The following is a 72,089-nucleotide window of genomic DNA, read 5'->3' as shown; positions in this document are numbered from 1 at the left end:
TGGGAAAAAAAATAGTTCTCAACCATGAATGATGTAATATGTGACATCATCAGCAGTGGATTGCGGGTGCGCGATATATAGTTAGTGCAACTAACTATATATGGAATTTCAATGGTTTTGTGTGAGTAAAATAAGGTTTTTTAAATGCTAATTCCTAACTATATATGGTCTATAACCTATGGTTTTTTCAGTGAATTTTCAAGGTTTTGTAAATGCTAATTCCTAACTATATATGGTCTATGACCTATGGTTTTTTCAGTGAATATATATATACATATATATAATATATTCACTGAAAAAAACCATAGGTTTCACACCAGTTATAGTCAGCTGAACATTTTTTTCAGTGAATTTCAAAGGTTTTTTAAATGCTAATTCCTAACTATTATTACGTTTTTTTAATAGCTATTTTTTATAGCTATTAATTATTATACATTTTATACAATTATTTAAATAATGTATATTTTTCTAACATAAATTTTTCAATGTATTTTTCCTGTGTTTTAATTTTTTAACCCCGGAGCGCTCAGGGTGCGCGCACCGTAAACGCATCCATACACGTAGCGTGAGCGCTATTCCCGCGAGCGAAAAAATATATAAACATGTATTGAAAGTTAATAATAATGCAAGACATTCAGTAGCATACTCATAAAAGTAGTATTTTTGATTTTTAAAAAACGTATTTTGACTTAAAACACATTTCCGAAAATCAAGTACGTGCCGCGTTAGCGCACCCGGAAGCGCTCCGGAGCCCGTAGCGTAGGCGCGTCAAGCCATGTGACCTTAAAACAACTCTTTTCATTGGTTCATTACAGGTTTTTTTTCCAAATATTGAAAGCCCCCACCCATTTCCCTCACTACCACTTTGAACTTGGAGAGGACAAGAGCTGTTCCCTGGTTCTTCTGCAGCATCTTGTCTTTTTCTGAAGAATGGCTGGAAGACAGACAACCTCCAGTGACTCTGATGAAGAGTTTGTGCCAGAGGACCCTCCTCGGCGCAAAGTAAAAGAACATTTTATTTGGAAATTTTTTACCTTCCCTGAAGGTGAAAAGAAGGTGAATGCGGCGAAGTTGTGCTGCAAAATCTGCGGCACCATCTTGTCACGTGGTGACCCAACAAAGAAGTACAGCTTTGGCAACTCCACTTTAATCAGGCATGTTGAGAGGAGGCCCCCCAATAACTTTGCGAGTGAGAGTGTCAGGGACCTGGCACGCAATCCCCCAAGAGATGGCGGCAGCACCTCCACCAGAGGAGCAACACCTTCCGGAAGACCTGAAAGACTAGTTTCAAACGTGCAGCCCAGCCCGTCTTTGCAGGGCTGAAATTTCTCTGTAAGGACTGCGATGAACTGATTTGCTACGGGGAGCAGAGCGTCAAACTTATTTAAGTGAGGGAAGTGGCGTAAGAGATCAGGGGTGAGGGTGGTTGAGTGAAGAGTAGTGAGGTTAAGGAAAAGAGTGATGAGAAAGTAAATTTTGGTTGTCAAACTTACCTTATAAGTAATGTAAACTTAATGACAATTGTTTAATACATTTAATATCTGTGGAAGAGGGAAAAAAATTACTTTTAATTTTTATAATATTTATTTCAAAATACAAGCGACAAGGCAGGAGATTAAAAATCATAAAAGGGTACTAAGAAATGAAGTAGGAGTGAAGGACACAGAAAGGGAAACAAAGGAATGGCGAAGGACAGAGAGAGTGAAAAAGAAATAGAGGGAGAGCAAATTACTAAGAGGATAATGAGGCGGATAGATTCAATGACAGAGAGGAAGAGAGGGAGAGAGAAATTAACTGAAGGTGAGTAAGATACTAATGAATGTGAGTTAGGAAAACTAAAGGAGGAAAGGGGAGTAAGGAAAGGGGAGTGAGTGACAGGGAAGGGGGAGTGAGTGAGAGTGGATTCACAACAATGAGGGATGGAAGGTGAGTGAGGGTGAGTGTAGGGGCGTAAGAGAGTGAGGGGACAATGGGAGTGAGGGTAACAGAGAGGGAGAGAGGGAAGAGGAGTGAGGAAGTGAGAGGACAGAGGGAGTGAGAGAAGGAGTGAGTAAAGGGGAGTAAGGTGAGTGAGGGAAGGGGAATGACTGAGGGAGCAAATAAAGGAAAGAAGGGGAAGGGGGGTGAAGCAGAGGGACTGGGAAAAGGTGAGTGCGTGAGTAGAGAAAGGAGAAGAGGAGTTAAGCATGGGGAATGAGGATAATTGAGGGAACCGGAGTAAGGGAACAGGGGTGAGGGAGGGTGAGAGAAGGGCAGTGAGGTTGAGGAAAGAGGGATGATAGAGGGTGGATAAAGGTGAGTGAATGTAAGACAAGGGGACTGAGGGAGTGAGGACATAGAGGTGGAGAAGTGTGGCTCACTGGTTAGAGGAGGCAGACCCGGACGCTGAATCAGGCCCGGGACCAGGGTTCAATTCCCGACGCAGCAGGGTCTTGATCCCAAAATGTCCACGGACTCTGTAATTCTCGCTTCGGTGCCTACTCGAATTACAGGTTCACACTCTGCAACTCTGGGCAATAGCTTGCTTAATCTCCACAACGGCCCCCCGCGGCGGGATGCCTGGCTTTCACCTTGGGGATACCCAGTAGGGGCTATCTCACAGGGAAAAACCAGGACGGGTTCCCAATGCAAAGCGCTTTGAGACCTGGCGGTGATATTGCGCTATATAAAAACCCATCCATCCATCCGAGGTAGTGAAGGAAAGAGTGAGAGAAAAGGACTGAGTAAGGGAGCAAAGAAAGGTCAGTGAGGGAGTATGGGTGAGTTATAGGGAGTGAGCGTGGCGGAAGAGGAGTGAGAGAGTGAAGGGACGGAGAGAGTAAGGCTAAGAGAGAGGTAGTGAGGGAAGGGGAGTGAGGAAGTGAGAGGACAGAGGGAGTGAGAGAAGGAGTGAGTGAAGTAGAGTAAGGTGAGTAAGGGAAGGGAAATGAGTGAAGGGGCGAAGGAAGGGAAGAGAGGGGAAGGGAAGTAAAGCAGGGGGTCTGAAAGAAGGTGAGTGTGGGAGGGGAGTGAGGGAAAGGAGAGTAAACATGGGGAATGAGAATAAGTGAGGGAAGCGGAGTAAGGGAACAGGGGTGAGGGTAGGTGAGAGAAGAGTAGTGAGGTTAAGGAAAAGAGTGATGAGAAAGTACATTTTGTTTGTCAAACTTACCTTATAACTAGTGTAAACTTAATGAGATATTTTTAATAAATGTAATATCTGTGGAAGAGCAAAAAAATTACTTATAATTTTTATAATATATATTTCAGAATACAAGAGACAAGGCAGGAGATTAAAAGTCATAAAAGGGTACTAAGAGATAAAGTAGGAGTGAAGGAAACAGAAAGGGAAACAAAGGATTTGTGAAGGACAGAGAGAGGGAAAAAGAAATAGAGGGAGAACAAATTACTAAGAGGATAATGAAGCGGATAGATTCAGTGATAGAGAGGAAGAGAGGGAGAGAGAAATGAACTGCAGGTGAGTAAGATACTAAAGGAATGTGATGTATCTAAACTAAAGGAGGAAAGGGGAGTGAGTGACAGGGAAGGGGGAGTGAGTGATGGTGCATTCATGACAATGAGGGATGGAAGGTGAGTGAGGGTGAGTGAAGGGGCGTGAGAGAGTGAGGGGACAGAGGGAGCGAGGGTAACAGAGAGGGAGTGAGGGAAGAGGATTGAGGAAGTGAGAGGAGAGAGGGAGTGAGAGAAGGAGTGAGTAAAGTGGAGTAAGGTGAGTGAGGGAAGGGGAATGACTGAGGGAGCAAAGGAAGGAAAGAAGGGGAAGGGGAGTGAAGCAGAGGGACTGAGAAAAGGTGACTGCAGGAGGAGAGTGAGGATAAGGGGAGTTAAGGATGGGGAATGAGGATAAGTGAGGGAAGTGGATTAAGGGAACAGGGTGAGGGAGGGTGAGAGAAGGGCAGTGAGGTTGAGGAAAGAGGAGTGATAGAGGATGGATAAAGGCGAGTGAGCGTAAGACAAGGGGAGTGAGGGAGTGAGGACATAGAGGTAGTGAAGGAAGGAGTGAGAGAAGGGGACTAAGTGAGGGAGCATAGAAAGGTAAATGAGGGAGTGTTGGTGAGTTAAAGGGAGTGAGTGTGAGGGAAGGGGGAGTGACAAAGTGAGGGGATGGAGGGAGTGAGGGTAAGAGTGAGAGAGTGAGGGAAGGGGAGTGAGGATGTGAGAGGACATAGGGAGTGAGAGAAGGAGTGAGTGAAGTGGAGTAAGGTGAGTGAGGGAAGGGGTATTTCTGAGGGAGCAAAGGAAGGAAAGAAGGGGAAGGGGAGTAAAGTAGCGTGACTGAGAGCTGGAAAGTGGTGGAGGGGAGAGAGGGAAAGGGGAGTGAAGGAATGGGGAATAAGGGGTAGTGAGGGAAGTAGAGTAAGGGAACGGGGTGAAGGAGAGTGAGAGAAGGGCTGTCAGGGTGAGTAAAGAGGGGTGACAGATGGTGGAAAAAGGCGAGTGAGCATGAGACAAGGGGAGTATAATATATATTTCATAATACAAAATACAAAATACCTTGTACAACATGTTATATGGTTTATTTTTGCTGTTCTCAGAATATATTGAATTTCACTGAAAACAGTGAGTTCAATACTACTCATCATATGACAGCGTGCAAAAGAAAGCACAATTTAAAAGATTGTGTTTAAAAAAAACCATACAACGTTTCAATAAATAATGTAAAACTTAGAAAAAACATATCTTAACACATTTTTGATCCACGTACTTTTCCACGAGGCCAAATAGTATATGGAAAGTCCTTTTCTTTGGAAATTAATCAATAGTACTCTTAAACTTCCATGTACACGAGATTCTGAAAGAAAAGCTTCAACATCTTTTACATCATGTAACAATAGTTATATTTCCACCTCTGTCTCACTCATGATCAACATTTCCTATAATACTGATATCACTCACTATGTGATACACTTACACTTCCTCTATGACAACTACAATTCTTTATTATCTTGATCACTCTCACTCACAAAGTAATTTTGAACAGCAGTCTACGTTTTATTAACTGCTCCAATCTTCATAGATGGGGCAGGTACAGAGTGAGATGAGACACAAGCACAGAGTGAGATGAGACACAGGCACAGAGTGAGATGAGACACAGGCACAGAGTGAGATGAGACATGCAAAGAGATAAATGACACATACAAAGAGAGAGATGGGGCAGGCACAGAGTGAGATGAGACACAGGCACAGAGTGAGATGAGACACAGGCACAGAGTACCCGTTAAGCTAAGAGATGCAAACTGTGAGCAGACACAGGTGACATTATTGAAAACTGTGAAAATATAATTCCTTATTTCACACAGACACTCAGTGCGATCCTTGTCAAAAATGTTAAAGCCATACATTTTACCATAAAACATTTACCAGAGTGAGATGAGACACACGCAGAGAGAGAAATGACACACACAAAGAGAGAGATGGGGCAGGTACAGAGTGAGAAGAGACACAGGCACAGAGTGAGATGAGACACAGGCACAGAGTGAGATGAGACACAGGCACAGAGTGAGATGAGACACAGGCACAGAGTGAGATGAGACACAGGCACAGAGTGAGATGAGACACACAAAGAGAGAAATGACACACACAAAGAGAGATATGGGGCAGGCACAGAGTGAGATGAGACACAGGCACAGAGTGAGATGAGACACAGGCACAGAGTGAGATGAGACACAGGCACAGAGTACCCTTTAAGCTAAGAGATGCAAACTGTGAGCAGACACAGGTGACATTATTGAAAAATGTGAAAATATAATTCCTTATTTCACACAGACACTCGGTGTGATCCTTTAAAAAATGTTAAAGCCATACATTTTATCATGAAACATTTACCATAGTAAATCGTTTTAGACACAGAGCACAGCCCATATCAATGACCACTACATTACAAGGCAGAAATCTGACTCATTTCCAAAATACTTTTCCAATATGCACCATTCATTTTTTGCCAGCATTACATACTAACATGAGACACAATGCAAAAAGAAACAGTACCCTTTAAGCTAAGAGATGCAAACTGTGAGCAGACACAGGTGACATTATAGAAACACGTGAAAATATAAGTTCTTATTTCACACAGACACTCAGTGTGATCCTTGTCAAAAAAGTTAAAGCCATACATTTTACCAAAAAACATTTAGCATAGTAAATCGTTTTAGACACAGAGCACAGCCCATTTGAATGACCACTACATTACAAGCCAGAAACCTGATTCATTTCCAAAATACATTTCCAATATGCACCATTACATTTTTTACCAGCATTACAAAAAAACATGACACACAATGCAAGAATAAAGAAGCCCAATATGCTTCTTAATCTTCCCCATAGTGCATACAGCACTCTATCTATATTAAATGAATCATTTCTCACCTTTAAAAATACTTTTGAAGATGTAGAACAGTGTCAGTCACACACACCAGATTTTCTTAAGCAGAATCTCTGAAATGCACCTCAGACACTGCAACCACAAATGGCCCTGATTCCATGTAATTCTTCACACATATCCCTGGACTTAACCAATCAAAATTCTTCCCACACTATTTCAAAACCAAACTAACATATTAATTGGTTCTACATTTCAACACTTTCAGACTCACATAATATTCACCCATCCCCCCAGTGCTCATTTAGCCTTTTACCATGGTAACTCCCACCTAACTCAGCACACAGATGAAAAGTGCATCATACTATGTTGCAAATGAACTCAGCAAGGGTGTTTGAGCTCTCAATATACTAGCTAATCATGTGCAATGTTTCTTTCAATGACTTTTTCTCAACCATTAGAATTACGTCTTTCAAAAAACAAAAGCATGCACCCTAATTTTCAGTGGAGAATTTTAAGAAACCACCAATCATTTCTTCTTTTTCAAGTGCACTGAATCTCAACCACTTTTTTTCATAACTCCTACTTTCAACCTGCCATTTCATTTCCACAACGCATCTGAATACAACCACATCTATCTTCAAGATGCCTTAAGTCTGGATTGTGGGTCATAGCTTTGTTCACTGGAGTGAAGGATATGCAGCAAACAGAGGTATTCACAACCTTCATTTACCAAATGTGGATATTATGTGGATTGGCCAGAGAGGATTGCGATGTCACCAATTGATACCATTGGTAAAATCCTTTATGCATCTACCACATCCTGACCTCATAATTGTGCACTGTGGTGGCAATGACCTGGGCACTTTGACTGGGGTAGGTCCGAAATGCTTTTAAAGGACATACTGTCCATATCTTTGTATAAATAACGTTGATAATATTTGAGAGTTACATTTGGTACAGACCATGTTTTGATTTGCTTCTCTAACTAAATTATTAAAAGACACTGATTTGCAGTCTGGTAACGTCAAATATATAAATCTTTTAGTGTTTATTTTAGTACTGCTTGAAAACGAACAATTGTCACAGTCATGTTGCCATTTATAAGAAAGGCCAAAAAGATTTTCAATATCTATACCTTCATCTTGCAATACAACTAGCATATACGGTAGAAATTCCTGACAATCTTTCTGAATATTCTGTGAAAATTGATTTAGACCAGAACATATGTCTAAAACATTTCAAATATCAGAAACACTTTCTATTTTTGTTTTATCACTGCTACATTTCTCAAAGACAGAATTCAACATACAACAAAATCTTTGATCCCGATTTTCAACAATCTGTTGTTGTAAAGTTTGAAGAAAAAAAACAACATTAACAACTACATTAGCATAGCAGTTGACACCAGAACTGTTTTCAAACTGAAATCCAACAACCTCTTCAATACTATCCTTTTTCTTTTTGCTTAACATTACTGGTTCATCTACTTTTTTTCTTTTCTCTACAACCTCACTATAATTTTTCTCATATCTTCTTTTTCGACCTACTACACGCTTCTCAAATAAAGGATATTGAGGTAAATTTGGAGCAAATTCTCTTCTTAACCTATTATACTCTTTCACACAATTTAGATCTGCACTAATCTTTGTCTCATCAAAATCAATCAAGTATAATCCAGATAAAGTTCTGACTCGAGATAAAGCAACGTATGCCATACCCTCCTTGAACACAGTACTTTCAATCTTCACCAAAGCACTATCTACACTTAAACCTTGAGATTTATGAATAGTCACCCCATATGCCAAACAAACAGGAAACTGTTTTCGGCGGACATATAAATCTTTTACAAGCAAAAATCGAGTCGAAGAACGACTCAATTGTTGTACATCTTCAATTTAATCAAATTTGATTTTCAAAAATTCAACGTCATCTCTATTTGGATATTTCACAAAATCAACAACATGACCCATTGCTCCATTTACTAAACCTCTTTCCACATGTTAATTACGTCGTAAAATTATCCGACAATTTAAACTTGCATAAAGATTCTTTTCTAAACCAGCTGTTTTAGATATTGATTTATCTAAAGAATCCAATTTTGACTTCAATTTTTCTTACAAAATAATAGTAGCTCCTTCATGCTCAAGTTTATCAATAACTTCCAGTTTTATGATTTCTTGATTTTCTAACTTTAACATTTTTTCATTGAAGATTGAACATTCTTGCAGAGTTGGCATCAAGAATATCACTGATTTCTTTTGTGCAATTTTTCTACATATATTCTCTGCACCAACATTTTCATTTGGAAACAAATTTGAAAGTAATCGTGCCTGTAAAGCTTCTTTGCTATGTTCACTCACTTTTCCAATTCTTATATCTTGAAGAATAATTTTATAATAAGCATCCTTTGCTTGTCGCATATTTTGAATGAGTTCTGAATATTCGAAATATTACCAAATATTAATATTTCCAAAGCTTCCCAGGCACTTTCTGGTATCTTCATGTGTAACGGTTTTAAACACTGGTTGTCCTTTCACAGGAGTTAGCTGTAGTAGATCTCCAAAATTGATGATGTGTCTGCCTCCAAATAACACATCATACTCTGTTTTAAGAATTTGTTGCATTCTTAAATGCACAAAGGCAAGCATTAAATCTGATAGCATGCTTACCTCATCAATAATGAGAAGTTTCAGTTTTTTTCAGGACTCTGGAAACTTCACAAAAAGCTTCTCCAGATAGCTTGTGGTATTCTAATTTATTTTCGTGCTCTACCGGCAGCATCAATAAACGATGTAAAATAATCCCTTTCATGTTACGTGCTGTCAACCCAGTTGGAGCGGTAACAACACAAGAGAGTGACGACTCTGTTCTTTTCTGTAGATAAGTTGCAATTGCTTTAATTAGAAAACTTTTCCCAGTTACTGCTTCTCCACTCACGTACAGTCGGACAGGTTTAAATGACGTACATGAGCACTCTTTTTTAAACCATGCTCAATCTGCTCTGTCACTTTATCGTATATTTGTTTTTGCTCAACATTTAGCTGTTTTTCCAATTCTCAGTCGAAAATTTTAAAACCATACAATTTACCAAAACACATATACCACAGTAAATCGGGTAAAAGACAGAACAGAAGACACATAACAGAAATCCTTGCAATTCAGTCAAATGATTACTACAGTGAAGGGGGGTCTTGCTAGTAGTTTAGTCATCAATGGTTCGCACACCACTAGCCCCTCCTCCGGATCGCCCCTCGGGACTCTGGTACTTGTAGTGCTTTAGTGGATCACCCCGGTGGGTGCAAGTCGGTACTTGTTGGACTGATGAATCTCTAGACCCGATACATGTCCCGGGTTTTAGGATATCGCCCGAGACATGTCTCGGGTTTCGGGATAACTTCCCTCATCAGTAGAGAAAGATCGTTAGGGGTGGAAGAGAAGGCCGCCACACAACCGTCAAAGGCCTCGATGCCAGAACCGGCACGCAGGTGCGTCGTCCAAGAGCCCGTCGGCCCAAAGCTCAAGGGAGCCGTATTGTGTTTAGTCATCAATGGTTCGCACACCGCTAGCCCCTCCTCCGGATCGCCCCTCGGGACTCTGGTACTTGTAGTGCTTTACTGGATCACCCAGGTGGGTGCAAGTCGGTACTTGTTGGACTGATGAATCTCTAGACCCGATACATGTCCCGGGTTTTAGGATATCGCCCGAGACATGTCTCGGGTTTCGGGATAACTTCCCTCATCAGTAGAGAAAGATCGTTAGGGGTGGAAGAGAAGGCCGCCACACAACCGTCAAAGGCCTCGATGCCAGAACCGGCACGCAGGTGCGTCGTCCAAGAGCCCATCGGCCCAAAGCTCAAGGGAGCCGTATTGTGTTTAGTCATCAATGGTTCGCACACCGCTAGCCCCTCCTCCGGATCGCCCCTCGGGACTCTGGTACTTGTAGTGCTTTAGTGGATCACCCAGGTGGGTGCAAGTCGGTAATTGTTGGACTGATGAATCTCTAGACCCGATATATATCCCGGGTTTTAGGATATCGCCCGAGACATGTCTCGGGTTTTGGGATAACTTCCCTCATCAGTAGAGAAAGATCGTTAGGGGTGGAAGAGAAGGCCGCCACACAACCGTCAAAGGCCTCGATGCCAGAACCGGCACGCAGGTGCGTCGTCCAAGAGCCCGTCGGCCCAAAGCTCAAGGGAGCCGTATTGTGTTTAGTCATCAATGGTTCGCACACCGCTAGCCCCTCCTCCGGATCGCCCCTCGGGACTCTGGTACTTGTAGTGCTTTAGTGGATCACCCAGGTGGGTGCAAGTCGGTACTTGTTGGACTGATGAATCTCTAGACCCGATACATGTCCCGGGTTTTAGGATATCGCCCGAGACATGTCTCGAGTTTCGGGATAACTTCCCTCATCAGTAGAGAAAGATTGTTAGGGGTGGAAGAGAAGGCCGCCACACAACCGTCAAAGGCCTCGATGCCAGAACCGGCACGCAGGTGCGTCGTCCAAGAGCCCGTCGGCCCAAAGCTCAAGGGAGCCGTATTGTGTTTAGTCATCAATGGTTCGCACACCGCTAGCCCCTCCTCCGGATCGCCCCTCGGGACTCTGGTACTTGTAGTGCTTTAGTGGATCACCCAGGTGGGTGCAAGTCGGTACTTGTTGGACTGATGAATCTCTAGACCCGATACATGTCCCGGGTTTTAGGATATCGCCCGAGACATGTCTCGGGTTTCGGGATAACTTCCCTCATCAGTAGAGAAAGATCGTTAGGGGTGGAAGAGAAGGCCGCCACACAACCGTCAAAGGCCTCAATGCCAGAACCGGCACGCAGGTGCGTCGTCCAAGAGCCCGTCGGCCCAAAGCTCAAGGGAGCCGTATTGTGTTTAGTCATCAATGGTTCACACACCGCTAGCCCCTCCTCCGGATCGCCCCTCGGGACTCTGGTACTTGTAGTGCTTTAGTGGATCATCCAGGTGGGTGCAAGTCGGTACTTGTTGGACTGATGAATCTCTAGACCCGATACATGTCCCGGGTTTTAGGATATCGCCCGAGACATGTCTCGGGTTTCGGGATAACTTCCCTCATCAGTAGAGAAAGATCGTTAGGGGTGGAAGAGAAGGCCGCCACACAACCGTCAAAGGCCTCGATGCCAGAACCGGCACGCAGGTGCGTCGTCCGAGAGCCCGTCGGCCCAAAGCTCAAGGGAGCCGTATTGTGTTTAGTCATCAATGGTTCGCACACCGCTAGCCCCTCCTCCGGATTGCCCCTCGGGACTCTGGTACTTGTAGTGCTTTAGTGGATCACCCAGGTGGGTCCAAGTCGGTACTTGTTGGACTGATGAATCTCTAGACCCGATACATGTCCCGGGTTTTAGGATATCGCCCGAGACATGTCTCGGGTTTTGGGATAACTTCCCTCATCAGTAGAGAAAGATCGTTAGGGGTGGAAGAGAAGGCCGCCACACAACCGTCAAAGGCCTCGATGCCAGAACCGGCACGCAGGTGCGTCGTCCAAGAGCCCGTCGGCCCAAAGCTCAAGGGAGCCGTATTGTGTTTAGTCATCAATGGTTCGCACACCGCTAGCCCCTCCTCCGGATCGCTCCTCGGGACTCTGGTACTTGTAGTGCTTTAGTGGATCACCCAGGTGGGTGCAAGTCGGTACTTGTTGGACTGATGAATCTCTAGACCCGATACATGTCCCGGGTTTTAGGATATCGCCCGAGACATGTCTCGGGTTTCGGGATAACTTCCCTCATCAGTAGAGAAAGATCGTTAGGGGTGGAAGAGAAGGCCGCCACACAACCGTCAAAGGCCTCGATGCCAGAACCGGCACGCAGGTGCGTCGTCCAAGAGCCCGTCGGCCCAAATCTCAAGGGAGCCGTATTGTGTTTAGTCATCAATGGTTCGCACACCGCTAGCCCCTCCTCCGGATCGCCCCTCGGGACTCTGGTACTTGTAGTGCTTTAGTGGATCACCCAGGTGGGTGCAAGTCGGTACTTGTTGGACTGATGAATCTCTAGACCCGATACATGTCCCGGGTTTTAGGGTATCGCCCGAGACATGTCTCGGGTTTCGGGATAACTTCCCTCATCAGTAGAGAAAGATCGTTAGGGGTGGAAGAGAGGGCCGCCACACAACCGTCAAAGGCCTTGATGCCAGAACCGGCACGCAGGTGCGTCGTCCAAGAGCCCGTCGGCCCAAAGCTCAAGGGAGCCGTATTGTGTTTAGTCATCAATGGTTCGCACACCGCTAGCCCCTCCTCCGTATCGCCCCTCGGGACTCTGGTACTTGTAGTGCTTTAGTGGATCACCCAGGTGGGTGCAAGTCGGTACTTGTTGGACTGATGAATCTCTAGACCCGATACATGTCCCGGGTTTTTAGTGCTTTAGTGGATCACCCAGGTGGGTCTTGCTAGTAGTGTTGTATAAAGACAGCAAGGGTGAGAGAGAGAGAAAAAGAGGGAGTAAATCACAAGGAGAGAGGAGTAAAGGAAAGGGATAATGACAGTGAGGAAAGAGATATGAGGGTAAGGAAAGGAGAGTGAGAAAAAAAGCATATTAAGAAAAAGGATAAAGAAGTTAGTGAAACAGAAGGATTTATGGAAAAAGAGAGGAAGAAAAATCAACATTGGTGGAGAGAAAGGAAGACAGTGAGACAGAGTTAAAGAGAGAGAAAGTGTGTAACTTCCACATTAGAACACATTTTTATTATTAACTTACACTGCACAACATATATCCCCTTACAAATCAATAACTCACCTTTAAAATGCTTTTGAAAATTTAGAACAGTGTCAATCATACACAAGATTTTCTTAAGCTGAATCTCTGAAATGTATCTGAGACACTGCAACCACAAAATGGCCCTAATTACCTCTCATTTTTCAACATATTTCTGTACATGACCAATTACATTTCTTCCCACACTAATTCAAAACCAAACTAACATTTTAATTAGTTGTACATTTCAGCACTATAAACCTTCCCCCACTGCTCTCTCTGCCTGTTACCATGGTAACTCCCCATAGAACAACTAACTGAACTGAAAAGGTGACAAGTTCATCTCTCAATGTTGCAAACCAAAGCAGCAATTGTGTTTGACTTCTCAATATTCCAGCTTATCCCGTGCAATGTTCTTTTTAATGACTTTTTCTAAACCGATAGAATTATCCCTTTTAAAAACCAGTAGTATGCACCCTGGTTTTCAATGTTAAATTATCAGAAACCACCAATCACCGCCCCTTTTCTTCTGTACCCTCCCCGCTCCCGCCTCCCAGCTGCTCCGCCCCCCCGCGCACTTGGCCATATATGGCGACCGTGCGACGCAGGTGAGTGTGACCTAGTTCTAGGACACCCCCGCGCCGCACGGCCACCAGCTGCTGCGTGCGTCTCCCTGCCTGTGTGCCTCGCTGCCTCGCCACCGCCGCGTGACCACGCCCCCTTGAGCGGCGTGGTCCGTGCTCGCTCGAGCTGCCTTGCTGTTTTTGCCTTTGTTTGTAACTTTATTGTCCCTCTGCATTGCCTGTGTTTTTCTCTCCCTGCTAATTGTACATTCCTTCCTGTGTGCCCTTTTCCCTAACCCTCGTCCTCCCTCCCCGCTTCCCGCCACCTCCGATAACCCCGCCCCTTTTCTTCTGTACCCTCCCCGCTCCCGCCTCCCAGCTGCTCCGCCCCCCCCGCGCACTTGGCCATATATGGCGACCGTGCGACGCAGGTGAGTGTGACCTAGTTCTAGGACACCCCCGCGCCGCACGGCCACCAGCTGCTGCGTGCGTCTCCCTGCCTGTGTGCCTCGCTGCCTCGCCACCGCCGCGTGACCACGCCCCCTTGAGCGGCGTGGTCCGTGCTCGCTCGAGCTGCCTTGCTGTTTTTGCCTTTGTTTGTAACTTTATTGTCCCTCTGCATTGCCTGTGTTTTTCTCTCCCTGCTAATTGTACATTCCTTCCTGTGTGCCCTTTTCCCTAACCCTCGTCCTCCCTCCCTGCTTCCCGCCACCTCCGATAACCCCGCCCCTTTTCTTCTGTACCCTCCCCGCTCCCTCCTCCCAGCTGCTCCGCCCCCCCGCGCACTTGGCCATATATGGCGACCGTGCGACGCAGGTGAGTGTGACCTAGTTCTAGGACACCCCCGCGCAGCACGGCCACCAGCTGCTGCGTGCGTCTCCCTGCCTGTGTGTCTCGCTGCCTCGCCACCGCCGCGTGACCACGCCCCCTTGAGCGGCGTGGTCCGTGCTCGCTCGAGCTGCCTTGCTGTTTTTGCCTTTGTTTGTAACTTTATTGTCCCTCTGCATTGCCTGTGTTTTTCTCTCCCTGCTAATTGTACATTCCTTCCTGTGTGCCCTTTTCCCTAACCCTCGTCCTCCCTCTCCGCTTCCCGCCACCTCCGATAACCCCGCCCCTTTTCTTCTGTACCCTCCCCGCTCCCGCCTCCCAGCTGCTCCGCCCCCCCCGTGCACTTGGCCATATATGGCGACCGTGCGACGCAGGTGAGTGTGACCTAGTTCTAGGACACCCCCGCGCCGCATGGCCACCAGCTGCTGCGTGCGTCTCCCTGCCTGTGTGCCTCGCTGCCTCGCCACCGCCGCGTGACCACGCCCCCTTGAGCGGCGTGGTCCGTGCTCGCTCGAGCTGCCTTGCTGTTTTTGCCTTTGTTTGTAACTTTATTGTCCCTCTGCATTGCCTGTGTTTTTCTCTCCCTGCTAATTGTACATTCCTTCCTGTGTGCCCTTTTCCCTAACCCTCGTCCTCCCTCCCCGCTTCCCGCCACCTCCAATAACCCTGCGCCTTTTCTTCTGTACCCTCCCCGCTCCCGCCTCCCAGCTGCTCCGCCCCCCCAGCGCACTTCGCCATATATGGCGACCGTGCGAACGCGCAGCATTGACGCGCAGCGGGCGCGCCGATTGTGCACCGAAGGTGCGCCAAAGGTAAGCCCGTCTGCGCCCGTCTGCGCCTGGACCGCGCCCAGTGCCAGGACCCCTGGCCCCCACCGACGGAAGACGAGCCGACGCTCCTACAACGCCGCCGACCTCCTCGCACTCAACACCGGCGGCACCCCGGGATGTCACCGAGCCACCCCGAAGTACACCCACGGACCCTTCAGCTGCCACGCCTGCAAGTTCACCTGCATCCGGACCTACCCTGCACCAGCACCCGCCAAGCCGAACACCAGCAGCAACCACCTCAAGTGCATCCTGCTGAACACCCACTCCGTACACAGACACGCCATCGAACTCTGGAACCTCCTCGACACCACAGCTCCTGACGTGGCCTTCCTCACGGAGACCTGGATGAACGCCTCCTCTGCGCCCGACATCGCCATCGCCATCCCAGAGGGCTACAAGATCACCCGGAGGGACCGCACCGCCAACCGGACGGGAGGAGGCAACGCCATCATCCACAGAGACACCATCCGCATCACGACCATCACCGACGACACCCTAACCACCGCCGAACACCTGCACTTCCAGATCCACACGGACCCCAGAACAACCCTCAGAGGCACCCTGATCTACCGACCCCCGGGACCACGCACACGATTCAGCGAGGACATCGCCGACTTCATCAGCCCGCATGCCCTCCCCTCCGCCGACTACATCCTCCTGGGGGACCTCAACTTCCACCTGGAGAACAACAGCGACCGCAACACCAGCACCCTGCTCGACAACCTCGCCAACCTCGGACTCAAGCAGCTGGTGACCACCCCCACCCACCTCGCCGGACACACACTCGACGCCGTCTTCTCATCCAGCAAAGACATCGCCTTCAGCCACGCCACAGGGCTCCACTGGACGGACCACAGCTGCGTCCACTTCACCTTCAAAAGAACGACGATCCACCACCACCAGCAACAGGTCGCCCGAAGAAGCTGGAACAAGATCACAGCCGACCAGCTCACCACCTCCCTGAGCCAGCACCCTCCCGCCGGCTCAGCGAACCCCAGCCAGGCCGCCGACAACCTCACCAAGTGGATCAGCAACTGCGCGGACGAACTCGCCCCTCTGAGGACCCCGCCCGGCAGACCCGGCAGCAGAAAAGCCCCATGGTTCACCGACGAACTCAAGAGCTCCAAGAAGAACCTCCGAGCCCTCGAGAAAGCGTGGAGAAGAGAACCAACAATGGACAACATGACCAACCACAAGCTCGCCACCCGGAAACACCACCAACTGATCCGCGCCACCAAGAAAAATGCCTACAAGAACCGGCTAGACAACAACGCTCACAACTGCAAGGAACTCTTCAACATCGTAAAGGAGCTCTCCAACCCCAACGCCGGAATCAACGACATCACCCCATCGCAAGACCTCTGCAACTCCCTCGCCTCATTCTTCAAAAACAAGATCTCGGACATACACAACAGTTTCAGCATCCAACCGACGCACGCCACGACCACAGCAACGCCACCCTCCATCACACTCCGCGCCTGGACTCCGATCAGCACCGAAGACACCATCCGCAATATGAACTCCATCCACTCCGGATCTCCAACCGACCCCTGCCCTCATCATGTCTTCAACAAGGCCGACGTGGTCATCGCACCCCACCTACGGGACATCATCAACACCTCCTTCGACACCGCCACCTTCCCGGAGAGCTGGAAACACGCGGAACTCAGCGCTCTACTGAAGAAACCTACAGCGGACCCCACCGAACTCAAGAACTACCGTCCCATCTCGCTCCTCCCGTTCCCGGCCAAAGTCATCGAAAAGACCGTCAACAAACAGCTGGCCGCCTTCCTCGAGACGAATGGATCCCTCGACCCCTCACAGTCTGGCTTCCGAGCCAACCACAGCACCGAGACCGCCCTCATCGCTGCCACCGATGACATCCGAACCCTGATGGACAACGGAGAAACAGCGGCCCTCATCCTCCTAGACCTCTCCGCGGCGTTCGACACTGTCTGCCACCGCACCCTAGTACAGCGCCTCGGCAACATCGGAATCCAGGAGAAGGCACTGGAATGGATCACCTCCTTCCTCAAAGGAAGAACACAGAGAGTCCGCCTACCACCGTACAAGTCAGAGGCCACCGAAGTCATCTGCGGCGTCCCCCCAAGGATCCTCGCTGAGCCCCACCCTCTTCAACGTCTACATGAGCCCCCTCGCGGCCATCGCACGCCCACACAACCTCAACATAATCTCCTACGCCGACGACACCCAGCTGATCCTCTCCCTGACCAACGACCCCGCCGACGCCAGAACCAACCTGCATGAAGGGATGAAAGATGTAGCCGAGTGGATGACGACCAGCCGCCTGAAACTGAACTCAGACAAGACGGAGGTCCTCATCCTGGGCTCCTCGCCATCCGCCTGGGACGACTCCTGGTGGCCCCCCGCCCTGGGCACCGCACCCAAGCCAACGGACCACGCACGCAACCTGGGCTTCATCCTGGACTCCTCCCTCTCCATGACCAGACAAGTCAACGCCGTCTCCTCATCATGCTTCAACATCCTACGCATGCTACGGAAGATCTTCTGGTGGATCCCCACCGAGACCAGGAAAACCGTCACCCAGGCCCTCGTCACCAGCCGACTGGACTACGGCAACGCCCTCTATGCCGGAACCACCGCCAAGCTCCAGAAGAGACTCCAGCTGATCCAGAACGCCTCAGCCAGACTCATCCTTGACCTCCCACGAAACAGCCACATCTCCGGACATCTGAGGGATCTACACTGGCTCCCCGTCAAGAAAAGAATCACCTTCCGGCTCCTCACCCACGCACACAAAGCCCTACACGACCAAGGCCCGAGCTACCTCAACAACCGAATCAACTTCTACGCTCCCAAGCGCCACCTCAGATCAACCAGCCACTCCCTCGCCGATATCCCACGCATCCAAAGAGCGACAACAGGAGGAAGGTCCTTCTCCTACCTGGCCGCCAAGACCTGGAACTCCCTCCCGACCGACCTGCGCCTGACCCAAGACCACCTCGCCTTCAGAAAGAAGCTCAAGACCTGGCTGTTCGAGCAGTAACGGCACCCCCCCCCCCCCAGCGCCTTGAGACCCTACGGGTGAGTAGTGCGCTATATAAATGTCCTGAATGATTGATTGATTGATCATTTCTTTGTTTTTTACGTGCACTGAATCTCATCCACATTTTTTTCTAAACTCCACGTTTTCAAATTGCCATTTCATTTTCAGAGCCCATCTGAGTACAAACAGATCTGCCTTCAAGATGCTTAGAGTGTGGATTGTAGGACAGAGTTTTATATTCTGGAGAGAAAGGTATGCAGCAAATTGATGCTTTTTTAACCTTTATTTACCAAATATGGATATTATGTGGATTGGCCAGAGAGGATTGAGATGTCACCAATTGATGCCATTGGTAAAATCCCACACCCTGACCTCATAATTGTGCACTGTGGTGGCAATGACCTGTGCACTTTGACTGGGATAGGTCTGGAAATGCTTTTAAAGGACACCTTTCGGCAATTGATGTCACTTTTTCCACAAACTGCCTTTGTATATTCTAATATATGCCAAAGGCAAAAATGGAACTGGTCCAACAAATATTGTCCGCAGATTGAGAAAGCAAGGAAACATGTGAATAAGTCTGTTTCTGCTCTCCTTAGAGACTATGGAATGGGTCCTATATACCACAACAACTTGCGTTACAACATGCAAGGCATCTATAGGAGAGATGGTGTACATTTCACAGATGAGGGGAACAGAGTCTTCCTTTTAAACTTTAGACTCTGCATGGCTACTTACTTGTAGGTACAAAAAATTAAGCATGGGTGTAAAATCCGTTCCGTTGGCGGAATTTGTGGATTTTCTGCAATTTTACGGTCTGCAAATCTTGTGAAATTGCAGAAAAATCCGCGAAATCGCGTTTGGGTCAGATTTTCAAAAACGGAAGTACATGAAGCACTTACAGGATTACAGCAGGTGCCCAAGTTGAAGCTAATTTCTTTGTAACCATTTAAAAAATGGTTACAAAGCAATTAACTTCAACTTGGGCACCTGCTATAACCCTGTAAGTGATTCCTGAGCGGCGCCTCCAGAGTTGTTGCCTACTTGCAACCATTCTCTGACCCTGCTCTGACCCTTGAAGCAGGGTCAGAGAATAGTTACAAGTCTGGCACAATGCTCCAGGCTGTCACAAAAATTAAACCACAACAGTAAGCACTTACAGATAAGGAAGCAGGTGCCTGACTTGAAGCTCAAATTCAGTAACACATTAACCAGCGCCCAGTTGAGGCTGGGCGGGTGTGCTTTCTCCCCATAATCTACAGTGGTGAACCAGAGGGTGCTGTGATGAACCAGAAGGTGCAGTTGTGAACCAGAGGGTGCTGTGGTGAACCAGAGGGTGGCAGTGGTGAACCAGAGGGTGCTGTGATGAACAAGAGGGTGGTAGTGATGAACCAAAGGCAGGCAGTGATGAACCAGAGGGTGACAGTGATGAACCAGAGGGTGGCAGTGGTGATCCAGAAGGTGGCAACGATGAACCAGAGGGTGTCAGTGGTGAACCAGAGGGTGTCAGTGGTGAACCAGAGGGTGTCAGTGGTGAACCAGAGGGTGCTGTGATGAACCAGAGGGTGGCAGTGATGAACCAGAGGGTGACAGTGATGAACCAGAGGGTGGCAGTGATGAACCAGAGGGTGGCAGTGGTAAACCAGAGGGTGACAGTGATGAACAAGAGGGTGGCAGTGGTGAACCTGAGGGTGGCAGTGATGAACCAGAGGATGGCAGTGGTGAACCAGAGGGTGGCAGTGGTGCACCAGAGGGTGGCAGTGATAAACCAGAGGGTGGCGCTATTAAACTGCCCGGGAACCCTGTGGATGTGAGCCCCTGCGCTGCTGAGCTGCCCAGGGGTTATGAGCCCATACGCTACTGAACTGCTCCGGGGCCCAGTGGGTGTGAGCCCCCATGCTGCTGAACTGCCCCGGAGCCCTCTCAGTGTGAAAATCATTTCTGCCCAATTGCCTGGGAGCCCTCTGGGTGTGAGCACACATTGTGCTAAGTGTCCCCCTGCCCCTAGTACATATATACCCGTACCGCACAACAGCATTATGCTCTTGCACCATGAAGTCTGGTGCCTGGATGCTCCTGATCCCTGTAGGTGGTATCACCGTCTGGTGCAGTCAAAATGTAAAGTCATAACTTGCTACACAGCACCAATAAACATGTGTCCCCCTGTCACCGGTATGCGCATCTATCAGGCGTGGAGCACCCGCATGACACTGCAAACTACTGCCCAGCGCCAGCATATGCCTGTACGGGGCAGTTTAGTATGAGATGGGACATTGTCAATCAGCAGCAGCTGCATGCGCCTGAACCCACTGAGCAGGATCAGAATGGCTTTGTACCAACACGCGCAGCAGAGCTATCTTGGACATCTGAAGGATTCTAGGGTCCTGTGCCAAACGCATTTTTGCATCCATGAGTATCCCGAGTGCCATCCCCTTGTAGCTCCTGTGAAAAAAATTCAAACAAATTCCCCTTTGGGGTCCTTCAAGGACCCCCTGAGAAGACCTAGGTGTTCAGGGAGACTCTACCTGGCCCCCTTTTCATGTTTTCCACTTTCAATTTTCACTCTCTTCTGAAACTACACAAAATGGCGGCTGAAGGGTGCGAGCACTGTGCGCGTACCTCGCGATTTGAAAGCAAAAAAAAAAATGGTTTGTTTACCCTTTGTGGTCCTTTAGGGACCCCCTGAGAAAGCCTAGGGTGTCAGGGACTCTCTACCCTGACCCCTTTTATTGTTCTTCACCTTTATTTTGCCCTCTTTGCTGCCTCGCACTGACAAAATGGCGTAAGGTTGAATGAGTGCATGTGTATGTAGAGCTAGAAATCAGTGAGAGCATATGTAGTTACGGGTATTGGTGTGTCAATAATTTCAGGAATGGTAGTTTGTATTTAACACTGGGTATATCAAAGGTTAGATTAGAGTGTGAGGAGGTGCAACGTATTATCACATGGATGATGTCATCAGTGATGTCATCAGTGATGTCATTTGAGATGCCATCAGTGATGTCATCAGTGATGTCACTGACCATGCCATGAATGATGTAATATGTGACATCATCAGCAGTGGATTGCGGGCACGCGAGTTATAGTGAGTCCAACTAACTATAACGTGGGAATTGCAATGGTTATGTATGAGTAACATGTTCAGCTAACTATAACTGGTGTGAAACCTATGTTTTTTTCAGTGAATTTCAAAGGTTTTTTAAATGCTAATTCCTAACTATAACGAGTGTGAAACCTATGTTTTTTTCAGTGAATTTCAAAGGTTTTTTAAAGGCTAATTCCTAACTATAACGATTGAGAAACCTATGTTTTTTTCAGTGAATTTCATAGTTTTTTTAAAAGCTAATTCCTTTGTATATCGACTTTGGAACCTACGATTTTTTTTTTATTAGCTGTTTTTTACAACAATTAATTATATTTTTAAAAAAAAATGTGTTCAATGTATATATTTTTTTAACATTTTTTCCTGGTACGTTCAGGGTGCGCGCACCGGTAAGCTCTCCCGAGACCGCTCCGAGAGCGCTATTTCTGCGTTTGTAAAAAAAAATATTTATGAAAAGTAAATAATAATGCAAGACATTTAGTACCATACATATAAAAGCAGTATTTTTGATTTACGAAATGAAAATGATTTTGCATTTCCGTAAAGCTATCAAAACGTCACTCAGGCGCGCTGCGTAAGCGCCCCCGGAAGCGCCTCCAATCGCACCGCGTAAGCACCTCTGGAAGCGCCTATGATCGCACCGCGTAAGTGCCCCCAGGAGTGCTCCGGTGCGTGCAGCGTAAGCGCGTCAAGTCATGTCCTTAAAATAACTCTTTTCATTGGTTGCTAACAGTTTTTTTTTTTACCATGGCTGCCAGACCATCCAGCAGCGATGAAGACACAGAGGGATTTATTGATGAAGAGGTTCCTCAGCCCAGGATTAAAGAACACTTCATATGGAAGTTTTTTTCCATTCCAGATGATAAAAAAAAGTAAATGCACCAAAGGTGGAGTGCAGGATTTGTCACACTGTCCTGTCACGGGGTGACCCCACCAAAAAATATTCATTCGGAAACTCCACCATGATTCGCCATGTCGCGATGAGGCACCCCCAGAACTATGCCCGGGAGAGTGTCAGGGCTCTGGCACAAGAGGCTCCCAGTGATGGTGCCTCTACTTCAACTGGAGGACCAACTACATCAGTGAGGGGGCGATCACAAGAACTGATCCCTAACATTTAGCCTGCTTTTAATAGAGGCGTAATTAAATGCAGAGAATGTGATCAGCTTCTTTGCTATGGGGAACAAAGTGTTCTGCTCATGGTTCGAGCATTAGACAATCACCGCTGCTGTCCCCAGCACTAATTTTGTTTTTTGTTTTTTGCTTCTGTTGAGCTGTTTCCCATTCCCTGTTTTTGTTTTTGTTCAAAAAAAAAGGAAAAAAGAAGAAGAAAAAAGTTCTTTTCAGAACTACCTCCAATTCGCATCAAAGAGCTGCATTCTTAAAAAAATGATAAAGAGTAAGTGAAGTGGAGTGCAGTGAGAGAGGAGAGGAAAATGAGTGAGAAAGCAAAGAAAGGGGCGAGAGGGGAAGGGAAGTGAAGTGGGGGGACTGAAAGAAGGTGATTGTGGGGAAGGAGAGTGAGGAGAAGGAGAGTGAACATGGGGAATGTGGATAAGTGAAGAAAATTTAGTAAAGGAACGAGAGTATGGAAGGGTAAGAAAAGAGCAGTGATGTTTAGGAAAGAGTGGAGATACAGACTGGATAAAGACAAGTGAGTGTGAGACCAGATAAGTAAGGCAGTGAAGAAACAGAGAAAGTGAAAGAAAAAATAAGAGTGGAAGACTGAAGGCCTCATTTATATACCTGCCTTACAGCAGGCGTAAGACTGATGCAGGCCCTTTAACATGGGCCTGGCCCCATGTGAAAGGATGCATTGCTGGGGTTGCGTCACTTTTGTGACACACTCCAGCAATGCATCACTTTTGTGCTTACAGATACGTCAGAAATACTGACGTATCTGTAACTCCTTGCGACATAATGCGTCATACATTGAATATGACGCATAAGTAGAAGACTGAAGGCCTCATTTATGAGGTCATGCGTCACTTTTACGCCACCGGTGCGTCACTTTTTTTGACGCACCAGTGCTGTAAAAAATGCACCTTGTTGAGTCATATTTACAAAGTGACGCATCTAGGTAGATGCGTCACTTTGTAAACCCCTGCGCCACATTATACCTGCGTCAGGTGTAATGTATGCAAAAGGGGCGTATTGACGCAAGAAAGGGTCGTCGAGGTGACGCAGTGAAATCTATGAGATTTTACTGCGTCACTTTTAGGACACCATTGCGTCAAAATCTTGCGCCTGCCTCACAGCAGGCGTAAGACTGACACAGGCCCTTTCACATGGGACTGGCCCCATGTGAAAGGATGCATTGCTGGAGTTGCATCATTTTTGTGACACACTCCAGCAATGCATCACTTTCCTCTAAACACTCTACTATATTTTTTTACTCTATTTTTTTACACTGTTTTTCACTGTGGTGCGCTCAGGGTGCGCGTACCGGAGAGCGCACCCTGGAGCTAAATTTAAAAAAAAGGCCCCACTCAGAAAACCTAGGGGGTCAGGGGGTGTCTACTCTGCCCCCTTTTAATTATTTCCCCATTTATTTTTCACCTCTTGTGTCTCTGTTCTTCAGAGTCACAAGATGGCGGACTATGCAGACCATTTAGAATGTTTACAGACACCCAAGAGCCAATTAGCTTTTGAAATTCACAACCAATTAAAATGTTTCTATGGTTTTGAATTTGTGTGATGAAGTTTCATTGGTTTTCTAGTAATGAAATGGTTTTCTAATGAGAGGGAAACCCAGCCATTTTGTGATAGTACTAGACATGTGTGAGGAAATTTTGGTGTTCTATTTCTGGTGTGAAATTTACACAGTATTAACTCTTCTACTGCTTTCTAAAAGGTGAGTTGTTAATTTGTAAGGGGAATTTAATACTTGATAAAGCTAGTTTAATATTATCTATTACTAAAAACGATAAATTAAAGTGATTTTTTCTGCAATTTAAAGCAAGGAATTTGAAAAGAATATGGATCTCAATGAGGACACCGTTGATATTAATTTTGAAATTTCGGCAACCTTTGTTGAGGCGAGTTTGATTGAGGTCTTAAATGATCTTGTTGATAACACTATCCATGAAGAAGACCTTCTTTTGAGAGCAGAAGGAATGGAGGATTTTACTGATGAGACTTTCGATGCTGAATTAATGGAATGTTTGGACTATATTCAGTTCCATGAGTCATGTATGAAGAGTTCTGATGAGGAGATTCCTGATCAGTTAATGTTAGAAGTTCTTCTAAATTGTGAAAATTCTGAGGAATAAATTTATATTTATAAATTATAAATTGTTTGAGACATTTTTCTATTATTCTACTTGAAATTTATGAGATAGTAGTGAAATGATTGTGGTATAAAGTGAGAATTATGGTATAGAGTGCAACATTGCTGTGTTACATAGTAAGTTTACTCACAGTTACTTCCCTTCTCCCACTATATTTTCTCCAATGTGCATTTAACATCTCTTCTTCATCTCATGCCTTCTTTCTCTCACTGTCTCTCTCTAATGTACACTATCGCCGCCATTTTTTGTATTTTCAGAAGACAGTGAAATGTAATGCTCCAAAGGTGGAGTGCAATATCTGCCATACTATATTTTGCAGAGGAGACCCCAGAATGAAGTACAATTTTGGAAATCTAACTATGATTCGGCACGTGCAGAGGAGGCACCCCCAGAACTATGCCTGGAAGAGTGTCAGGGCTCTGGCACGAGAGGCTCCAAGAGATGGTGCCTCTACTTCAACTGGAGGAACAACTGCATCGGTGAGGGGGCGACCAGAGCAGCTGATCCCAAATATTCAGCCTGTTTTTAATGAGGCCTCCATCAAATGCAAAAATTGTGATGCCCTACTTTGTTACGGGGAACAAAGTATTATGATCATTGTTCGAGCATTAGAGAACCACCGCTGCCGTCCCCAGTCCTAATTTTAGTGAGAGAGGAAAGGAAAATGAGTGAGGGAGCAAAAAAAGGGACGGGAGGGGAAGGGAAGTGAAGTAGGGGGATGGAAAGAATGTGAGTGTGTGAGTATATCTAAGTTATAGGGAGTGAGCTTGACAGAAGAGGAGTGAGAGACTAAAGAGACGGAGAGAATGAGACTAACAGAGAGAGAATGAAGTAAGGGGAGTGTAGAACTAAGAAGATAGAGGGAGTAAGACAAGGAATTAGTGAAGTGGATTAAGGAGAGTAAGGGAAGTGAAAACAGTGAAAGAGCGAAGGATGGGAATAGAGAGGAAGGAATGTAAAGGTCTGAAAGAAGATGAGTGTGGTAATATGGCTCAGTAATAGGGAGTGAGCATGATAGAAGAAGAGTGAAAGACTAAGAGGACAGGGAGAATGGGGGTACCACAAAGAGGGTGAGAACAGGGGAGTGAGTAAGTTAGAGAACAGAGGGATTGACAGAAGCAGTTACTGAACTGCAGAAAGAGGAGTAAGGGAAGGGAAAAGAGTGAAGGAGTGAAGGATGGGAAAAGAGGGGCAGGAAAGTAAAGGAAAAGATCTGAAAAAAGGTGAGTGTAGGAGTATTTATATTTATTTATTTATTTATAACAACATTTGTAAAGCGCGAACGACGGCCCTAGGGCATCTCGGCGCTAGATAACTGCAGTGTTTAACCCACGGAGGTGTTGAAGTACAAAGATTAGAAGAAATCAAAGGTTGAAAAGCCAGGTTTTGAGGTTTTTTCTGAAAGACCAGAGGGAGGTGCTGGTCTTAATTGAATGAGGGAGTGTGTTCCACAGTTTCGGTGCGGCTACCAGAAATCTTCTGTCACCCCAGTTGACAGTTTTGGTTCGGGGGACCACCAGATCAGAGGAATTAGAGGAGCGCAGTGTTCTGGAAGGGCAGTAGGGGGTTAGGTTCTGAGTGAAGAACACTGGTCCGGCATTATGTAAGGCCTTGTATATCAGACACAATGACTTGAACTTAATCCTCTTTTTCACCGGGAGCCAATGAAGTTGTCTTATGGTGGGTGAGACCGGTTGGTATTTAGAGATTCGCCCTAGAAGCCTTGCGGCTGCATTCTGGATAACCTGCATTTTAGCTAGCACTCTCTCCTGGGCACCTAGAAACAAGGTGTTGCAGTAATCTAGGGTGGAGAGAACCAGGGCGCTCACCAATGTTTTGGCGACATATTCAGGTAGAAAGGGCAAAATTTTCTTAATGAGCCGTAGTTTGTAAAAGGCTGAGGAGGAGATCTGGTTAGCATGTGGTAGGAAGTTCAGACGATTGTCGAACAGGACACCCAGGTTCCTAACCTTATCGACCGGGTCTGGAGGCTGGCCCATAGACGAAGGCCACCATAAAGAGGACCAGTCCGGGGAAAGATTGCCAAAAATTACAACTTCTGATTTATCAGAGTTTAATTTCAGGCAATTGTGGGCCATCCAGCTGCCAATTGCCTGCATGCCCTGATTGAGCATGTTGGATTTTTGTGGCCCATCGTTCTTGACAGCCAGGACCAATTGGGTGTCATCTGCGTAGGACGTCAGGCTCATCCCGTGTGCCCTGATGACTTTGGCAAGGTCCGACACATAAATGTTAAAAAGTGTCGGACTAAGGGATGAGCCTTGGGGAACTCCGCATGGCAATGACAGGGGGGAGGATTCGAAAGGTCCCACAGTAACAACCTGGGTCCTATTAGCCAGGAAGGAGGGAAGAAGATTTTTGGCGTTGCCTCGGATGCCTATACTCTCGACACGGTCGACCATGGTGGTATGGTCGACCGTGTCGAAAGCCGCCGATAGGTCCAGTAGGATCAGGATAGCTGAGCCTCCCGCATCCCGGATGGATCTAATGTCATCCGCCGCTTTGACCAGGGCGGTCTCAGTTCCATGATATCGGCGGAAGCCAAACTGCGATTCGTCCAACCATTTGTTCTCCTCAATAAAGAGAGAAAGTTGGGTGCTCATAATTTTTTCCACTATTTTCGCTAATAGTGGCAAACTAGCAATGGGCCGGAAACTTTTAAGTTCTTCTTTATCAAGGGTGGGTTTCTTGAGGAGTGGTTTTATGAGTGTTTTCTTTAAAGTATCCCGGTAGGTACCTGTGGAAAACATGGCATTACAGATCTCAGTTATGGATGGAAGAACTGCATCCATGATAGGCCGCATAACCTTCAAAGGACATGGGTCCAGGGCCGACCCCGATTTAATGGAGGATATGGTGTTTAGTACCTGAGAACATGTCACCTCTCCGAACTGATGAAAAACTGGTCCATCAAGGTGAGTAGAGGCCCTGTGGGAAAGGGTAGCGGTATTGGCAAAGAATCGATAAATGTCATCAACTTTGCTAAAGAAAAACTTGGACAAAGCATCACAGAGAGCTTGGGACGGGGGGGGTGTAAGGTCAACAGAAGAACCTGCTAACTGTTTGGTAGTCTCATATAGACATTTGTTTGAATTTTGTGCGGTTTCTATTTTGTAACAGTAATACTTTTTCTTGGCGTCTATGATGAGATTTTTGTATGTGGCTAACGACTCTTTGTACAGGGATTTGGATTCCTGAGTGTAGTCTTTCCGCCAGTGTCTCTCTCTGTTTCGACACTGTTGCTTTTGTATACGTAGTTCGTCCGTATACCATGGGGCCGAGGGGGTAGATCTGTTGCGTGACCGTTGTTTGACTTGAACCAGATCTTTGGCTGCTGAACTAACCCAGTTGTAAAATTGGGAAGTAGCAGTATTGGGGTCAGTGGATAACGAGGGGGTGGTATCTTTGAGCAGATTTTTTAGCCTGCATTCATCTATGTCATCCCATGCCAGATAAGGTTGACGGGGGTTGCAGTTGGATTTGTTGACCAAGGAATCGTGTATTTGTAGCGATGACAGAATGAGATGGTGGTCAGACCATGTTAAGGGGAGTATTTGTGTGACTTGAAAGCCCGTGGCATTGGTGAAAATGCCATCTAACATGTGACCTCCTTCGTGCGTAGGGGAATGAACCAGGGGAGCAAGGCCGAAAGTAGACAAATCGGCTAATAGCGTAGCTGTATCGGGGTTATCAAGGACGTCAAAATGAAAGTTAAAATCACCTAAAATGGTGAAAGAGTTGTCTAGTGCAGATGCTTCCAAAAACGACCTGAAAGCACCAATGAAGTCGTTTCTGGGCCCTGGGGGGCGGTAGAGGAGAATCCCTTTAAAAGTATAAGATGGGGACAGTTTGATAGCAAATTCAATGGCTTCACAAGAGGTCTGTGGAATAATGGTGAACCTTACCGTGTAAGTATCACGGGCAATAATGGTGATGCCACCTCCCTTTTTCTTGATTTGCCTATCTAATCTATGGGTGGTATACCCCGCCGGAACGGCTATGACCAAGTCCGAATCGGACGCTTGGCCCATCCATGTTTCAGTCATAAACAGAAGATCTATTTTATGACCGTGGATCAACTCATGAATGTCTTGGCTGTGCTTGCCAAGCGAGCGGACATTCGTGAGTGCTATGGTATGGGTTTTCATGGTATGAGGTTTACCATCCGGGGGTTTACGGATAGAAGGGATCATGGTATGACAGCCAGGGCAATATGTAACTGGGCTGGTAAGCAGAGAGATCGGGTGGGAAATAAGACATGTTTGACTGGTCATGGGGCGAAGACGCTGGAGCTGGGCGGCAGAGTAATGGATGCGAGGAGGCAGAATGTGCGAACCATGGGGGGTGGCCCTAGGCCCGGGCCAGGCGCGGAAGGGCGCAGACGGGCTTGCCTTTGGCGCGCCTTCGGCCTTTGGCTGAGTATGGCTGAGTTATAGGGAGTGAGCATGATAGAAAAAGAGTGAGAGAATAAGAGGACCGAGAGAATGATGCTAACAGAGAGAGAATGAGATAAGGGGAGTGTACAATTAAGAGGACAGCAGTAGTAAGAGAAGGAGTTAGTACAGTGAAATAAGAAAATAAGGGTAGACAAAAGAGTGAAGGAGGTAAGGAAGGAAAGATTGAGGAAGCAAACTAAAGAAGAAGGTCTGAAAGAAGGTGAGTTTGGGAGTATGGCTGAGTTATAGGCAGTGAGCGTGACAGAAGAGAATTGAGAGACTAAGGGAATGGAGAGAATAAAGCTAACAGAAAGAGATTGAGGAAAGAGGAGTGTAGAAGTAAGACAGAGGGAGTAAGAGAAGGAGTTAATGAAATGCAGTAAGGAGAGTAAATAAAACAAAGAAGTAAGAGAAGAGAGAGGAAATAAAATAAAAGAGAAGGCCTGAAAGAAGGTGAGAGTAAGAGAAGAGTGTGAAAAAAGAGAGTGGGGATTCAGAATAAGTGAGGCAAGCGTAATAAGGGAACAGAGGTGTGGGAATATCAAAGAAGAGTAGTGAGGTTATGGAAAACAGTATAAAGTAAATAAATATTGTACATCAAACTTACCGTATAAGTAATGTCAACTTAGTTTTATATTTTCATTTAAATTTATATATGTGAAAGACAAAACAAAATAAGTTACAATATTTATAATATATATTTTACAATACAAGAGACAAAGTAGGAGATTAACAAGGGTAAGTGAGGGTGAGTAAAGGGCAGGGAGGTTGATGAAAAGGGAAAATAAAGAGAGGATAAAACCAAGTGAGCTTGAGACAAAGGAAGTGAAGGAGTGAGAATATCGAGGTAGTGAAGGAAAGAGTTTCAGAAAGGAACTGAGTAAGGGAGCAAAGAAAGATAAGGAAGGGAGTGTGGGTCAGTTTTAGGTAGTAAGCATGCCGGAAGAGGAGTGAGACAGTGAGAGGATCCAGAGACTGAAGCTAAGAGACAGGCTGTGAGGGAAAGGGAGTGAGGATGTGAGAGGACAGAGGAAGTGAGAAAAGGAGTGAGTGAAGTGTAATAAGGTGAGTGAGAGAAGGGGAATTATTGAGAGAACAAAGAAAGGAAACAAGGGGAAGGGGAGTGAAGTAGAGTGACTGACAGCTGGAAAGTGGTGGATGGGAGAGAGTAAAAGACCGTGAAGGAGTGGTTAATGAGAATAAGTGAGAAAAAAAGAATAAGGGAAGGCAGGTGAGGGAGAGTCAAAAAAGGCCAGTGAGGGTGAGTTAAGAAGAGTGATATAGGGTGGAAATAGGTAAGTGAGTATAAGATAATGGGATAATAATATATATTTAATAGTAGAAAATACAAAATAATTTCAACAACATGTTAAATGGTTTATTTTTGCTGTTCTCAGAATATATTGAATTTCACTTAAAACAGTGACTTCAATAGTACTCATCATATAACAGCGGGACAAAAAAAACACAATCAAAATGATTGTGTTTAAAAAACCCATTGAATAATTTCTTAAATAATGTAACATTTTCCACGAGGCCAAATAGTATATGGAAAGTCCTTTTCTATGGAAATTAGTCCAGAGTATTCTTAATGTCTCATTTACCCGACTTTCTGAAAGAAAAGCTCCAACATCTTTTTCATTATGAAACAAGAGTTTAATTTCCACCTCTAGCTTACTTTTTATAAATAATTTCTATAATACTCACAGCACACAGTATTTGATATAGTTATACTATCTCTATGTCAACTACATGTTTTTTATTATCTTCATCACTCTTATTTACAAAGTAGTTTTGATCAGCAAACTAAGTTATATTAACTGCTGCAATCTTCATAGGCCAATTAACTTCCCTAAAATTTCGGTTGTAAGAACACTAGGTAAGAATTTTTTTAAGTCAGAGACAAACGTTGTTTGAAAGTCAATTGAGTATCATTACAGAGCTTCCAACCTTTTTCACATTTTAAATAACATGTGTAATGTCCTGATGTTGTTGAAGGAACATCATGGTAAATAATTGCTGCAGTTGTAAAGGTTCTTCCTGAAATTGATAATTGAGAAGCCACAACATTTTTAATTAATGTTGTCAATTTAGTTCCATCAGGTCTACATCGTTAGAACATTAAAATAACATACTGTCCATATCTTATTAAAAATAAAGTTGATAGCATTTCAGATTTACATTGACTACAGAAAGGCCAAAAAGATTTTCTACATCTACTCCTTCATCTTGCAAAACAACAAGCATATACATTAGAAATTCCTGACAATCTTGCTGAATATTCTGTGAAAATTGATTTAGACCAGAACATATGTCTAAAACCTTTCGAATTTCAGAAACACTTTGTATTTTTGTTCTATCACTGCTACATTTCCCAAACACACAATTTAATAAACAACTAAGTTTTTGATCACGATTTTCAGTAATCTGTTCTTTTACAGTTTGGAGAAAAAAACAACATTAACCACTACATTAGCATAGCAGATGACATCACAACTATTTTCTAACTGAAATCCAACAACATCTTTAACTGAATCAATTTCCTTTCTGCTTACAATTACTGTTTCGTCTACTTTTTTCTTTTTGCTACAACTTCACTACAATTTTTCTCATTTCTTCTTTTTCGGCCTACCACACACTTTTCAAACAGATGATATTGAGGTAAATTTGGAGCATACTCTCTTCTTAACCTATTATATTCTTTTACACAATTTAGATCTGCATTAATGTTGGTCTCATCAAAATCAATCAAGTGTAATCCAGATAAAGTTCTGACTCGAGACAAAGCAACATATGCCATGCCCTCTTTGAACACAGAATTTCCAATATTCACCGAAGCACTATCTACACTTAAACCTTGAGATTTATGAATAGTTACTGCATATGCTAAAGAAACAGGAAACTGTTTTCTGCGGACATATAAATCTTTCACTAGCAAAAAGCGAGCAGAACAACAACTGATTTGTTTCTGCAAATATGTTGCAATCGCTTTAATCAGGAAACTTTTCCCAGTTCCTGCTACTCCACTCACATACAGTCGGATAGGTACAAATGATGTACATGAGCACTCTTTTTTCTCATGAGATAAACCATGCTCAATTTGTTGTGTGACTTGGTCATATATTTGTCTCTACTCAACGTTTAGTTCTTTTTCCAAATCTTCTAAGTCAACTCTATCCTCCTGAGCTTGTTCCATGGCCCTTTCAACTTCATCCATGGCAGTGGCAGCTTCATTGTGTATAATTGGTCCTGCTAGTGGATCCTGTCTCAATGAAGCAGATATCTGGCTGTCTTGAGAACTGTCTCTAGCAATCTCTGCTGCAATTGTAAGTTCTTGCTGTATTTCCTCGTTCAACATTTGCAGATAACTTGAAAAAACAGGACATTCTATGGTATCCTTGGTTGCATTGAACGAATCTTCATAAGTAAGAAAATCTCCAAGTAGGTCCTCTTCTCTACGCCAAGGCTTAAAGAGTTGTAAAAGAGCTAAGTAATAAAATTCCCTTTTGTCTGGAGAATCACAACTCAATTTTCGATGATTAATCAAATGGCCTTTTCTTTGTTTTACTAAACAGCCTTCACATCCAATTACAGCATATACACCTTTATTGATGTCTTCTGTGATGTTCTTTTTAAAAATGTAGGTTTGCAGAACTTCATAGAGACAAGCGTTCTCAAGGTGAGTACTTCTATTTGGATAGTATGTATCCAACATGTTTGTCTTCAAAATATCTGTACTGTCTGGTTCTTTCTCCGCCAAATACTCAATTTCTTGTACAGATTTCAAAACTCGGTTTCGTGTTGCATCAATTCCTAGACTCACCCAAATGATGGTTCTAGATTTGGCATATAGACTTGCTGATGACAACCGATCAGAACATTCATACGCTCCAATTTCTCGATGTGACAACATCTTCAGACTGTAACTGTATAATTTCTTGCTTAGACTCTTTTCATGTGAAATTTCCTCCCACATTTCCTTCAGTTCCGTCTTTTCTGATTTTGTGATGTAAGACGTCACATATCGAGCCACAGCAATAGAGTTGTCAGCCACATATTGAATATCCATGTTAGCTTTCCACATGGACAAAATGACTGGGTTGTGGTCATTTATGTATTTCAACTCCTCATTTCTTCTTAGGTTGTATGTATTTGTGGGTGATTTCCTTGTCACAGTATGTCGCAGAGAAGACATGAAATTGTTGACTCTTCCTTTCAATGTTACTGGACGTGGAAATGCAAAACGACATTTCGAGTAGAACTTGTCCTTGGATTCATATTTTTGACGACAGTATTTCCCACACGATGGGTTTGAAAGAGTAAAACTTGGTGTCTTAAATTGTTTTCTTCTGTACAGGACATGTAGAATACTGCTCAATGAAACTCATCACTTTCTCATCTGAATCTGTTCCAAATGTAGGTGCATCTTTAATCCATAGCAGCATATGTATATGAGGAGCACCTCTTGCTTGATATTCCTTTCTCCAAAAGAAATCCAACACGTCTCCAAGCGGAGGATTTTTTTTGTTTGTAATAAAAGACATCATAGCTTCAAAGCTATGATTGAAATACCTGCATACATTAACTGGATCCAAAGAGCACAGTTCTCCAGGTGTCTTGTATTCAATATTTTCAATGTTTTTATTTGCCTCTCGTAGAAATTCAAGTAAGTCTTCCCAAGCATACTCAGCACAGCTAAGAGTGAGGAACCATGTAGGAGTTCCTAAGTTTCTTAGCATACATTTCAATTCCCCATGATGACGGTACCAATGCTCGTTAGTACCACGCTGACATGCCATGAGATTAATTAGCTGAGATTCCAAAATACTGTCTTGCAGTTTAGCTTTATCCATAAAATCCCTTGCCGAAACATTATGTAGATGTGCTCCACTTTTCAGTATATGGTTTACTGCATAGGAAAGTCCAGACAAGTCACTCTCAAACAGTAGATGGAACGAATATGGAATACATTGACGAAACCTTGGATCTTCTGCATATAATCTTGAAGTCCGGTATTCAGATGCAGGAATTTGAACAGGTCGGTCTTCATATCGTCCACCTTCACCTGTTGGAAATAACTGTGGAAAACAACGAGCTTCCAAACTTTTTTCCCATACACTAATGGGACTTCCTTCAGCTTTTTTCATCTGAAACAAGTCAATAGCATTCCCCATTACTTCTTTGGAATGCAATGGATGAACACTATAATGTTCATAAATTTCTTCACTTCTAGAGACATCAACTTTTTCTATTTGCCCGGCAGAGACATCAGTGTCCTCTTCTACAGTTGTTTCTTCTTCTCCTCCCACATACACATTTCTATAGTACTGATTATTTTTTACCAAATACCAAATACCTTTCTTGACTTTCCTAACATCCACTAATTCTTGCCAGATTTTCTTACTTTTTGTCGGAACACCATTAACTAGAATAACCATAGGTTCCTCTTCTACTTTTTCAACACCAATTGTATCAATGTTTTTCTTAAAATCTAGAGGCAAATAAACAACTCTTCCCTTAAATTCTCCCTGTAAATCTGAAGGAGGCAATTTCCCTATCTTAGGCTGCAGCGAACAATAGCCTGAAAATGATGCACACATTGAATCAGAATAAACTCATAGGTATTTAAATCCATCAATTCAGAAGGAATGTCTACTAAATCCATATTATTATGAACAGCTCTAGCAGGCATTTTATTTTCATTTAATTTATTATAGCAATATGTACAAATACGTTGATCAGAGCCCAAATCAAAACAATTTTCATCCAACAAATAAGTTGCAAAATCCTTCAACTCATTATTATTTATCTTTTAGCTTTTTACATATAAATCAACTTATCTAGTCTGATGCTTGTAATGAGTTCGTCGACAACAAACACTAGAAAAATTAGGCCTTTCACTTGAATTGACTTTAAACTTTATAATTTCATTTTCAAAATTTTCTGTACTTAAAATCTCTTCATTCTATTCTACATTCCCTTCTATTACTGTATCAATTTCTGCACTGACCTCTTTTTCACCAAAGTAACAAAACTCAATTTCATCACAAATGTTTTTGACATCTAATTCAGTTCCATGCAAAAGAGCACTGTTTAACTGTTTTAGTTTAAGTGCTGGACTTTTTGCATAGTACAACCTTCTCACTAATTTCCTCACTTTATTATGATGCACTGCTAACATCCTAAAATGGTGAAAAACTCTCTGACATACTTTTCTTGAAAGACAAGCCAATGAATGCCCTTGCAGACCTGTTTTTTTCCTCAGTCTACAAGTATCTAACTCTTGTAAAATTTTCATTTTTTGTTTCACACTTTTCTTAGTATATATCCGTAAGAAATTGTGAAACAAATCAATTGATTCCTTTCGAACACTCCAAATACTACTACAATTCCATGTATACACTGGAGCCTTAGGACATCTCCCTAAAACTTCATTTGGTAACACCTCTTCTGTATTTCTAGACACAATCTCTTCTTTTTCAACCGGACAACCATCCTTCACCTCATATGCTCGACCACTGGTGTCAATGCATGCACCAAATCATTATCTTGAAAGTAACTTTCTTCATTAAAAAATGGCTCAGAACTTGAACTATGCTTCCATTCTCCAGAAAAAACATCATAGAAATTAGTTTGATTAATTACTCTCCTCCACTTACATTTTGATTTGAACACATCGATTATCTTATCAAGTGTACGAATTCTCTTCATTACTAAACTAAACAATTTATTTTTCACTTTAAATGCTTCATCCACAATCTTAATTTTTTTTTTCTTGTAAAAAGCGGTCTTTTTTTATACCTTTTGACATTTTTTAATAAATGTAATACAATTCTGTTGTAAAACATTCGTCTACGAATGTCAGAAAATTGTTTACTTCTTCTATTGCTTTACAAGATATCGTCTCCTTGTACACGTCTAACATTTTTAGAAGGATATCCTGTCTTTTTTTGAAATTACATGTGTTTCATTGTTCTTAGGTAAAAAACTTTTTTTTGCTTGACATTTCAATAACTTCCTCAGAAAATTTTTACTTTGCTTACCAGGAGCATTTTTTTTTTTCTCTGAAGATTTCATTTTGGCTGGTTCTTGATTTTCTTTTTCCTTAGACCTTAATTTTCTTTTATAATTTTTCTCTGCTTTTGTTTGAGAAGGCATCTTTTTGTTTGTTTGCATAGATGATTGAACATATTATAGACCACTACAAACATATTACATAACAATTACAATAAATAAACAATATAAACACTAGTATACAACAAAAGGCTCATTTACGTTACATGTGCTTTGCTTTGTGTCAAAAACGATTTACTAATTAATGTTATATCTTGTTTATATATAGGTGGCCTGTTTTTTGCCTGTAGATACAGAGAAATAATTAGTGCAGAGACACACATACTGCTTGCAGAGACAGAGATGGTAGATTACATGTAATATCGTGGACATGTGCGTAAGATCACACCAAATCTATTGCATTTTCAATGATTGTTTACCTTGCTTCCATCAAGAAAGCAGTTAGATGTGTCACACATTTGCCATGAATTTAGAATGTTAGCACTCTAGTTTCTCATTATTTCAAGCTTCACTCACAGTGTGATCTTAGGCACATTTATTGGATTTTAGATATAATGTACCATGTCTGTCACTGCCAACAGTATGTGTGAAACCGAGGGCGAGATCTATTGCATTTTCAATGCTTTTTTACTTTGGTTCCATCAAGAAGGCATTCAGATGTGTCACACATTTGCCATAAATTCTGAATGTTTCACATTAATGCTGGTCCAGAGATAGTGTAAAAGTTTCATTGGCATATTTACAAGCCGCTTTCGCAATGGTATTTATAATTTACTAATTAATTTATATCTTGTTTATATATAGGTTGTCTGTTTTTGGGTTGTAGATACTTTGAAATATTATCAGCAGAGACATACATACTGCTTGCAGACAAAGAGATGGTAGATTACATGTAATATGGTGCACATGTGCCTAAGATCAGACCAAATCTATTGTATTTTCAATGCTTGCTTACTTTAGTTCCATCAAGAAGGCATTCAGATGTGTCACACATTTGCCATGAATTCTGAATGTTAGCACATTAGTTGCTCATTATATCAAGCTTCACCCACAGTGTGATCTTAGGCAGATTAATAGGATTTTAGTTATAATGTACCATGTCTGTCCCTGCCGACAGTATATGTGACTCTGCCTAACATCACAATAATGGGTGAATCAAGCTTCACTCACAGTGTGATCTTAGGCACATGATCGGAATGTTAGATATAATGTACCATGTCTGTCTCCACCAACAGTATGTCTTACAACGAGGTCGAGATCTATTGCATTTTCAATGCTTGTTTACTTTTGTTCCATCAACAAGGCATTGAGATATGTCACACATTTTCCATGAATTCAGAATGTTAGCACTCTACTTGCTCATTATTATGATAAATTGAAATTCTGTAATGGTTTCATTGGACTTGTAAATATGCTCCTTTTTTTAAGTGCCTTGTGCAACCTTTAGTATAGGTGGAAGCAGTGAATGTATGGATAGGAATAGCAGATAGAAAACCATATGAAATGGTGTTGGAGATGCATATAGTATTTCAGTAATGGTATCAATTGAGATGGAATATAAGATAAAGAGGGACATATTTACAAGACTCTTGCGCAATTTTTGACATGGGTGCAAGCAGAAAATGCATGCAGAATAATAAAATATGCACCCAGACAAGTATATGAAATGCCGTGAGAGATGTTAAAATTGTGAGAGTCTATCTTATAAACACACAGCTATGTCAAAGATTGCGCACGCAGCTTGTAAATATACCTCTCTTTTTTGTATATTCTATCTCAATTTATGCCATTAAAAAAAAGCTTTAAACATCTCTCACAGCATTTCACTGTCTCTACTCGCCAAAAACAGGCCACCTATATATAAGCAACACATAACATTAATTTCTCATTACATGTAACATCCTGCTCATGTGCTCGCTTCTATTACTTTGATTTTGAAGCCAGGTAAACCAGCAATAAGATGTGAGTCTTATAGACCGATCTCCATCTTGAATGCGGACTATAAGCTTTTTACATCTGTTCTTGCTAACAGATTAGCTGCAGTGGCACCTTCTATCTTACATCAGGACCAGCGGGGCTTTGTGAGAGGCCGCCAATTGTTTGAATTAACTTATGATCTCGTAGGAGCTATAGACATGGCGACTGTGGACTCCTTTCCCCTTACTGTCAATTTTGGCCAGCTCCGCTGCGCTCCTTCCCTGAAAGTTTTGGGGGGATTCATGAAGTGGGGGCTGAGAAAAAAGGGGGTCCCAAAACGTGTTTTCCCCCTGTTAATTTCCAAAGGGCGGTCTAACAAGTCTACAGCCCGAACCGCTGAACGGAATTACCCCAAAGTTGGCAAACTTGGTACGCAGATGTGCCTTTGCTATATTTGCTGAAAATTGCTCCAGTGTTTATTTTTTTTAAATTAACTTCAAAAACACATATATATCTATAGACGCGCTCGTCCGCTCTCCGGTACGCGTACCGGGGAGCGCAACGGGCGCGCTACGGGAGTGCGCGAGCGGAAAGCTGATTGGCTGTCGGGTGTCTGTCAACATTCTAAACAGTCCGGAGAGTTCGCCATCTTGTGTCTCGGTAGAATCGAGACACAAGAGGTGAAAAAAGAAAGGGGGATATAATTAAAAGGGGGCAGAGTAGACACCCCCTGACCCCTAGGTTTTCTGAGGGGCACCTAGAAGGACCCTGAAGGGCAAAAATGTTTTTTTTATTTTTTTTTATTTCGCAGGGTAAGTGCTGGATGCGCTCCCAGGTGCGCGTTCCAGTACGCGCACCCTGAGCGCACCACGGGGAAAAACAGTGTAAAAAAATAGAGTAAAAAAATAATGTAGAGTGTTTAGAGGTAAGTCAGCTCTGAAAAGAGCTGTTGTGTTAAGTAGGTGTTTTTTGTACCTAAAAGTAGGTACCAATGCAGAGTCTTATATTCAAGAGGAAAACTCTATTCCCCTCATCTGTAAAATGCACACCATCTCTCCTATAGATGTCTTGCATGTTGTAACGCAAGTTGTTGTGGTATATACTACCCATTCCATAGTCTCTCATGTAAGCAGAAACAGATTTATTTAAATGTTTCCTTGCTTTCTCAATCTGTGGACAAAATTGGTTCGACCAGTTCCATTTTTGCCTTTGACATATATTAGAAAATACCAAGGCAGTTTTTGGAAAAAGTGACATCAATTGCCCAAAGATGTCCTTTAAAAGCATTTCCAGACCTACCCCAGTCAAAGTGCCTAAGTCATTTGAATAAACACACAGCTATGTCAAAGATTGCTTTGTCTGGGTACATATTTACAAGCTGCTTGCACAATATTTGACATAGCTGTGTGTTTATAAGGTAGATTCTGGTATTTCATATTTTTGTCTGGGTGCATATTTTATTATTCTGTATGCATTTTCTGCTTGCACCCATGTCAAAAATTGTGCAAGAGTTTTGTAAATATGCCCCTCTTTATCTTATATTCCATCTCAATTGATACTATTACTGAAATACTTTATGCATCTCCCACACCATCAGACATACTGTTGGTAGAGACAGACATGGTACATTATATCTAAAATTCTACTAATCTGCCTAAGATCACACTGTAAGTGAAGCTTGATTCACCCATCATTGTAATCTTAGGCAGAGTCACACATACTGTTGGCAGAGACAGACATGGTGCATTATATCTAACATTCTGATCATGTGCCTAAGATCACACTGTGAGTGAAGCTTGATTCACCCATTATTGTGATGTTAGGCAGAGTCACATATACTGTCGGCAGGGACAGACATGGTACATTATAACTAAAATCCTATTAATCTGCATTCCAAATAAGTAATGGGGAATGCTATTGACTTGTTTCAGATGAAAAAAGCTGAAGGAAGACCCATTAGTGTATGGGAAGAAAGTTTGGAAGCTTGTTGTTTTCCACAGTTATTTCCAACAGGTGAAGGTGGACGATATGACGACCAACCTGTTCAAATTCCTGCATCTGAATACCGGACTACAAGATTATATGCAGAAGATCCAAGGTTTCGTCAATGCATTCCATATTTGTTCCATCTACTGTTTGAGAGTGACTTGTCTGGACTTTCTTATGCATTAAACCATATACTGAAAAGTGGATCACATCTACAAAATGTTTCGGCAAGGGACTTTATGGATAAAGTCAAACTGCAAGACAGTATTTTGGAATCTCAGCTAATTAATCTCATGGCATGTCAGCGTGGTACTAACGAGTATTGGTATCGTCGTCATGGGGAATTGAAATGTATGCTAAGAAACTTAGGAACTCCTACATGGTTCCTCGCTCTTAGCTGTGCTGAGTATGCTTGGGAAGACTTACTTGAATTTCTACGAGAGGCAAATGAAAACATTCGGAGGCAAGATGGCCACTGAGGGATGCAGTGAGTAAGTCGCATCTCACCTCCTCTCCACTGCCCGGTTTTTCGATGGTTCAACGGTGGAGCCTTGCCTGAAGAGAGCAACCCCTGGACACTCTATGCCTTCACAGAACAGCACCGCGGTGTTATACCCTCCTTGGAAACAGCGAGGAAACATCGTAGTGCGAGCAGCTTTGCGTTTTAAGAGGAGATTATCTGAAGCTACCAGGCTGATATTAAGATCCTGGTTCAGGATGCCTCCACGCCTGCAACGCGGAATCGATGCTAAAGATGGCAAGGGGGGAAAAACTGCAGACGCTGATATTACAAGAGGTCAGATGGGGAAAGAGAAAAGTAAAACGGATTCAAAAGCCTCTGTCTCTGTCCTAAACGCCGCACAGAAAAACGTCACCAGTCTTAAGAAGCTAACAGTGAAGAAAAACGGACCTGACAACGCGGTTTCCTTGAGAGAGTCGGGGAACGTTATTAAACCAAAAGTTAAGGAAAACACGCTGTGGCAGCCCTCAGTAACTGAAAGCTTCACAAATATATCAACGACAACAAGCAGCGGGGCCCCAGCAAACAAACCTGGTGTTTCTCCGGATCGCAGTGCAGGAGCGGGTGCCGAGGCAGAGAACGGAGCCGGCGTCCACGGCACGGATGCTGGAGCAGGAGTCAATGCCGGTGTCGGGGCAGCTAGGCAACCTGAAAGACCTGCAGCAGGGAAGCTGTCTGTAGCAGTGCCTGTTGTCGATCCATTTGGGAGCAGAGATGGAGCAGATGCAGGCTTGAAGGACCCCCAGGGTGAGTCTGGTGGCAATGCTGGTGCGGTCGGAGACTACGAGTCAGAGCAACATGATTTCAGGGGCGCAGGGAAACAAAAAGTGAGTAAAGAACTGAAAGAGCTTAAAGACTCAACAGACAGCCGGGCCATGTACGCTCAGCTACCGGACGAAAATGGAAGGTCTGCCATGCCGGTTCAAGAACTGGGGGTTGAATTGGAGTCGCAGCCATGTGAGCAAATGATTAATAATGAAAGGGTAATAGATATGCCTAACCCGTTAACATGGGCAGAAACCATGGAGTTAGACACGGAGAACGGTGCAATTAAATCAGGAGGTGAATCCTCTACCTCCGCTGAGGTAGGTATCACCAATGGAACTGCCTCTGTAGAGAGATTCTACTCTATTGATGAAGATTCACACTCTCAATCACAGTCTTTGCCCTCAGACGACATTAGCACTGATGAATCCATGGATATAGACTCAGTTAGTAGTTCCCTTGCTAGGAAAACTTCCCAGAAAAAACGCCTTTCTAAAAGAAAACCTTCCACAGCAAGCAGTACCACTGATCCTACTAAAAAACTAGCCTAGGACTATTCTACTACTGCTTTCTCTTTTGTGGAACAAGACAGTCCGGCAACATTGATTGGGGAGCAAGGTTCTACGCATCCCCCTCAACCTCCGGTTACGCTCGATCTTCTTTTTAATACTTTGAAATTAATGCAATCTGAGGCTAGAGGGGAATGTAGGAGGGCAAGACAAGAATCAAGGAAGATCCAGAACAAACTCAGAAGCATAAGTAAAAGGCAAGACGAGATGGTCGAGAGAGTTGCTCATGTAGAGGAAAGGACTAGCAAAGTAGAAGACGACATGAGAGATTTGAAAATGTATAAAGAAGAGCATCAAAAGATGGCGGAGGACGTTAACTGGAAGTTGGAAGACTTCGAGAACAGGCAGCGTCGTAATAATATCAGACTGCTAGGCGTGGAAGAAGGTCTTGAAGGGGAGGACCCCAGAATGTTTGTTGTAAATTTGTTAAAGGGGGCTTTTCCAGAACTATCTACGTGGCAGTGGGAAAACGAAATTCAAAGAGCCCATCGTTTTCCATTTTTTCTCAAGAGGGGGCAGGCTGGAGCACAGGCTGGAGCTCATGGCGGGCGCCCAAGGGCTTTGTTAATTTTTGTAGGGAATTTCCTCCTGCGGCAGTTGATTTTGGATAAAGCCAAGCCAGAGTCTAGACGTACCTACAACAATGTCACTTTCTTTGCAAGACCAGACTTTTGTCATGCCACAGTCGAGCGTAGATGGAGGCTGAGGCAGTTGATACCACATATTCAGGCTCTGGGTTCAGAAGCTTATTTGTTATATCCCGCAAAATTGAAAATAGTGTCCAAGGGCCAGTTTAAATTCTTTTTTCCGAGATTAAGGCCAAGGCTTATATGTTGGAAGTTTTGGGATATAAGGAGAAATAAATAAAATGGGTTTATTTTTTGTACTCTGAATGGCGGTGGGGAGGAGTGGCGACTGCTGCTTCCCTGGCGTCCACACATGGGTCATGCCTGACCTATTTGCCTGTAGGGGGGTTAGGGGTGGGGTAGCAAGGGGGGGTCATGGGGGGGGGAGGGAGGGGGAAGTGGGGGGAGGGGAAGAAAATGGCACACATCATACACAGTAAGACACACTTTGTGGCAGTTACAGGCTATATACAAAAGATTGACGAAGGATGCAGAGGTTCTGTTTAAGAGTTGGAATTGGGAGTTGGTACAAATTTTTGACGTCTTCTAATGGCTTGCCGAATTTTGTCTATGAATGTTTGTGGTCTTAATGATCTTCAGAAAAGACTACGAGTCTCGGCGTTTTGTAAGTCGATGTGTCCAGATTTGATCTGTCTACAGGAAACTCATGTGGAGGGTGGTAAGGGGTATTTGTTAGAGCAGCTGGGTTTCAAAGTATTGGCACATACCAAACAAGCCTCTAAAACACGTGGGGTAGCGATCTTGGGGAGAGGGACGGACTGTACAGTTTTTAGGAGTAAAGAAGACATATGGGGAAGATGTGGTAATTGTACAAGTAGGCTTCAGAGGAGCTAGGTTTACACTGGTTTCTGTTTATGGCTCAACGTGCGATGAGCCGGCGGAACTGAAATCGTAGTTATTTTGAAAAAAGGTAAACCTCCCACAGCCCCTGGGTCTTATAGACCTATTGCTTTAATGAACGCAGATGCGAAGTTGTACTCCAAAATCCTGGCAACAAGGTTGACAACGGTTATAGATAAATTAGTCTCTCCAGTGCAACATGGTTTTATCCCGGGGAGGGGGACTACAGAACATGTAAGGACAGTGATCACCTGCTATGATGCTATGGAGGTTGCTGGCGGCCCTGTCGCAGCTTTATTTTTGGACACTGAAAAAGCTTTCGACAGGGTCGCTTGGGAGTACTTGTGGGAGTTAATGAGAATCTTTGGGTTTGGTGACAACTTTATAAGAGCAATTCAGGTTCTCTATAGGGATCCAATGGCCAGAATCAAAATTAATCGGGAACTAACATCGGCAGTACAGATAAAAAGAGGAACAAGGCAAGGCTGCCCAAGTTCTCCTCTTCTCTTCGCATTGTATATGGATCCGTATCTGCTCTATCTTAATCTTAATCCCAGTATTCCCCCCTTGAGCGTAAATGGGCTAGAAGTCAATGTGCTGGCATACGCAGATGATGTTGCGATAATTACCCCTGATCCAGCAATGGCAATTGGAGAAATAGAGCAAGAGGCCCTTAAATTTGGCATTATCTCTGGATATAAACTTAATAGAGCAAAAACACAGATTATAAAAAATGCAATGGTTCAATGCAATGATTCACGCCTGGTCTCGGCAGCAGTTTACCTAGGGGTTGAAATATCGCCTAATTTAGAGACAGTGGTTGAACGAAACATCTCCCCCTTAATGAGGAAAGTAAGTTTGGATTTGGTGAGGCTAAATAATCTTAGACTCACGTTAGTGGGTCGCACTAACGTCATCAAAATGCTCATACTCCCCAAATTTCTTTATTTTTTTCGTACGATTCCTCTGATGTTTGAGTCAATTTGGTTTAATAAATTGGAGTTGATCCTTAATAAATTCATCTGGTCATATGGGAAGACTAGACGGGCTTACAAATGTATGACTTTACCAAGGGAGAGGGGAGGATGGGGGGTTCCTGATTTTAGGTTATATTATTGGGCTTCGGTACTGCATTATATTCAGGGTTTGATTGGAGCAAGTGAAGGGGACTTGAACGTCAAAGCTTTTTCAACTATGATTTATTCTATCGTATTGGGCTCAGATACTGCTAATGCTTTCTTAAATTGCACTGACTCCTCATATTATAAACGTACACGCTTCAAGACAGTTGCTACGGTACATAACATATGGACAGCTGTTGCAAAAAACTGTGGATTAGGGAGATTTAACAGGTATACTAGATTATACAGGAACAAGTCTTTACCTCCTTTAATCTTTTCCGACGCCATTATGGCAGACTGGGATAGAAACGGTATAAAAAAATAGGAGATCTGCTGGACTCAGATGAAAATATATAGCAATTTTCAGATTTGGCTGCAAAATTTAATATAGCAAGACATAGCTTTTTTAAATATTTGCAGATCAGGAGCTTTTTCATTAGGAAAAAAGGAGGCGTGGGTGGATTCAGTAAAAATAATATTATGGAAGCAATAGCGCAAAGTGGGATGTGCTCTATTCGATATTTTTATGCCCATTTGGCAGAATTGAAGAAAGATGATACTGAAAAATTTGGCAATAAATGGGCTGGAAAAGTAGGGATACAGAGTCAGTTTTTCTTGGACTCATTGGAGTTAGGATGTTCAGTCTTTCACTCTGCCTCGCTCCAATCCCAACATTTTAAAACGCTATATCAACTCTACCATACACCGGACCGCATTGCACAGTGGGGTGGCACTACAGGGACTATTTGCTGGCGGTGTAATGCTCCAGCCGCAGATAGCATCCATATTTTTGCGTTATGCCCTAAATTAAGAATCTTACTGAAGGGTATTGAAGAATTTATGGCTCGTACACTTGATCTGAAGGTGATTTTAACATCAACGGTAATTATGCTAGGGGTTAGGGGATTTGATGGTGACCATTGTGAATTTTTATTTGTGGCAATGGCTGTGTACAGATTGTTGATTGCTAGAGTCTGGCTTGACCCCTCACCCCCTGTAACACAACAATGGATTGCTTTGCTATTGGGGACGTTCAATCTTGAAAAAGGTATATATGCTAAGAAAGGCAAAAGGGCAAAGAGGTTGGGTAGGAAAATATGGGAACCTGTACTTCGTTGGAAAGAAAGGATAAATGAAAGTCTAGTTTGATGTATTAATAATTTTTTTTCCTTCATTTTGCGTTGATGGTTATGTGAAAGAAAAAAAGTTTATGTTTAGCATTATAAAGTTTTTCTTGATAGTAACTTTAGTTTAATATTTAAATCAATATTTTGTATTCTGTGTCTTTGTGTGTGCCGAAAAACTATTTACAATAAAAAAATATAAAAAAAAAAAAAAAAAGAAAATATTGAATACAAGACACCTGGAGAACTGTGCTCTTTGGATCCAGTTAATGTATGCAGGTATTTCAATCATAGGTTTGAAGCTATGATGTGTTTTATTACAAACAAAATAAATCCTCCGCTTGGAGAGGTGTTGGATTTATTTTGGAGTAAGGAGTATGAAGCAAGAGGTGCTCCTCATATACATATGCTGCTATGGATTAAATATGCACCTAAATTTGGAACAGATTCAGATGAGAAAGTGATGAGTTTCATTGAGCAGTATTCTACATGTGCTGTTCCGAAAAGTACAGAAGAAAACAATTTAAGACACCAAGTTTTATGCTTTCAAACCCATCGTTGTGGGAAATACTGTCATCGAAAATACAAATCCAAGGACAAATTCTACACGAAATGTCATTTTGCATTTCCACGTCCAGTAGCATTGAAAGGAAGAGTCAACTATTTTATGTCTTCTCTGCGACATACTGTGACAAGGAAATCACCCAAAAATACATACAACCTAAGAAGAAATGAGGAATCCAAATACATAAATGACTACAACCCAGTCATTTTGTCCATGTGGAATGCTAACATTGATATTCAAAATGTGGCTGACAACTTTATTGCTGTGGCTCGATATGTGACGTCTTACATCACAAAATCAGAAAAGATGGAACTGAAATAAATGTGGGAGGAAATTTCACATGAAAAGAGTCTAAGCAAGAAATTATACAGTTACAGTCTGAAGTTGTTGTCGCATCGAGAAATTGGAGCATATGAATGTTCTGATTGGTTGTCATCAGCAAGTCTATATGCCAAATCTAGAACCATCATTTGGGTGAGCCTAGGTCTTGCTGCAACACGAAACCGAGTTTTGGAATCTGTACAAGCAATTGAGTATTTGGCGGAGAAAGAACCAGACAGTACAGATATTTTGAAGACAAACATGTTGGATACATACTATCCAAATAGAAGTACTAACCTTGAGAACGCTTGTCTCTATGAAGTTCTGCCAACCTACATTTTTAAAAATAACGTCACAGAAGACATCAATAAAGGTGTATATGCTGTAATTGGATGAGAATGCTGTCTAGTAAAACAAAGAAAAGGCCATTTGATTAATCATCGAAAATTGAGTTGGGATTCTCCAGACAAAAGGGAATTTTATTACTTAGCTCTTTTACAACTCTTTAAACCTTGGCGTAGAGAAGATGAACTTCTTACTTACTTATGAAGATTTGCTCAATGCGACCAAGGATACGATAGAATGTCCTGTTTTTTCAAATTATCTGCAAATGTTGAAAGAGGAAATACAGCAAGAAGCTACAATTGCAGCAGAGACTGCTAGAGACAGTTCTCAAGACATTCAGAGTTCTGCTTCATTGAGTCAGGATCCACTAGGAGGACCAATTATACAAAATGAAGCTGCTACTGCCATGGATGAAGTTGAAAGAGCCATGGAACAAGCTCAGGAGGGTGGGATTGACTTAGACGATTTGGAAAAAGAACTAAACGTTGAGCAGAGACAAACATATGACCAAGTCACAGAACAAATTGAGCATGGTTTATCTCATGAGAAAAAAGAATGCTCATGTACATCATTTGTACCTATCCGACTGTATGTGAGTGGAGAAGCAGGAACTGGGAAAAGTTTCCTGATTAAAGTGATTGCAACATATTTGCAGAAAACAACGGAGTCATCGCTCTCTTATGTTGTTACTGCTCAAACTGGGTTGGCAGCACACAACATTAAAAGGATTACTTTACATCGCTTATTAATGCTGCCAGTGGAGCATGATAACAAATTACAATACCACAAGCTATCTGGAGAAGCTTGTTGTGAAGTTTCAAGAGTCGTAAAGAAAATTAAACTTCTTATCATTGATGAAGTAAGCATGGTATCAAATGTAATGCTTGCTTTTGTGCATTTAAGAATGCAAGAAATTCTTAAAACAGACTATGATGTATTATTTGGAGGCAAACACATCGTTGTTTTTGGCGATCTACTGCAACTAACTCCAGTGAAAGGAAAGCCAGTGTTTAAAATGCTCACGCATGAAGATACCAGGAAGTGCTCAGGAAGCATTGGAAATGTTAACATATGGTTAAATTTCAAATATGCAGAACTACTTCAAAATATGCGACAGGCAAAGGATGATTATAAAAATATTCTACAAGATGTAAGAATTGGAAAACTAGCTGAGCATGGCAGAGAAGCTTTACATGGACGATTAATTTCAAATTTGTTTCCAAAGGAAAATATTCTCCCAGAGAATATTTTTAAGAAAATTCCTGAAAGCAAATCTGTCATATGCTTGATGCCAACTCTGCAAGAATGTTCAATCTTCAACACCAACATTTTAAAGTTGGAAAATGAAGAGATTTTGAAACTGGAAGCTTTTGATAAAATATAACATGTAGGAGCAACTATTATTTTGTCAGAAAAGTTGAAAACAAAATTGGATTCTTTCGAGAAGACAATATCTAAAACTGCTGGTATGGAAAAGACTCTGTATGCATCTTTAAATTGTCATATAATTTTACGCGTAATTTACATGTGGAAAGAGGTTTAGTAAATGGAGCAATGGGTCATGTTGTGGATTTTGTGAATTACCGAAATAGAGATGGAATTGAAATTATAAAAATTAAATTTGATGGTATTGAAAAAGTACAACAAATCAGTCGTTGTTCTGCTCGTTTTTTGCTAGTGAAAGATTTATATGTCCGCAGAAAACAATTTCCTGTTTCTTTGGCTTATGCAGTAACTATTCATAAATCTCAAGGTTTAAGTGTAGATACTGCTTTGGTGAATATTGGAAATTCTGTGTTCAAGGAGGGCAAAGATTAATGCCGATCTTAATTGTGTAAACAAATATAATAGGTTAAGAAGAGAGTATGCTCCAAATTTATCTCAATATCCTCTGTTTGAAAAGCGTGTGGTAGGCCGAAAAAGAAGAAATGAGAAAAATTGTAGTGAAGTTGTAGCAAAAAGAAAAAAAGTAGATGAAACAGTAATTGTAAGCAGAAACAAAATGTATTCAGTTAAAGATGTTGTTGGATTTCAGTTGGAAAATAGTTCTGGTGTCAACTGCTATGCTAATGTAGTGGTTAATGTTGTCTTTTTTTCTCCAAACTGTAAAAGAACAGATTGCTGAAAATCGTGATCAAACACTTTGTTGTTTATTAAATTCTGTATTAGAGAAATGTAGCAGTGATAGAACAAAAATACAAAGTGTTTCTGAAATTCTAAAGGTTTTAGACATATGTTCTGGTCTAAATCAATTTACACAGAATATTCAGCAAGAATGTCTAATGTATATGCTTGTTGTTTTGCAAGGTGAAGGTGTAGATGTAGAAAATCTTTTTGGCCTTTCTTATAAATGGCAACATGACTGTGACAATTTCTCCTTTTCAAGTAGTACTACAGTAGACACTGAAAGATTTATATATTTGACTTTACCAGACTGCAAATCAGTGTCTTTTAATAATCTAGTTAAAGAAGCAAATCAAAACAGGGTCTGTAGTCAATGTAAATCTGCAATGCCATCAACTTTATTTTTACGAAGATATGGACAGTATGTTATTTTAACGTTCCAATGATGTAGACCTGATGGAACTAAATTGACAACATTAATTTAAACTTTTGTGGCTTCTCAATTATCAATTTCAGGAAGAACCTTTACAACTGCAGCAATTATTTACCATGATGGCCCTTCAAAAACATCAGTACATTACACATGTTATTTAAAATGTGAAAAAGGTTGGAAGCTCTGTAATGATACTCAATTGACGTTCAAACAACGTTTGTCTCTGACGTACAAAATTCTTACCTAGTGTTCTTACAACCGAAATTTTAGGGAAGGTAATTGGCCTATGAAGATTGCAACAGTTAATATAACTTAGTTTGCTCTTCAAAATAACTTTCTGAATGAGAGTGATGAAGATAATAAAAACATGTAGTTCTCATAGAGATAGTATATTTTTATGATATAGTGTGTGCTGTGAGTATTATACAAATTATTTATAAAAAGTAAGGTAGAGGTGGAAGTAAAACTCTTGTTTCATAATGTAAAATGTGTTGGAGCTTTTCTTTCAGAAAGTCGGGTAAATGAGACATTAAGAAAACAGTGGACTAATTTACATAGAAAAGGACTTTCCATATACTATTTGGCCTAGTGGAAAAGTGGATGGATCACAAGTGAGTTTAGATATGGTTTTTAAAATTTTACATTATTTAAGAAATTATTTAATGTTTTTTTTAAACACAATCATTTTGATTGTGTTTTTTTTGCCTGCTGTTATATGATGAGTACTATTGAAGTCACTGTTTTAAGTGAAATTCAATATATTCTGAGAACAGCAAAAATAAACCATTTAACATGATGTCGAAATAATTGTGTAATATCAATTATTATTAAATATATATTATTTTCCAATTCTCTTATGCTCACTCACCTATTTCCACCCTCTATCACTCCTCTTAACTCACCCTCACTGGCCTTTTTTCACTCTCCCTCACCTCTCTTCCCATATTCCACTTTCCTCACTTATTCTCACTAACCACTCCTTCACTGCCTTTCCCCTCTCTCCCATTCAATACTTTCGAGCTGTCAGTCACTCTACTTCACTCCCCTTTCCCTTGTTTTCTTTCTTTGTTTCCTCAATAATTCCCTTTCTCTCACTCACCTTATTATACTTCCCTCACTCCTTCTCTCACTTCCTCTGTCCTCTCACATCCTCACTCCCTTTCTCTCACTCCCTGTCTCTTAGCTTCAGTCTTTCGATCCTGTTATTCTCTCACTCCTCTTTCGTCATCCTTACTCCCTAAAACTCACCCACACTCCCTTACTTATCTTTCTTTGATCTCTTACTCAGTTTCTTTCTGCCAGTGTTTCCTTCACTACCTCTATGTTCTCACTCTTTCACTTCCTTTGTCTCAAGCTCATTTGCTTGTATTGTAAAATATATATTATAAATATTCTAATTTTTTTTGTCTTTCACAGATATAAAATGTTATGGAAATATAACAGTAAATTAACATTACTTATAAGGTAAGTTTGATGTACAATATTTATTTTCTCTATACTGTTTTCCATAACCTCACTACTTTTCTTTGATACTCCCACACCTTTGTTCCCTTATAGCGCTTGCCTCACTTTTTCTGAATCTCCACATTTACTCTCTTTTTTCACACTCTTCTCTTACACTCACCTTCTTTCAGGCCTTCTCTTTTACTTTCTTTCCTCTCTCTTCTCTTACTTCTTTGTTCTATTTTTTCCCTTCCTTTACTCTCCTTATTCCACTTCATTAACTCCTTCTCTTACTCCCTCTGTCCTCTTACTTCTACACTCCCCTTCCCTCAATCTCTTTCTGTTAGCCTAATTCTCTCCATCCCCTTAGTCTCTCAATTCTCTTCTGTCATGCTCACTGCCTATACCTCAGCCATACTCCCACACTCACCTTCTTTCAGACCTTCTTCTTTAGTTTGCTTCCTCTATCTTTCCTTCCTTACCTCCTTCAGTCTTTTCTCTTCCCTTAGCTTCTTATTCCACTGTACTAACTCCTTCTCTTACTCCTTCTGTCCTGTTACTTGTACACTCCCCTTCCCTAATTCTCTCTCTGTTAGCATCATTCTCTCTATCCTCTTAGTCTCTCACTCCTTTTCTATCATGCTCACCCCCTATAACTCAGCCATACTCCTACACTCACCTTCTTTCAGACCTTTTTCTTTACTTTACCTCTCTTTTCCCATCCTTCACTCCTTCACTGTGTTCCCTTCCCTTACTTCCATTACTGCACTTCAGTTACTGCTTCTGTCAATCCCTCTGTCCTCTAACTTACTCATTCCTCTTTTTTTACTCTCTCTGTGTTACCCCCATTCTCTCCATCCACTTAGTCTCTCACTCCTCTTCTATCATGTTCACTCCCTATTAGTCGGCCATACTGTTACACTCATCCTCTTTCAGACTGTAACTGTGAGTAAACTTACTATGTAACACAGAAATGTTGCACTCTATACTATAAGTCTCACTTTATACCATAATCATTTCGCTACTATCTCATAAATTACAAATAGAATAATAAAAAATGTCTCAAACTATTTATAATTTCTAAATATAAATGTATTCTTCAGAATTTTCATAATTTAGAAGAACTTCTAACATTAACTGATCAGGAATCTCCTCATCAGAAGTCTCCATACATGAGTCCTGGAACTCAATATAGTCCAAACATTCGATAAATTCAGCATCCAAAGTCTCATCATTAAAATCCCCCATTCCATCTCCTGTCAAAAAAAGGTCTTCTTCATGGATAGTGTTATCAACAGGATCATTCAAGACCTCAATAAAACTCGCCTCAACAAAAGTCGCAGAAATTTGAAAATTAATATAAACGGTATCCTCATTCAGATCCATATTCTTTTCAAATTTTAAGCTGTAAATTGCAGGAAAAAAAATCACTTACATTTTTTGTTTTTAGTAATAGATAATATAAAACTAGCTTTATCAAGTATTAAATTCCCCTTACAAATTAACAACTCACCTTTTAGATAGCAGTAGAAGAGTTAGTAATGTGTAAATTTCACACCAGAAATAGAACACCAAAAATTCCTCACAAATGTACCTCAAAGACTACTATCACAAAATGGTTGTGTTTCCCTCTCATTTCTCATGTATATTCATGTAGAAAACCAATGAAACTTCATCACACACAAATTCAAAAGCAAAGAAACATTTTAATTGGTTATAAATTTCAAAAGCTAATTGGCTCTTGGGTGTCTGTAAACATTCTAAATAGTCTGCATAGTCGGCCATCTTGTGACTCTGAAGAACAGAGACACAAGAGGTGAAAAATAAAAGTGGAAAACGTTGATAGGGGGCAGGATAGAGATTCCCTGCCCCCCTTATGTTTTATCAGGGGGGCCTAAGAGGACTCCGAAGAGCAAAAAAACGTTTTCGATTTTTTTTTTAATTTCGCAGAGTAAGCTCAGGGTGGGCGCACCTGGGCGCTTACCGGTACGCTTACCCTGAGCGCACCACAGGGAAAAACTGTGTAAAAAATGAGAGTGAAAAAAAGAATTTTCAGCAATACATCCTTTCACATTGGACAAGCCCCTTGTGAAAGGGTCTGCGTCAGTCTTACGCCTGCTGTGAGGCAAGCGCAAGATTTTGATGCAACGGTGTCCTAAAAGTGACGCAGTGAAATCTCATAGATTTCACTGCGTCACTTCTACGACCCTTCCTTGCGCCAATACGCCCCCTTTGCATACATTATACCTGTCGCAGGTATAATGTGGCACAGAGGTTTACAAAGTGACGCATCTATCTAGATGCGTCACTTTGTAAATATGACTCAACAAGGTGCAATTTTTACACCACTGGTGCGTCACAACAAGTGACGCACCGGCGGCGTGAAAGAGACGCACCCTTATAAATGAGGCCCTGAAGTGCATCACAGGGAAAAACAGTGTAAAAAATGGTAGTAAAAAAATTATTTCTAGCAGTGCATCCTTGAACATGGGGCAAGCCTCATGTAAAAGGGCCTGCGTCAGTCTTACGCCTGCTGTGAGGCAGGCACAAGATTTTGACGCAATGGTGTCCTAAAAGTGACACAGTGAAATCTCATAGATTTCACTTCGTCACTTCTACGACCCTTCCTTGCGTCAATACGCCCCCTTTGCATAAATTACACCTGGCGCAGGTATAATGTGGCGCAGGGGTTTACACAGTGATGCATCTACCTAGATGCGTCACTTTGTAAATATGACTCAACAAGGTGCAATTTTTACACCACTGGTGCGTCACAACAAGTGACGCACCAGCGGCATACAAGTGATGCATGGCCTCATAAATGAGGCCTTCAGTCTTCTACTCATGCGTCATATTTAATGTATGACGTATTATGTGGCAATGAGTTACAGATACGTCAGTATTTCTGACGTATCTGTAAGCGCAAAAGTGATGCATTGCTGGAGTGTGTCACAAAAGTGACGCAACTCCAGCAATGCATCTTTTTACATGGGGCCAGCCTCCTGTAAAAGGGCCTGCGTCTGTCTTACACCTGCTGTGAGGCAGGCACAAGATGTTGACGCAATGGTGTCCTAAAAGTGACGCAGTGAAATCTCATAGATTTCACTGCGTCACTTCTACGACCCTTCCTTGCGTCAATATGCCCCCTTTGCATAAATTACACCTGGCGCAGGTATAATGTGGCGCAGGGGTTTACAAAGTGACGCATCTACCTAGATGCGTCACTTTGTAAATATGACTAAACAAGGTGCAATTTTTACACCACTGGTGCGTCACAACAAGTGACGCACCAGCGGCATAAAAGTGATGCATTGCCTCATAAATGAGGCCTTCAGTCTTCTACTCATGCGTCATATTTAATGTATGACGTATTATGTGGCAAGGAGTTACAGATACGTCAGTATTTCTGACGTATCTGTAAGCGCAAAAGTGATGCATTGCTGGAGTGTGTCACAAAAGTGACGCAACTCCAGCAATGCATCTTTTTACATGGGGCCAGCCTCATGTAAAAGGGCCTGCGTCAGTCTTACGCCTGCTGTAAGGCAGGCACAACATTTTGACGCAATGGTGTCCTAAAAGTGACGCAGTGAAATCTCATAGATTTCACTGCGTCACTTCTACGACCCTTCCTTGTGTCAATACGCCCCCTTTGCATAAATTACACCTGGCGCAGGTATAATGTGGCACAGGGGTTTACAAAGTGACTCATCTAGCTAGATGCGTCACTTTGTAAATATGACTCAACAAGGTGCAATTTTTACGCCACTGGTGCGTCACAACAAGTGACGCACTAGCGGCATAAAAGTGATGCATTGCCTCATAAATGAGGCCTTCAGTCTTCTACTCTTACTTTTTCTTTCACTTTCTCTGTTTCTTCACTGCCTTACTTACCTGGTCTCATACTCACTTGTCTTTATCCAGTCTGTATCTCCACTCTTTCCTAAACATCACTGCTCTTTTCTTACCCTTCCATACCCCTGTTCCTTTACTACATTTTCTTCATTTATCCACATTCCCCATGTTCACTCTCCTTCTCCTCATTCTCCTTCCCCACACTCACCTTCTTTCAGTCTCTCTACTTCACTTCCCTTCCACTCTCGTCCCTTTCTTTGCTTTCTCACTCATTTTCCTCTCCTCTCTCACTTCACTCCACTTCACTTACTCTTTTTTCATTTTTTTAAGAACACAGCTCTTTGATGAGAATTTGAGGTAGTTCTGAAAATAACTTTTTTTTTCTTCTTTTTTCCTTTTTTTTAACAAAAACAAAAACAGGGAATGGGAAACTGCTCAACAGGAGCAAAAAAACAAAAACAAAATTAGTGCTGGGGACGGCAGCGTTGGTTCTCTAATGCTCGAACCATGAGCAGAACACTTTGTTCCCCATAACAAAGTAGCTGATCACATTGTCTGCATTTAATTACGGCTTCATTAAAAGCAGGCTGAATATTAGGGATCAGCTCTTCTGATCGCCCCCTCACCAATGTAGTTGTTCCTCCAGTTGAAGTAGAGGCACCATCCCTGGGAGCCTCTCGTGCCAGAGCCCTGACACTCTCCCGGGCATAGTTCTGGGGATGCCTTCTCTGCACGTGGCGAATCATGGTAGAATTACCAGAACTGTACTTCCTTGTGGGGTCTCCTCTGGAAAGTACAGTATGGCAGATCTTACATTCTACCTTTGGAGCATTCACTTTCTTCCGTCCCTCAGGTATGTAAAAAAAATTCCAGATAAAATGCTCCTTAACTCTTGGCTGAGGAACCTCTTCATCTATAAAGCCATCTGTGTCATCACTGCTGCTGGATGGTCTTGCATCCATGGTAATCCAACAAAGATTAAGCAGCAAAAAGACAGGTCTTGCAGTCACAAAAGTGAAAGAAGAAGTGAAGGAAATGGGTGGGGATTTCATTCTTTGTAAAAAAAACTGTTAGCAACCAATGAAAAGTGTTATTTTAAGGTCACATGACTTGACACTCTTACACTACGCGCACCGGAGCGCTTCCGAGGGCGCACACGCGGTGCAAACGTAGACGCTTCCAGGGGCGCTTACGCGGCGCGAATGTAGGTGCTTCCGGGGGCACTTACGCAGCATGCCTGAGTGACGTTTTGGTAGCTTTACCGAAATGCTAAATCATTTTCATTTCGTAAATCAAAAATACTTCTTTTATAAGTATAGTACTGAATGTCTTGCATTATTATTTACTTTTTATACATATTTTTTTTACGAACGCAGAAATAGCGCTCTCGCTGCGCTCTTGGGAGAGCGCACCAGGAAAAAATGATTAAAAAAAATATACATTGAACGAGTAATTTTTTTTTTTTAAATATAACTAATAGTTACAAAAAACAGCTAATAAAAAAAAAAATAGTAGGTTACAAAGTCGATATACAAAGGAATTAGATTTTAAAAAAACTATGAAATTCACTGAAAAAACCATAGGTTTCACACTCGTTATAGTTAGGAATTAGCATTTAAAAAACCTTTGAAATTCACGGAAAAAAACATAGGTTTCACACTCGTTATAGTTAGGAATTAGCATTTAAAAAAACTTTAAAATTCACTAAAAAAAACATAAAATGCATGGGTTAGTGACTAAACTATCTGAATATGTGCATCAGTATGTCTGTTGTTGTGTAAGCTGCTGCATGTGTTGATCAGTAGCTATATGAGTGGCTATATGGGTTATTGATTGGTTGTCCAAATATATGTATGTGAGAGTGAATGTGTGTGTGGGTGGCTGGGAGGTGTGTGACTCTGTGCATAGATGTGTGAGCAGTTGATTCAGTAGGTGTATGCGTTCAAGAGTGCATTTGGAAAGAGCTGAATGGGGGGTTGACTGTCTGCATGGATGTGTTGGTGAGTGAATGGCTATCTCAGTACTCCATGCCCAATTAAGTACATATGTAGAACACAGTGCTTGTGAGAGTTGGCATATATAAATGACTATACATGAGAGCCTGTGATTGCGTAAGTGACTGTATAGATCAATGTGTACTTGTATCAGTGATTGTAAAAGAGAGTAAGTATGTGTTACTATATGTTTGAATAAGTAAGGTTTAGTGTGTATAACTGTGTAGTTGAGGAAATGGGAGTGTGATTAATTTTTGCATAACTGACTAGGTGTTTGAGTAACTCTGTGGATGAGTGTCAGTGTGTAAGTGTCTGTATAGGTGTATGACTGGATATGATAGTGTTCTATTGATCAGTGACCATATGTATGAGTGATTGTATGGGTGAATGAGTGGATGTGTCTGTAGACCTACAAATCAGTGAGTGCGTATGTAGTTACTCGTATTGGTGTGTCAATAATTTTAGGAATGGTAGTTTGTATTTAACACTGGGTGTATGAAAGGTTAGTTTAGAGTGTGAGGAGGTGCATCGCATTATCACATGGATGATGTCATTTGAGTTGTCATCAGTGATGTCATCAGTGATGTCATTTGAGATGTCATCTGTGATGTCATCAGTGATGTCACTGACCATGTCATGAATGATGTAATATCATATGTGACATCATCAGCAGTGGATTGCGGGTGCGCGAGTTATAGTGAGTCCAACTAACTATAACGTGGGAATTTCAATGGTTTTGTATGAGTAAAATGTTCAGCTAACTATAACTGGTGTGAAACCTATGGTTTTTTCAGTGAATTTGAAAGGTTTTTTAAATGCTAATTCCTAACTATAACGATTGTGAAACCTATGTTTTTTTAGTGAATGTATATATATATTCACTGAAAAAACCATAGGTTATAGACCATATATAGTTAGGAATTAGCATTTAAAAAACCTTATTTTACTCACACAAAACCATTGAAATTCCATATATAGTTAGTTGCACTAACTATATATCGCGCACCCGCAATCCACTGCTGATCATGTCACATATTACATCATTCATGACATGGTCAGTGACATCACTGATGACATCACTGATGACATCTCAAATGACATCACTGATGACATCACTGATGACGTCATCCAGTGACTGTATAATTCTGTAAAGTTAAAATATGTCTTACATATTGAAGAATGAATGGATGTATAAGTGCCTTGATGAAGGATTTAGTAGGGGCATGGCTGACTGTATGAGTGACTGATTAAATGTGTCTCACTGAGTGCATGGGTTAGTGACTAAACTGTCTTAATTTGCGCATCATTATGTCTGTTGTTCTGTAAACTGCTGCATGTGTTGATCAGTAGCTATATGATTAACTGTATGGGTTATTGATTGGTTGCCCAAGCATTTGTATGGGAGACTGAGTGTGTGTGTGGGTGGCTGGGAGGTGTATGACTCTCTGCATAGATGTGTGAGCAGTTGATTGACTAGATGTATGGGTTCAAAAGTGCATGTGGAAACAGCTGTATGGGCGGTTGACTGTGTGCATGAGTGTATTGGTGAGTGAATGGATATCTCAGTGCTACATGTCAAAGTAAGTACATATGTAAAACACAGTACATGTGAGAGTTGACATATATAAATAACTGTGCATAAGAGCCAGTGAATGTGTGAGTGGCTGTATGGATCATTGTGAACTTGTATCCAGGATTGTATAAGTGAGTAAATATGCTTTAGTATATGTTTGAATAAGTAAGGTGTGTATAACTGTATAGTTGAGGAAATGGAGGTGTGATTGATTCTTTGCATGACTGACTAAGTGTCTGAGTAACTCCATGGATGAGTGACAGTCTATGAGTGTCTGTTTACACTGAGTGTATCTAAGGTTATATTAGAGTCTGAAGAGGTTCATCGTATTATCACATGAATGATGTCATCAGTGATGTGATCAGTGATGTCAAATGAGATGTCATCAGTGATGTCATCAGTGATGTCATTTGAGATGTCATCAGTGATGTCATCAGTGATGTCATTTGAGATGTCATCAGTGATGTCATCAGTGATGTCATTTGAGATGTCATCAGTGATGTCATCAGTGATGTCACTGACCATGTCATGAATGATGTAATATGTGACATGATCAGCAGTGGATTGCGGGTGCGCGATATATAGTTAGTGCAACTAACTATATATGGAATTTCAATGGTTTTGTGTGAGTAAAATAAGGTTTTTTAAATGCTAATTCCTAACTATATATGGTCTATAACCTATGGTTTTTTCAGTGAATTTTCAAGGTTTTGTAAATGCTAATTCCTAACTATATATGGTCTATAACCTATGGTTTTTTCAATGAATTTCATTGGTTTTTTAAAAGCTAATATCTATAGCTGTAAAATGTATTCTTCTTTAAATCCAAAAATATATTTTATATGTTTATTAATAATTTTTTTAAATATTTTTTTTGTTTCGCTTCCGGTCCGCGAACCGGGAAGCTTCCCGTTAGCTCAATTTGATTCCGCGATCCGGTCCGCGAACCGGTAAGAAATCAACATAGTGACGGTATCGCGTTGCCTCGTAATGCGTCTTATGACGTACTGCGTTAGCGCACCCGGAAGTGCCCCGGGGCGCGGACCGAGGCGTGAAACGCAACTCCCCGGAAGCGATCCGCGGCGCGAAAGCGTGACGTATCGCGTTGCCGCGAAATGCGTCTTGTGACGTATCGCGTTAGCGCACCCGGAAGTGTCCCGGGGCGCGGACCGAGGCGCGAAGCGCAGCGAACCGGAAGCTAACCGGGGAGCGTTCCGCAGCGCGTAACATGAGCGTTAGAGGTCAAGTGACTTGTTAATAAAACTTTTCATTGGTTCATTTCACTTTTAGTTTCATAATTATGGAAGGCTAGGTCAGGTGACCTAAAAATAACACTTTTCATTGGTTGAGAAGTATTGTTTTTTCCAAATGATGAAAACCCCTCCTTCTTTCCTCACTCTGACTTTCATTATTGTGAGAGGAAGACCTATTTTGCTTCTTGGAAGACCTATTTTGGTTGTGTGAAAATGGCTTCATTGATTGCTGCAGCTGGTGCACCCCCACCACCACCTCCACCTCCTCATGGGAAGAGAGGACCACCTCCCCAGGTGGTTACCAACACTGAGGAGGAAGATGAAGAAATGGATGAGGAGGGAGAACAACCACAATTCCTGGAAGAGTTGCCCCGGGTTTTAAGAAAGAAAGCCAGTTTCATCTGGCAGTTTTTTTCCATCCCTCCTGGCCAAAAAAAGGTCAATGCCAGGTACGCAACATGCCTCATATGCAAGGAACAATTGTCCAGAGGGACGGACAAAAAATACAGTTATGGTAATCACACCATGCATAGGCACATGACGAGGAAACATCCCCTAAATTACAGCCGGGCGGAATTAAGGGATATGATGGACAATCCTAGAGCAACTCCTGTGGCGAGATCAACAACATCGGTTTCTTTAACACCAGAGGAGGCACGGGAAACTGTGCCAAATATCCAACAAAATTTTGGGAATATGATACATTTATGTATGCGCTGTCGTGCATTATTAGCTTGTGGCAACATGAGCATCAATGCACTCAACCTTGCATATGAACACCATGATTGCCCTAACCGCCCCCAGTAATTTTTTTTTGCTCCTGTTGAGCCCTTTTCAACGCCTGTTTTTTGTTGTTTCCCCCCCCCAAAAAAACCAAAAAAAATATAAAATCGTTCAAAAAATACAAAAAAAACAAAAAATGTTCAAAAAATACAAAAAAAATATAAAACAACAAAAATATTAAAAAAAAAGTTATTTTCAGAACTACCTTCCCTTTCAAAAAAAATTGCTACAATGTTTAGCACTCTGGCAAGCTCTATTTCTTTTGGTTCGCTCCCGGGTTAGCTTCCCGGTACGCGGACCGGGAGCTAACCCAAAATTATTTTTTTTTTTTTTAAAGTGTAAGTATAAGGAAAGTAAACAGAGAGTGATGTTAAAAGAAAGACAGCTATAGGGAGTAAAGAAGAGATACTGTTTAATAGATCTATTTACCGAAGAAAAGACAGAAGAGGGTATAATTGTGAAAAACAAAATAGATAACGAAGTGAAAGAAAAACAAGCATTGGCATAGCCAATAGATCTCGCCTTTGGGACCTTCTAAGTATTTAGTTATGCAGCATAATATCCTTGGTGCAGCAACATCAACTGTTGCATGTCTAAACACGTATAAGGTCCCAAAAGCGAGACCTATTGTCTATGCCAATGCTTGTTTCTTAAGTAGAATTGCAATATGTCTGACTCTTCCATGTGAAAAGATCTTATCTTGTGCTCTAAAGATTGCTAAAGTCTCGACAGAGAACAGGCTAGGCTGTAAGTAGGGTAAATTGCGCTTGGTGATCTGTTTGAGGGAGCGTCTGCTTTGCCTGGTGTCTTTGGAGAGCAATTTTGATTGTTATACTGGACAATATAGCCCTAATGTAAATAACATAGGGGCATATTATCAACATAGGCAATAAAAGTTTTGCAGCTTTTAACGGCAGAAATGTGTCGCTAAAGCTGCTTTTGCGGCAGAAAACTGCCGCTAAAGCCGCTTTTGCACCAGTTTTCTGCCAATAAAAAGAGCAATAATTTTATTGGCTGTATTCATAATATGCCACTTAGTGTGCTTCAACTACACAGAGAAAGCATTATGAACAAATAGTGATACAGTGATCAGTCAAAGACACTAAGAGTAATAGAGATGGAGTGAGTGAACAAGAGGGAGGAACTATGAGAAGAGAGGGACTGAGAAAAAGAGTGGAAGGAGTTGAGTAAGTATGTAATAGAGAAAGGAATGAGGGAAGTAGCAAAGGCAGGAAACTGAGGATTAAAGAAATGAAGCAGTGGAACTAATAGTAGTTCAATGTGATAGAAATGTAACGAAAAGAGTACAAAATATTTACCTTATAATTGTCGTTAAATTACTCACTTTTTGTTTTTATACTTTCAATCTGTGAAAGAGAGAACAAACATTAGAAAAATATAAAAACATGTATTAAAAAATTACAAAAGACAAGGGCAAAGATTGAAGGACAAACAGTTTTTCAACAACTTTGACACTTACAGAAGCTACACAGTCCTAAAGATATACATTTTAAACTAACACTATCTTGATGCAGATGAAGTGAGGCCTATATTAAAACATGGTGCATATTTTGCATTGCTGTTGTTTCAGAAAAGTGTTGCAAGACACTAAAATTTTAAATAATTGCTTCAGGATGCCAATAAGATGTCTACTATCCAGAGTTTTGTTTCAGGTGAGGCCTACTCAGGGTTGCAGATGAAATTTCGAGTTGTTGAAGAGAATAGAGGACATAATACATGTGAAGGTCTACCAATGAAGTGAGTCATGTCCACTGCAATCTTCAACAAAGTCCAAACCTCCTATGTTTCCCTGGACAGACCTAAACTTGATCTGCACAATGTGATTCGTAATGATAGGAAACACAGGTGATGTAATTGAAATACATGCAATTTATTTTGCTCATTTCACAATCACATCACTTGTGTTTCCTTTGCTTAGGTATCTCATTGTGCAGATGTAGTCTAGCATATGAAAGAATACGCAGAAGTGCAGCACTGCATGCAACAACTTTGACACTTACAGAAGCCTCACCTTCTCCATGCCTCCTACACAGTTCTACATATACATCATAAATGCAAACAGTACAGAATTAATTATACATGTTAAATGGTTTATTTTGCTGTTCTCAGAATGTATCAAAATTCACTAAAAACAGTGACTTGAAGGTATTCATCATGTAACAGCGGGGAAAAAAAACCACAATCAAAATGATTGTGTTTAAAAAACCCATACAACATCAGAAATCAAAAATCAGAACTCCTTAAAGTTAACTTACTTTCCATGACGTCCAAGGATGTCCTATGAACAGCTTACACTCTTTTGTGCTGTTATTACTTTCAGCCCGCCACTTTCTGAAAGAAAATCTCCATCGTTTTTAAAAACATGTTACATACAATAAATGACTTCTTGCTCTCTACCACAAGATTCCACAAGGCCAAATCTTGTCAGAGCCATGTATAACTCTTGGATTTCTTGTTAGCCAATCCCGTCTTTTCACATTTCCGCAACTTTCAGAATTAAAATGTTGAAGATCATTTTCACAATCCTGGAATAGTAATATCTTCCCCTTCTTGCTCAGTCATGTTCTACTTTTCCTATGACACTGCTACAAGCAGACTTACACTACCTCTATGACTACTACAATTATTTAATTCTCTACATCACTTTTAATCACAAAGCAATGTAAAACAGTAGACAGCATTGCAGACTTACATTCCCTCTACTCCATGTTTTGATTGGGTGCTTCAATTAGCTTATAAAAAGAAACAGTTTTTCTGAACTCATTCAAAGTGCACTTATTTCTCCATGATGTCCAGTCTTGTGGTTAGAATTTATGTCTCTGAACTACACTTATCCTCAAGGCCAAATAGTGTAGAAGCCATTAGAACTTCTTGAAATTCCACAGAACACATCCCGAAATTATCTCCCTAAAATTTTGGTTTTAAAAACACCAGGTAAGAGTTTTTAAGGTCATACGGCAATTTTTTTTTGAAAATTAAAACAGAATCATTGCAGAATGACCAGCCATTTCTAGACTTTAAATAAGCTGTGTAATGTCCTGATGTTATTGAAGGGCCGTCATGATATATAATTGCTGTAGTTACAAAAGTCCTTCCTGATATTGACAACTGCGAAGCTACAAAAATTTTTATTAAAGTTGTCAATTTTGTTCCATCAGGCCTACACCGTTGGAACATTAAAATGACGTACTGGCCATATGTTCGTATAAATAATGTGGACGTCATTTCAGATTTACATTGGCAACACTCCATGTTGTGATTAGCAGCTTTTACTAGCTTATTAAAGGAGACTGATTTACTGTCTGTCAAAGTTAAATATATAAATCTTTCTGAGTCTACACTAGTAGTACTTGATACCATACAGTTCTCGCAGTCATGCTGCCATTGATAAGAAAGCCCAAACAGCTGATCTACATCTACACCTTCAGCATGTAATACATCAAGCATATACATTAAAAACTCCTGACAATCTTGCTGAATATTTTGAGAGAATTGTGTTTGGCCTGAACATCTGTCTAACAGATTTCGAATTTCAGACACACTTTCTATGTTTCTTCTATCAGTGGTACATTTCTCTAACACAGAATTTAACAAACTGCAAAATCTTTGATCAGAATTGACCACAATCTCTTCTTTTACATTTTTTAGAGAAAACAAAACATTAATTACTACATTAGCATAGCAGTTGACACCAGAACTGTTTTCAAACTGAAAACCAACAACATCTTCAACAGAATCCTTTTTGTTTCTGCTTCTAATTTTAGGTTCATTGACTTTTTGTCTTTTTGCTACAACCTCCCCAGTATTGTTCTCATTTCTTCGTTTCCGGCCTACCACACGTTTCTCAAACAAAGGAAACTGAGGCAAATGTGGCGCATACTCTCTTCTTAACCTATTGTATTCCTTAACACAATCTAGATCTGCACAAATGTTTGTGACATCACACTCAATCAAGTACAATCCCGATAAAGTTCTAACTCGTGACAATGCCACATATGCCATACCCTCCTTGAACACAGAACTGCCAATATTCACCAATGCACTGTCTACACTTAAACCTTGCGATTTATGGATTGTCACCGCATATGCCAAGCAAACAGGAAACTGCTTACGGCGAACATATAAGTCTTTTACAAGCAAAAATCTAGCAGAACAACGAGCAATTAGCTGTACTTCCTCAATGCCATCAAATTTAATTTTTAAAAATTCAATTCCATCTCTATTTCTGTATTTCACAAAATCAACAACATTACCCATTGATCCATTTACCAGACCTCTTTCAACATGTAAATTCCTTCTTAAAATTATACGGCAGTTCAAGCACACATTCAGAGTCTTTTCAAAACCTGCAGTTTTAGATATACTCTTCTCTAATGAATCCAATTTTGTTTTCAGATTCTCAGACAAAATAATTGTTGATCCCATATGCTCTACTCTATCAATAGCTTCCAGTTTCACAATCTCTTGCTTTTCTAAATGCAACATTTTGTTGTTAAATTTGGCACATTCTGCAAGAGTTGGCATCAAACATATTCCAGATTTCTTTTCAGTAATTTTCTGAAAAATATTCTCAGGCACAACATCTTGTTCTGGATATAAATTTGACAGTAATCGTGCATGTAAAACGTCTTTGCCATGCTCGGTCACTTTTCCAATTCTAACATCTTGTAGAATAGTCTTGTAAACTTCATCCTTCGCCTGACGCATATTTTCATGCAGTTCAGCATAATTGAAGTTTAACCATATATTGACGTTGCCAATGCTGCCTAGGCACTTCCTGGTATCTTCATGCGTGAGCATTTTGAACACAGGTTGCCCTTTCACTGGTGTCAGCTGCAGAAGATCTCCGAAAACAATGATGTGTTTGCCACCAAATAACACATCATACTCTGTTTTGAGAACTTCTTGCATCCTCAAATGCACAAAGGCAAGCATGACATTGGAAACCATGCTTACTTCGTCAATGATAAGAAGTTTCATTTTCCTCAAGATTCTTGAAACTTCAAAACAAGCATCTCCAGATAGCTTGTGATATTCTAATTTGTTGTCATGCTCCACTGGCAGCATCAGTAAACGATGTAAAGTAATCCCTTTAATATTATGTGCTGCCAGTCCAGTTGGAGCAGTGACAACACAAGACAGCGATGACTCTGTCCTTTCCTGCAAATAGCATGAAATTGCTTTAATGAGGAAACTTTTTCCAGTTCCCGCTTCTCCACTCACGTACAGTCGGACAGGCTTCAACGACGTACATGAGCACTCTTTCTTATCATGACTTAATCCATGATCAATTTGCATGGTAACTTCGTCATATATTTTCCTCTGCTCAACGTTGAGTTGCCTTTCCAACTCTTCTAAGTTAACCGCATCCTCTTGAGCATGTGCCATGGCTCTTTCCACTTCATTCATAGCAGTGGCAGCTTCATTTTCGATAACAGGTCCTCCTAGTGGATCCTGACTCAATGAAGCAGAACTCTGACTGTCCTGAGAACTGTCTCTGGCAATCTCGGCTGCAATCGTTGCTTCCTGCTCAATTTCCGCATTCAACATTTCTACATATTTGGGAAAAGCAGGACATTCTATGGTCTCCTTGGCGGCATTGAAAGAGTCTTCGTAACAGAGAAAATCTCCAAGCAGTTCCTCTTCTGCACGCCAAGGCTTGAAAAGTTGCAAAAGTGCTAAATAGAAAAACTCCTTTTTTTCAGGAGATTCGCCACTCAATTTTCGATGGTTTACCAAGTGGCATTTTCTTTGCTTGACCAGACATCCCTCACTTCCTATTACAGCATACACTCCTTTCTCAGTATCTTCTTTGATGTTCCTCTTGAATATGTAATTTTGCAGAACCTCATACAGACAAACATTCTCGAGGTGACTGCTTCAATTTGGATAATATGTATCCAACATGTTTGTCTTCAAAATGTCGGTACTGTTTGGCTCCTTTTCCGCCAAATACTCAATTTCCCGCACAGGTTTGAGAACTCGATTACGCGTTGCAGCAAGACCAAGACTCGCCCAAACGATACTCCTGGACTTGGCATAGAGACTTGCTGAAGACAACCGGTCAGAACATTCGTACGCTCCGATTTGTCGATGCGACAACATCTTCAGACTGAAACTGTACAACTTCTTGCTGAGGCTCTTTTCATGGGAAATGTCCTCCCACATATCCTTCAATTCTGTCTTCTCTTTTTTGGTGATGTAAGACGTCACATACCGAGCCACAGCCATACAGTTATCAGCCACAAACTGTATATCCATGTTAGCATTCCACATGGACAAAATCACCGGGTTGTAGTCGTTGATGTACTTGGACTCTTCGTTCCTCTTCAAATTGTAAGTGTTTTTAGGTGATTTCTTCATGACATTGTGTCGCAACGAAGACATCAAACTGTTTACTCTTCCTTTAGAAATCACCGGTCGTGGAAAGCCGAAACGACATTTAGTGTAGAACTTGTCTTTGTTTCGGAATTTACGACGGCAGTACTTTCCACATCGATGGCTTTGGAAACGCAGAACTTTTTCTCTTAGGCTTTTCTTCTCCTTTGCATTTGGAACAGCACACGTAGAATACTGTTGGATGAAACTCATCACTGAGTCTTCTGGATCCGTTCCAAATTTAGGTGCATCCTTGATCCACAGCAACATATGTATATGAGGAGCACCTCTTGCTTGGTACTCCTTTCTCCAGAAGAAATCCAACACCTCTCCAAGAGGTGGATTCTTCTTATTCATGATGAAAGACATCATAGCTTCAAATCTATGATTGAAGTACCTACATACATTGACTGGATCCAAAGAGCACAGTTCTCCGGGTGTCTTGAATTCGATGTTATCTACGTTAGCATTTGCCTCTCGTAGAAATTGAAGTAAGTCTTCCCAGCCATACTCGGCACAGCTCAGAGTGAGGAACCATGTGGGAGTACCTAAGTTCCTCAGCATACATTTTAAATCACCATGACGACGGTACCAGTACTCATTAGTACCACGCTGACACGCCATGAGATTAATCAGGTGAGAATCCAAAATACTATCTTGGACATTGACTTTACCCATAAAATCACTTGCCGAGATGTTTTGCATGTGTATACCACTTTTCAAGATGTGGTTCACTGCATATGACAGTCCAGACAGATCGCTTTCAAACAGGAGATGAAACAAATAAGGAATGCATTGTCGAAACCTAGCATCTCCTGCATACAATCGCAAAGTCCGGTATTCAGAAGCAGGAATTTGATGAGGTCGCTCATCATATCTTCCTCCCTGACCTGTTGGAAAAAGCTGTGGGAAACACCGAGCTTCCAAACTTTCCTCCCAAACACTAATGGGACTCCCTTTGGCTTGTTTCATTTGAAACAACTCAATAGCATTCCCCATGACTTCCTTGGAATGCAAAGGATGAACACTATAATGTTCATATATTTCTTCACTAGTAGAGGGTTCTACTTTCTCAATTTGACCAGCACACAAATCGCTATCCTCTTCCTCACTTACTTCCTCTTCTGCAACATATACATTCTTATAGTATTTATTATTTTTTTTCAAATACAATGTTGCCTTTTTAACTTTCCTAACATCTACTAAATCTTGCCATATTTTCTTATTCTTTGTCGGAACCCCATTAACTAAGATAACCAGAGGTTCCTCTTCCACTTTTTCTACTCCAATTGTGTTAATGTTTTTCTTGAAATCTAGAGGCAAATAAACAACTCTTCCCTTTAATCCTCTCTGTAAATCTGATGGAGGCAATTTCCCTGTCTTTGGCTCCATTCTTACAATAGCCTGAAAGGGATGGATACTTTGAATCAAAATAGATTCATAAGTATTTAAGTCCTTCAATTCAGAAGGAATCTCAACCAATTCCAGATTATTATGAACTGCTCTAGCAGGCATCTGGTTTTGTTTTAATTTGTTACAACAATAAGTACACACACGTTGATCCAATCCAAAATAAAAACAATTTTCTACCATCAAGTATGTTGCAAAATCCTTCCATTCACTATTATTTTCCCTTTCACTTTTTGCATATAAATCCACTAACTTAGTCTGATTCTTATAATAAGTGCGTCGACAACACACACAAGTGAAATTAGGCCTCTCACTTGATTTCACGTCAAACGTCGCAATTTCCCTCTGGAAATTATCTGTACTGGAAACCTGTACACTATCTTCCACATGACCCTCTACTTCTTGCTCAATTTCAACATTCTCCTCTTTACTTCCAAAGTAACAAAACTCAATTTCTTCACATATATTCTTCACATCTATTTCAGAACCAGCGCATAATTGTTTCAGCATAATTGCTGGACTCTTAGCATAATACAACATTCTAACTAATTTCCTCACTTTGTTATGATGCACTGCTAGCATCCTGAAATGATGAAAAACACTCTGGCATACTCTCCTGGAAAGACAAGCCAGTGAATGACCATGCAAACCTGTCACTTCTCTTACTCTGCAAGGATCTAATTCTTGCAACAACATCATTTTCTGCTTCAAACTTTTTTTGTTAAATGACCGTACAAAATCACAAAGCAAATTGATGGAATCCTGTCGCACACTGCAAATACTACTACACTTCCAGGTGTACACAGGACCCTTAGCACGTCTTCCTAAAACCTCATTACCTAACACCTCTTCTGCCTCTGTTGTCACAAGTTTTTCTTTTTCAACTGGACAACCATCTTTCACTTCATAAGCACGACCACTGGTGTCAACTGCATGCACCAAATCATTATCCTGGAAATAACTCTCCTCATTAAAAAATGCCTCACAGCTTGAACTATGCATCCATTCTCCAGAAAAAACTTCACAAAAATTACTACGATTAACTATTCTCTTCCATCTACTATTTCTTTTGAAATCAAAAATTGCCTTGTTTAGCTTCCTAATTCTATTGATTATCAAAATAAATAACTTACGTTTAATTTCAAATGCCTGATCAATAACTTTCTCAACTTTTTTTTTTCTCTTATAAAAAACTAGTTTCTGTTGACCTTTCTTAATATTTTTTAACAAATTGCCAATTATCCTGTTGCGGAACATTCGTTTACGAATCTCCCTAAACTGTTGTTTCCTTCTACTATCATGCACAGATTTATCTCTTGCTCTAGCAGTAACATTTTTCATTGTCCTTTTCTTTCCATTTGATTTCCTTCTCGTTTTATGGACTGAAACATTTTCTGTAGTAATATTTTTTTTAATACAAATATTTCTTATGAAATATTTAGAGCTCTTACCCAGTGCTTTCTTCGTGGCTTGAGAAATCTTTTTGTTAGAGGACTGCTGCGGTTTTTTTTTCACCTGCTGTCTTTGACGTTTTGCAGCCTTTATCTGTCTTTGTATTGTAGGCATGGTGAAATCTTGAAATGATCTGCAGTTGAATCTGTGGAAAAATATAATAAAAAATGTTATTAAACATTATTACCAAACAGTAAATCAGTAACAGTGATCAAAAACTTAACACACTACTTGGCATTTTAATTTGAAGATTTTTTAGTCATTGGCAATTTTACAATACAGAAATACCAGAAAAGAAATGACATTTATATTTATGTTACCTATGCTATTTTATATGTGAATCTGATCTAATTTTATGAGCATATTTTAATATTTTATTGAAGACACTACACATAACCTGTTTTTGAAGGTGTCTTTATTTTTAAATTAAACGGTTTACCTTTTTACTTTTTATTGATTATAAATTTTAAAAATAAATGTTTATATTTCCAAAGGCTCAAGCAGGTCAGCTTCCCATCCTATATCATATAATTCGGACAAATCTGCATCCTCATCACGCTCTTCTTCATCCTCAGGATTTAAATCATCCAAAGGATCAACATCCACTGATGTTTCAATTACAAGTTCAATGATGAGGTCAAAATCAACTGATTGCAGATTGTCGCTCATGTTGAGGTTGTCTTTATCTTTAAAGAAAGATAACAACAATGAGATGTTGCAGAGTAAGAGACAAATCTCACAGATTATAATAGTAAAATTGTTTAACAAGATTAACATTTTGCAGCTATTATTTAGCCATGTCCAGCAATGCTGAGCAGGTGAAGCCTATGTCTAATTTTCCACTGAACAGGACTCATCTCTTCTTAACCTTGGATAAGCCTCACCGACTCTGTGTCCCCTGCACATACTTAAATGTTAAAGGGCAGATTTATATTAAATGGCACATCCCCAGGCATGCACCAGTTAACGTGCACCACTGCTCTGCCACCCATGGTGTGCCGCATTTACAATCAGATAGGAGAAAGCTGCGTCAAAACCCTGCGCCTGCTTGAAGCTGGCATAGGTCTTGACGCAGCATTGTGGAGATGGGGCACCCCTGAGCCTTGCTGGAGCTGCATCGCACTTGCGATACAACTCCAGCAATGCGCCACCTTTACGGCACAGATGCGTCACGCATCTGTGCCGTTTTTGCCCCATGCTGCGCCGCATTGTAAATGCAGCACACCATGGGTGGCGGAACAGCGGCGCAGGATGACTGTCACATCCCTGGTGATGCGCCAGTCATCATAAATCTATCCCTAAGCTTCTTATCTTGTTACAGATGAACTGCCATATGTATCATCAAAATATTTTACATTTTCTAAATAGCGAATTTTAAGGAATAAATAGCGATTCTTTACCATTCCTAATTTGCGATGAGCAAATTGCTAATTGCAAGTTACCCATTCATTTCCATGGGCTAGGAGGCTCATAGGAATGAAGGTTTAATTTGCGATTAGCAATTTGCTCATCACAAATTAGGAATTTTTCCAAGGGTGCAGGGGTGTCTCAAGAACACCCTGCTGCACCCCTGAAAAACAAATTTGGGGGCATATGGCACACATACATGCCCTAAGGGCATGTGTTGGCGTCATATGGCACCTTTTGTTTTTTTGAAAGAAAGCTTTTTGAAAAGAATTCACAAATTACCACCAATTTACCACAATAGTTTCCAAATCCTTAATGTCATTTTTTACATAGTTTTTGTTTGATACATTGCATTTAAGTAGTCACAAAATTTGCAAATCCTTCAGTGCAATTGCAAAATAAGGAATAGCAAATTTTGCTACTCCTTATTTTGCATCAAACTTGTTTGATACATACCATTTGTCTAATTAACATTCGCAAAGGCCGAAATTCGTAGAATTTTGATCTTTGCAAATGCTAATTAGCTTGATACATATGGCCCCAAGTGAGGCCTGTCTTGCGACATGGTGCATCTTTTGCATCACTGCTGCTTGGGTTTTATGTGGTACGTTTTTTTTACACCATGACATATCTGCCTAAATGCATCAATTTGTAATGTTGTCGCCTCATAGCAAATCTTTTGCACCACCGCTGCATCATAAAAGTGACGCACAGTGGCACAAAAGAGGCATACACCTATCATAAATCTGTCCCTAGCATTTTAAATGATTAATCCAGGATGACAATAAAGTGTGTCCTATCCAGAGGTTTGTTTAAGGTGAGGCCTACTCAGGATTGCAGATTAAAGTTACGCTTGATGAAGAATACAGAGGAGATAATACATGTAAAGCTCTACCAATGAAGTAAGTGATGTCTACTTCATTGCGCCAGTCACCATAAATGAATCCATAAGCTTCTTATCTTGTTAGACATCAACCGCCATATGTATCATATAACTATTTTGCATTTCCAAAAAAGCGAATTTTAAGGAATAAATAGCGAT

Source organism: Lissotriton helveticus, chromosome 6 (genome assembly GCF_964261635.1).
Source record: "Lissotriton helveticus chromosome 6, aLisHel1.1, whole genome shotgun sequence".
NCBI classification, from domain to species: domain Eukaryota; kingdom Metazoa; phylum Chordata; class Amphibia; order Caudata; family Salamandridae; genus Lissotriton; species Lissotriton helveticus.
Note: the sequence above shows the minus strand (reverse complement) of the source record.